This window comes from Eucyclogobius newberryi, unplaced genomic scaffold (assembly GCF_026437365.1).
Source record: "Eucyclogobius newberryi isolate DKJ021-1_F unplaced genomic scaffold, fEucNew1.0.hap1 SCAF_268, whole genome shotgun sequence".
Classification (NCBI taxonomy): Eukaryota; Metazoa; Chordata; class Actinopteri; order Gobiiformes; family Gobiidae; genus Eucyclogobius; species Eucyclogobius newberryi.
This window is the reverse complement of record NW_027315910.1, coordinates 11,775-83,863: the sequence shown is the minus strand read 5'-3', so window position 1 is coordinate 83,863 and position 72,089 is coordinate 11,775. Positions and strand designations below refer to the sequence as shown.

At 46.6% G+C, this 72,089-nt stretch overlaps 1 protein-coding gene across 1 annotated transcript; it reads left to right on the top strand.

Annotated features, from left to right (window-relative positions):
• The first annotated feature begins 28,297 nt into the window (after positions 1-28,297).
• LOC140372626 (RNA-binding protein Musashi homolog 1-like) lies at positions 28,298-66,901 on the top strand. Its single transcript, XM_072459742.1, has 7 exons — positions 28,298-28,434; positions 29,777-29,817; positions 30,331-30,412; positions 36,527-36,611; positions 52,279-52,320; positions 53,673-53,765; positions 66,821-66,901. The coding sequence occupies exons 1-7, from the start codon at positions 28,394-28,396 to the stop codon at positions 66,899-66,901; spliced, it is 465 nt and encodes a 154-aa protein (XP_072315843.1). The 5' UTR covers positions 28,298-28,393.
• Positions 66,902-72,089: the final 5,188 nt, after the last annotated feature.

The following is a 72,089-nucleotide window of genomic DNA, read 5'->3' as shown; positions in this document are numbered from 1 at the left end:
CCAGGTCTAAACCAGGTCTAAATCAGGACTAAACCAGGTCCAAACCAGGTCTAAACCAGGTCTAAACCAGGTCTAAAGCAGGACTAAACCAGGTCTAAACCAGGACTAAACCAGGACTAAACCAGGACTAAACCAGGTCTAAACCAGGTCTAAACCAGGACTAAACCAGGTCCAAACCAGGTCTAAACCAGGTCTAAACCAGGTCTAAAGCAGGACTAAACCAGGTCTAAACCAGGACTACACCAGGACTAAACCAGGTCTAAACCAGGTCTAAACCAGGACTAAACCAGGTCCAAACCAGGTCTAAACCAGGTCCAAACCAGATCTAAACCAGGACTAAACCAGGTCTAAACCAGGACTAAACCAGGTCCAAACCAGGTCTAAACCAGGATTAAACCAGGTCCAAACCAGGACTAAACCAGGTCTAAACCAGGACTAAACCAGGACTAAACCAGGACTAAACCAGGACTAAACCAGGTCCAAACCAGGACTAAACCAGGACTAAACCAGGTCTAAACCAGGTCTAAACCAGGACTAAACCAGGACTAAACCAGGTCTAAACCAGGTCTAAACCAGGACTAAACCAGGACTAAACCAGGACTAAACCAGGACTAAACCAGGTCTAAACCCGGACTAAACCAGGTCTAAACCAGGACTAAACCAGGTCTAAACCAGGACTACACCAGGACTAAACCAGGACTAAACCAGGACTAAACCAGGACTAAACCAGGTCTAAACCAGGTCTAAACCAGGACTAAACCAGGTCCAAACCAGGTCTAAACCAGGTCTAAACCAGGTCTAAAGCAGGACTAAACCAGGTCTAAACCAGGACTACACCAGGACTAAACCAGGTCTAAACCAGGTCTAAACCAGGACTAAACCAGGTCCAAACCAGGTCTAAACCAGGTCCAAACCAGATCTAAACCAGGACTAAACCAGGTCTAAACCAGGACTAAACCAGGTCCAAACCAGGTCTAAACCAGGATTAAACCAGGTCCAAACCAGGACTAAACCAGGTCTAAACCAGGACTAAACCAGGACTAAACCAGGACTAAACCAGGACTAAACCAGGACTAAACCAGGACTAAACCAGGACTAAACCAGTACTAAACCAGGTCTAAACCAGGTCCAAACCAGGTCTAAACCAGGACTAAACCAGGTCTAAACCAGGACTAAACCAGGACTTAACCAGGACTAAACCAGGACTAAACCAGGACTAAACCAGGACTAAACCAGGTCTAAACCAGGTCTGAACCAGGACTAAACCAGTACTAAACCAGGTCTAAACTAGGTCTGAACCAGGACTAAAGCAGGACTAAACCAGTACTAAACCAGGTCTAAACCAGGACTAAACCAGGACTAAACCAGGTCCAAACCAGGACTAAACCAGGATTAAACCAAGACTAAAGCAGGACTAAACCAGGACTAAACCAGGACTAAACCAGGACTAAACCAGGTCTAAACCAGGTCTAAACCAGTACTAAACCAGGTCTAAACCAGGACTAAACCAGGACTAAACCAGGACTAAACCAGGACTAAACCAGGACTAAACCAGGTCTAAACCAGGTCTAAACCAGGACTAAAACAGGACTAAACCAGGACTAAACCAGTACTAAACCAGGTCTAAACCAGGTCTAAACCAGTACTAAACCAGGTCTAAACCAGGACTAAACCAGGACTAAACCAGGACTAAAACAGGACTAAACCAGGACTAAACCAGGACTAAAGCAGGATTAAACCAGGTGTAAACCAGGACTAAACCAGGACTAAACCAGGACTAAACCAGGTCTAAACCAGGTCTAAACCAGGACTAAAGCAGGACTAAACCAGGTCCAAACCAGGACTAAACCAGGACTAAACCAGGACTAAACCAGGACTAAACCAGGACTAAACCTAGACTAAACCAGGACTAAACCAGGACCAAACCAGGACTAAACCAGGTCTAAACCAGGACTAAAGCAGGACTAAACCAGGTGTAAACCAGGACTAAACCAGGACTAAACCAGGACTAAACCAGGACTAAACCAGGTCTAAACCAGGACTAAACCAGGACTAAACCAGGTCTAAACCAGCACTAAACCAGGACTAAACCAGGTCTAAACCAGGTCTAAACCAGGACTAAACCAGGACTAAACCAGGACTAAACCAGGACTAAACCAGGTCTAAACCAGGTCTAAACCTGGCCTAAACCAGGACTAAACCAGGACTAAACCAGGTCTAAACCAGGACTAAACCAGGACTAAAGCAGGACTAAACCAGGTCTAAACCAGGTCTAAACCAGGACTAAACCAAGACTAAACCAGGTCTAAACCAGGACTAAACCAGGACTAAACCAAGACTAAACCAGGTGTAAACCAGGACTAAAGCAGGACTAAACCAGGTCTAAACCAGGACTAAAGCAGGACTAAACCAGGTCTAAACCAGGACTAAACCAGGACTAAACCAAGACTAAACCAGGTCTAAACCAGGACTAAAGCAGGACTAAATCAGGTGTAAACCAGGACTAAACCAGGACTAAACCAGGACTAAACCAGGTCCAAACCAGGACTAAACCAGGTCTAAACCAGGACTAAACCAGGACTAAACCAGGACTAAACCAGGACTAAACCAGGTCTAAACCAGGACTAAAGCAGGACTAAACCAGTTCTAAACCAGGACTAAACCAGGTCTAAACCAGGACTAAACCAGGTCTAAACCAGGACTAAACCAGGTCAAAACCAGGTCTAAACCAGGACTAAACCAGGTCTAAACCAGGTCTAAACCAGGACTAAACCAGGCCTAAACCAGGACTAAACCAGGACTAAACCAGGTCTAAACCAGGACTAAACCAGGACTAAAGCAGGTCTAAACCAGGACTAAACCAGGACTAAACCAGGACTAAACCAGGACTAAACCATGACTAAACCAGGTCTAAACCAGGTCTAAACCAGGACTAAAGCAGGACTAAACCAGGTGTAAACCAGGTGTAAACCAGGACTAAAGCAGGATTAAACCAGGTCTAAACCAGGACTAAACCAGGACTAAACCAAGACTAAACCAGGTGTAAACCAGGACTAAAGCAGGACTAAACCAGGTGTAAACCAGGACTAAACCAGGACTAAACCATGACTAAACCAGGTCTAAACCAGGACTAAACCAAGACTAAACCAGGACTAAACCAGGACTAAAGCAGGACTAAACCAGGACTAAACCAGTTCTAAACCAGGACTAAACCAGGTGTAAACCAGGACTAAACCAGGACTAAACCAGGACTAAACCAGGTGTAAACCAGGACTAAACCAGGACTAAACCAGGTCTAAACCAGGACTAAACCAGGACTAAACCAAGACTAAACCAGGTGTAAACCAGGACTAAAGCAGGACTAAACCAGGTCTAAACCAGGACTAAACCAGGACTAAACCAGGTCCAAACCAGGACTAAACCAGGACTAAACCAGGACCAAACCAGGACTACACCAGGTCCAAACCAGGACTAAACCAGGTCCAAACCAGGTCTAAACCAGGACTAAACCAGGACTAAACCAGGACTAAACCAGGTCCAAACCAGGACTAAACCAGGACTAAACCAGGTCCAAACCAGGTCTAAACCAGGACTAAACCAGGACTAAACCAGGACTAAACCAAGTCCAAACCAGGACTAAACCAGGACTAAACCAGGACCAAACCAGGACTACACCAGGTCCAAACCAGGTCTAAACCAGGACTAAACCAGGTCTAAACCAGGACTAAACCAGGACTAAACCAGGTCTAAACCAGGTCTAAACCAGGACCAAACCATGACTAAACCAGGACCAAACCAGGACTAAATCAGGACTAAACCAGGTGTAAACCAGGACTAAACCAGGACTAAACCAAGACTAAACCAGGTGTAAACCAGGACTAAAGCAGGACTAAACCAGGTCTAAACCAGGACTAAACCAGGACTAAACCAGGTCTAAACCAGGACTAAACCAGGACTAAACCAAGACTAAACCAGGTGTAAACCAGGACTAAAGCAGGACTAAACCAGGTCTAAACCAGGACTAAACCAGGACTAAACCAAGACTAAACCAGGTGTAAACCAGGACTAAAGCAGGACTAAACCAGGACTAAACCAGGACTACACCAGGTCTAAACCAGGACTAAACCAGAACTAAACCAGGTCCAAACCAGGACTAAACCAGGTCTAAACCAGGACTAAACCAGGACCAAACCAGGACTAAACCAGGACTTAACCAGGACTAAAGCAGGACTAAACCAGGTGTAAACCAGGACTAAACCAGGACTAAACCAGGACTAAACCAGGTCTAAACCAGGTCTAAACCAGGACTAAAGCAGGACTAAACCAGGACTAAAGCAGGACTAAACCAGGACTAAACCAAGACTAAACCAGGTGTAAACCAGGACTAAAGCAGGACTAAACCAGGTCTAAACCAGGACTAAACCAGGACTAAACCAGGTCTAAACCAGGACTAAACCAGGACTAAAGCAGGACTAAACCAGGTCTAAACCAGGACTAAACCAGGACTAAACCAAGACTAAACCAGGTGTAAACCAGGACTAAAGCAGGACTAAACCAGGTCTAAACCAGGACTAAACCAGGACTAAACCAAGATTAAACCAGGTGTAAACCAGGACTAAAGCAGGACTAAACCAGGACTAAACCAGGACTAAACCAGGTCCAAACCAGGACTAAACCAGGTCTAAACCAGGACTAAACCAGGACTAAACCAGGTGTAAACCAGGACTAAACCAGGACTAAACCAGGACTAAACCAGGTCTAAACCAGGACTAAAGCAGGACTAAACCAGGACTAAAGCAGGACTAAAGCAGGACTAAATCAGGTGTAAACCAGGACTAAACCAGGACTAAACCAGGACTAAACCAGGTCCAAACCAGGACTAAACCAGGTCTAAACCAGGACTAAACCAGGACTAAACCAGGACTAAACCAGGACTAAACCAGGTCTAAACCAGGACTAAAGCAGGACTAAACCAGTTCTAAACCAGGACTAAACCAGGTCTAAACCAGGACTAAACCAGGTCTAAACCAGGACTAAACCAGGTCAAAACCAGGTCTAAACCAGGACTAAACCAGGTCTAAACCAGGACTAAACCAGGTCTAAACCAGGTCTAAACCAGGACTAAACCAGGCCTAAACCAGGACTAAACCAGGACTAAACCAGGTCTAAACCAGGACTAAACCAGGACTAAAGCAGGTCTAAACCAGGACTAAACCAGGACTAAACCAGGACTAAACCAGGACTAAACCAGGACTAAACCAGGTCTAAACCAGGTCTAAACCAGGACTAAAGCAGGACTAAACCAGGTGTAAACCAGGTGTAAACCAGGACTAAAGCAGGATTAAACCAGGTCTAAACCAGGACTAAACCAGGACTAAACCAAGACTAAACCAGGTGTAAACCAGGACTAAAGCAGGACTAAACCAGGTGTAAACCAGGACTAAACCAGGACTAAACCATGACTAAACCAGGTCTAAACCAGGACTAAACCAAGACTAAACCAGGACTAAACCAGGACTAAAGCAGGACTAAACCAGGACTAAACCAGTTCTAAACCAGGACTAAACCAGGTGTAAACCAGGACTAAACCAGGACTAAACCAGGACTAAACCAGGTGTAAACCAGGACTAAACCAGGACTAAACCAGGTCTAAACCAGGACTAAACCAGGACTAAACCAAGACTAAACCAGGTGTAAACCAGGACTAAAGCAGGACTAAACCAGGTCTAAACCAGGACTAAACCAGGACTAAACCAGGTCCAAACCAGGACTAAACCAGGACTAAACCAGGACCAAACCAGGACTACACCAGGTCCAAACCAGGACTAAACCAGGTCCAAACCAGGTCTAAACCAGGACTAAACCAGGACTAAACCAGGACTAAACCAGGTCCAAACCAGGACTAAACCAGGACTAAACCAGGTCCAAACCAGGTCTAAACCAGGACTAAACCAGGACTAAACCAGGACTAAACCAAGTCCAAACCAGGACTAAACCAGGACTAAACCAGGACCAAACCAGGACTACACCAGGTCCAAACCAGGACTAAACCAGGTCCAAACCAGGTCTAAACCAGGACTAAACCAGGTCTAAACCAGGACTAAACCAGGACTAAACCAGGTCTAAACCAGGTCTAAACCAGGACCAAACCATGACTAAACCAGGACCAAACCAGGACTAAATCAGGACTAAACCAGGTGTAAACCAGGACTAAACCAGGACTAAACCAAGACTAAACCAGGTGTAAACCAGGACTAAAGCAGGACTAAACCAGGTCTAAACCAGGACTAAACCAGGACTAAACCAGGTCTAAACCAGGACTAAACCAGGACTAAACCAAGACTAAACCAGGTGTAAACCAGGACTAAAGCAGGACTAAACCAGGTCTAAACCAGGACTAAACCAGGACTAAACCAAGACTAAACCAGGTGTAAACCAGGACTAAAGCAGGACTAAACCAGGACTAAACCAGGACTACACCAGGTCTAAACCAGGACTAAACCAGGACTAAACCAGGTCCAAACCAGGACTAAACCAGGTCTAAACCAGGACTAAACCAGGACCAAACCAGGACTAAACCAGGACTTAACCAGGACTAAAGCAGGACTAAACCAGGTGTAAACCAGGACTAAACCAGGACTAAACCAGGACTAAACCAGGTCTAAACCAGGTCTAAACCAGGACTAAAGCAGGACTAAACCAGGACTAAAGCAGGACTAAAGCAGGACTAAATCAGGTGTAAACCAGGACTAAACCAGGACTAAACCAGGACTAAACCAGGTCCAAACCAGGACTAAACCAGGTCTAAACCAGGACTAAACCAGGACTAAACCAGGACTAAACCAGGACTAAACCAGGTCTAAACCAGGACTAAAGCAGGACTAAACCAGGACTAAACCAGGTCTAAACCAGGTCTAAACCAGGACTAAACCAGGTCTAAACCAGGACTAAACCAGGTCTAAACCAGGACTAAACCAGGTCTAAACCTGGCCTAAACCAGGACTAAAGCAGGACTAAACCAGGTGTAAACCAGGACTAAACCAGGACTAAAGCAGGACTAAACCAGGACTAAACCAGGACTAAACCAGGACTAAACCAGGACTAAACCAGGTCTAAACCAGGTCTAAACCAGGACTAAACCAGGTCCAAACCAGGTCCCAACAAGGACTAAACCAGGACTAAACCAGGTCTAAACCAGGACTAAACCAGGACTAAAGCAGGACTAAACCAGGACCAAACCAGGACTAAACCAGGACTAAACCATGACTAAACCAGGTCTAAACCAGGTCTAAACCAGGACTAAAGCAGGACTAAACCAGGACTAAACCAGGACTAAACCAGGACTAAACCAAGACTAAACCAGGTGTAAACCAGGACTAAAGCAGGACTAAACCAGGTGTAAACCAGGACTAAACCAGGACTAAAGCAGGACTAAACCAGGACTAAACCAGTTCTAAACCAGGACTAAACCAGGTGTAAACCAGGACTAAAGCAGGACTAAACCAGGTCTAAACCAGGACTAAACCAGGACTAAACCAGGTCCAAACCAGGTCTAAACCAGGACTAAACCAGGACTAAACCAGGACTAAACCAGGACCAAACCAGGACTACACCAGGTCCAAACCAGGACTAAACCAGGTCCAAACCAGGTCTAAACCAGGACTAAACCAGGACTAAACCAGGACTAAACCAGGTCCAAACCAGGACTAAACCAGGACTAAACCAGGACCAAACCAGGACTACACCAGGTCCAAACCAGGATTAAACCAGGTCCAAACCAGGTCTAAACCAGGACTAAACCAGGTCCAAACCAGGACTAAACCAGGACTAAACCAGGACCAAACCAGGACTAAACCAGGTCCAAACCAGGACTAACCCAGGTCCAAACTAGGACTAAACCAGGACTAAACCAGGTCCAAACCAGGACTAAACCAGGACTACACCAGGTCCAAACCAGGACTAAACCAGGTCCAAACCAGGACTAAACCAGGACTAAACCAGGACTAAACCAAGTCCAAACCAGGACTAAACCAGGACTAAACCAGGACCAAACCAGGACTAAACCAGGTCCAAACCAGGACTAAACCAGGTCCAAACCAGGACTAAACCAGGACTAAACCAGGACTAAACCAGGACCAAACCAGGACTAAACCAGGACTAAACCAGGACTAAACCAGGTCCAAACCAGGTCTAAACCAGGACTAAACCAGGACTAAACCAGGTCTAAACCAGGTTTAAACCAGGACTAAACAAGGACTAAACCAGGTCTAAACCAGGACTAAACCAGGTCTAAACCAGGTCTAAACCAGGACTAAAGCAGGACACAACCAGGACTAAACCAGGTCTAAACCAGGACTAAACCAGGACTACACCGGGTCCAAACCAGGACTAAACCAGGTCCAAACCAGGTCTAAACCAGGACTAAACCAGGACTAAACCAGGACTAAACCAAGTCCAAACCAGGACTAAACCAGGACTAAACCAGGACCAAACCCGGACTAAACCAGGTCCAAACCAGGACTAAACCAGGTCCAAACCAGGACTAAACCAGGACTAAACCAGGACTAAACCAGGACCAAACCAGGACTAAACCAGGACAGACCAGGACTAAACCAGGACTAAACCAGGACAGACCAGGTCTAAACCAGGTTTAAACCAGGACTAAACAAGGACTAAACCAGGTCTAAACCAGGACTAAACCAGGTCTAAACCAGGTTTAAACCAGGACTAAACAAGGACTAAACCAGGACAAAACCAGGACTAAACCAGGTCTAAACCAGGTCTAAACCAGGACTAAAGCAGGACACAACCAGGACTAAAGAAGGACTAAACCAGGACTAAACCAAGACTAAACCAGGTGTAAACCAGGACTAAAGCAGGACTAAACCAGGTGTAAACCAGGACTAAACCAGGACTAAAGCAGGACTAAACCAGGACTAAACCAGTTCTAAACCAGGACTAAACCAGGTGTAAACCAGGACTAAAGCAGGACTAAACCAGGTCTAAACCAGGACTAAACCAGGACTAAACCAGGTCCAAACCAGGTCTAAACCAGGACTAAACCAGGACTAAACCAGGACTAAACCAGGACCAAACCAGGACTACACCAGGTCCAAACCAGGACTAAACCAGGTCCAAACCAGGTCTAAACCAGGACTAAACCAGGACTAAACCAGGACTAAACCAGGTCCAAACCAGGTCTAAACCAGGACTAAACCAGGACTAAACCAGGACTAAACCAGGACCAAACCAGGACTACACCAGGTCCAAACCAGGACTAAACCAGGTCCAAACCAGGTCTAAACCAGGACTAAACCAGGACTAAACCAGGTCCAAACCAGGTCCAAACCAGGATTAAACCAGGTCCAAACCAGGTCTAAACCAGGACTAAACCAGGTCCAAACCAGGACTAAACCAGGACTAAACCAGGACCAAACCAGGACTAAACCAGGTCCAAACCAGGACTAACCCAGGTCCAAACTAGGACTAAACCAGGACTAAACCAGGTCCAAACCAGGACTAAACCAGGACTACACCAGGTCCAAACCAGGACTAAACCAGGTCCAAACCAGGACTAAACCAGGACTAAACCAGGACTAAACCAAGTCCAAACCAGGACTAAACCAGGACTAAACCAGGACCAAACCAGGACTAAACCAGGTCCAAACCAGGACTAAACCAGGTCCAAACCAGGACTAAACCAGGACTAAACCAGGACTAAACCAGGACCAAACCAGGACTAAACCAGGACTAAACCAGGACTAAACCAGGTCCAAACCAGGTCTAAACCAGGACTAAACCAGGACTAAACCAGGTCTAAACCAGGTTTAAACCAGGACTAAACAAGGACTAAACCAGGTCTAAACCAGGACTAAACCAGGTCTAAACCAGGTCTAAACCAGGACTAAAGCAGGACACAACCAGGACTAAACCAGGTCTAAACCAGGACTAAACCAGGACTACACCGGGTCCAAACCAGGACTAAACCAGGTCCAAACCAGGTCTAAACCAGGACTAAACCAGGACTAAACCAGGACTAAACCAAGTCCAAACCAGGACTAAACCAGGACTAAACCAGGACCAAACCCGGACTAAACCAGGTCCAAACCAGGACTAAACCAGGTCCAAACCAGGACTAAACCAGGACTAAACCAGGACTAAACCAGGACCAAACCAGGACTAAACCAGGACAGACCAGGACTAAACCAGGACTAAACCAGGACAGACCAGGTCTAAACCAGGTTTAAACCAGGACTAAACAAGGACTAAACCAGGTCTAAACCAGGACTAAACCAGGTCTAAACCAGGTTTAAACCAGGACTAAACAAGGACTAAACCAGGACAAAACCAGGACTAAACCAGGTCTAAACCAGGTCTAAACCAGGACTAAAGCAGGACACAACCAGGACTAAAGAAGGACTAAACCAGGTCTAAACCAGGACTAAACCAGGTCCAAACCAGGTCTAAACCAGGACTAAACCAGGTCTAAACCAGGTTTAAACCAGGACTAAACAAGGACTAAACCAGGTCTAAACCAGGACTAAACCAGGTCTAAACCAGGTTTAAACCAGGACTAAACAAGGACTAAACCAGGACTAAACCAGGACTAAACCAGGTCTAAACCAGGTCTAAACCAGGACTAAAGCAGGACACAACCAGGACTAAACAAGGACTAAACCAGGTCTAAACCAGGACTAAACCAGGTCTAAACCAGGACTAAACCAGGTCTAAACCAGGTCTAAACCAGGACTAAAGCAGGACACAACCAGGACTAAACAAGGACTAAACCAGGTCTAAACCAGGACTAAACCAGGTCCAAACCAGGACTAAACCAGGTCTAAACCAGGTCTAAACCAGGACTAAAGCAGGACTAAACCAGGACTAAACCAGGTCTAAACCAGGACTAAACCAGGACTAAACCAGGACTAAACCAGGAATAAACCAGGTCTAAACCAGGACTAAACCAGGACTAAACCAGGTCTAAACCAGGACTAAACCAGGACTAAACCAGGACTAAACCAGGACTAAACCAGGACTAAACCAGGTCTAAACCAGGACTAAACCAGGACTAAACCAGGTCTAAACCAGGTCTAACCCAGGACTAAAGCAGGACACAACCAGGACTAAACCAGGACTAAACCAGGTCTAAACCAAGAATAAACCAGGTCTAAACCAGGACTAAACCAGGTCTAAACCAGGACTAAACCAGGACTAAACCAGGTCTAAACCAGGTGTAAACCAGGTCCAAACCAGGTCTAAACCAGGTCTAACCCAGGACTAAAGCAGGACACAACCAGGACTAAACCAGGACTAAACCAGGTCTAAACCAAGAATAAACCAGGTCTAAACCAGGACTAAACCAGGTCTAAACCAGGACTAAACCAGGACTAAACCAGGTCTAAACCAGGTGTAAACCAGGTCTAAACCAGGTCTAAACCAGGACTAAACCAGGACTAAACCAGGTGTAAACCAGGTCTAAACCAGGACTAAACCAGGACTAAACCAGGTCTAAACCAGGACTAAACCAGGACTAAACCAGGTCTAAACCAGGACTAAACCAGGTCTAAACCAGGACTAAACCAGGACTAAACCAGGACTAAACCAGGACTAAACCAGGACTAAACAAGGACTAAACCAGGACTAAACCAGGACTAAACCAGGTCTAAACCAGGTCTAAACCAGGACTAAAGCAGGACACAACCAGGACTAAAGAAGGACTAAACCAGGTCTAAACCAGGACTAAACCAGGTCCAAACCAGGTCTAAACCAGGACTAAACCAGGACTAAACCAGGTCTAAACCAGGTTTAAACCAGGACTAAACAAGGACTAAACCAGGTCTAAACCAGGACTAAACCAGGTCTAAACCAGGTTTAAACCAGGACTAAACAAGGACTAAACCAGGACTAAACCAGGACTAAACCAGGTCTAAACCAGGTCTAAACCAGGACTAAAGCAGGACTAAACCAGGTCTAAACCAGGACTAAACCAGGTCTAAACCAGGACTAAACCAGGTCTAAACCAGGTCTAAACCAGGACTAAAGCAGGACACAACCAGGACTAAACAAGGACTAAACCAGGTCTAAACCAGGACTAAACCAGGTCCAAACCAGGACTAAACCAGGTCTAAACCAGGTCTAAACCAGGACTAAAGCAGGACACAACCAGGACTAAACCAAGACTAAACCAGGTCTAAACCAGGAATAAACCAGGTCTAAACCAGGTCTAAACCAGGACTAAAGCAGGTCTAAACCAGGACTAAAGCAGGACTAAACCAGGTCTTAACCAGGTCTAAACCAGGACTAAAGCAGGACTAAACCAGGTCTTAACCAGGTCTAAACCAGGTCTAAACCAGGTCTTAACCAGGTCTAAACCCGGACTAAACCAGGTCTAAACCAGGACTAAACCAGGTCTAAACCAGCACTAAACCAGGTCTTAACCAGGTCTAAACCAGGTCTAAACCAGGTCTAAACCAGGACTAAAGCAGGTCTAAACCAGCACTAAACCAGGACTAAACCAGATCTAAACCAGGTCCAAACCAGGTCTAAACCAGGTCTAAACCAGGACTAAACCAGGTCCAAACCAGGTCTAAACCAGGTCTAAACCAGGTCTAAAGCAGGACTAAACCAGGTCTAAACCAGGACTACACCAGGACTAAACCAGGACTAAACCAGGTCCAAACCAGGTCTAAACCAGTTCTAAACCAGGACTAAACCAGGTCCAAACCAGGTCTAAACCAGGACTAAACCAGGTCTAAACCAGGACTAAACCAGGTCCAAACCAGGTCTAAACCAGGATTAAACCAGGTCCAAACCAGGACTAAACCAGGTCTAAACCAGGACTAAACCAGGACTAAACCAGGACTAAACCAGGACTAAACCAGGTCCAAACCAGGACTAAACCAGGACTAAACCAGGTCTAAACCAGGTCTAAACCAGGACTAAACCAGGACTAAACCAGGTCTAAACCAGGTCTAAACCAGGACTAAAGCAGGACTAAACCAGTACTAAACCAGGTCTAAACCAGGACTAAACCAGGACTAAACCAGGACTAAACCAGGACTAAACCAGGTCTAAACCCGGACTAAACCAGGTCTAAACCAGGACTAAACCAGGTCTAAACCAGCACTAAACCAGGACTAAACCAGGACTAAAGCAGGTCTAAACCAGGACTAAACCAGGACTAAACCAGGACTAAACCAGGACTAAACCATGACTAAACCAGGTCTAAACCAGGTCTAAACCAGGACTAAAGCAGGACTAAACCAGGTGTAAACCAGGTGTAAACCAGGACTAAACCAGGACTAAACCAGGTCTAAACCAGGACTAAACCAGGACTAAACCAAGACTAAACCAGGTGTAAACCAGGACTAAACCAGGACTAAACCATGACTAAACCAGGTCTAAACCAGGACTAAACCAAGACTAAACCAGGACTAAAGCAGGACTAAACCAGTTCTAAACCAGGACTAAACCAGGACTAAACCAGGTCTAAACCAGGTCTAAACCAGGACTAAAGCAGGACTAAACCAGTTCTAAACCAGGTGTAAACCAGGACTAAAGCAGGACTAAACCAGTTCTAAACCAGTTCTAAACCAGGTCTAAACCAGGACTACACCAGGACTAAACCAGGACTAAACCAGGACTAAACCAGGACTAAACCAGGTCTAAAGCAGGACTAAACCAGGTCCAAACCAGATCTAAACCAGGACTAAACCAGGTCTAAACCAGGACTAAACCAGGACTAAACCAGGTCTAAACCAGGACTAAATCAGGACTAAATCAGGACTAAACCAGGACTAAACCAGGTCTAAACCAGGACTAAACCAGGACTAAACCAGGTCTAAACCAGGACTAAACCAGGTCTTAACCAGGTCTAAACCAGGTCTAAACCAGGACTAAAGCAGGACTAAACCAGGACTAAACCAGGTCTAAACCAGGACTAAAGCAGGACTAAACCAGGTCTTAACCAGGTCTAAACCAGGTCTAAACCAGGTCTTAACCAGGTCTAAACCCGGACTAAACCAGGTCTAAACCAGGACTAAACCAGGTCTAAACCAGCACTAAACCAGGTCTTAACCAGGTCTAAACCAGGTCTAAACCAGGTCTAAACCAGGACTAAAGCAGGTCTAAACCAGGACTAAACCAGGTCCAAACCAGGTCTAAACCAGGTCTAAACCAGGTCTAAAGCAGGACTAAACCAGGTCTAAACCAGGACTACACCAGGACTAAACCAGGTCTAAACCAGGTCTAAACCAGGACTAAACCAGGTCCAAACCAGGTCTAAACCAGGTCCAAACCAGATCTAAACCAGGACTAAACCAGGTCTAAACCAGGACTAAACCAGGTCCAAACCAGGTCTAAACCAGGATTAAACCAGGTCCAAACCAGGTCTAAACCAGGTCCAAACCAGATCTAAACCAGGACTAAACCAGGTCTAAACCAGGACTAAACCAGGTCTAAACCAGGACTAAACCAGGACTAAACCAGGACTAAACCAGGACTAAACCAGGTCCAAACCAGGACTAAACCAGGACTAAACCAGGTCTAAACCAGGTCTAAACCAGGACTAAACCAGGACTAAACCAGGTCTAAACCAGGTCTAAACCAGGACTAAAGCAGGACTAAACCAGTACTAAACCAGGTCTAAACCAGGACTAAACCAGGACTAAACCAGGACTAAACCAGGACTAAACCAGGACTAAACCAGGTCTAAACCCGGACTAAACCAGGTCTAAACCAGGACTAAACCAGGTCTAAACCAGCACTAAACCAGGTCTTAACCAGGTCTAAACCAGGTCTAAACCAGGTCTAAACCAGGACTAAAGCAGGTCTAAACCAGGACTACACCAGGACTAAACCAGGACTAAACCAGGACTAAACCAGGACTAAACCAGGTCTAAACCAGGTCTAAACCAGGACTAAACCAGGTCCAAACCAGGTCTAAACCAGGTCTAAACCAGGTCTAAAGCAGGACTAAACCAGGTCTAAACCAGGACTACACCAGGACTAAAACAGGTCTAAACCAGGTCTAAACCAGGACTAAACCAGGTCCAAACCAGGTCTAAACCAGGTCCAAACCAGATCTAAACCAGGACTAAACCAGGTCTAAACCAGGACTAAACCAGGTCCAAACCAGGTCTAAACCAGGATTAAACCAGGTCCAAACCAGGACTAAACCAGGTCTAAACCAGGACTAAACCAGGACTAAACCAGGACTAAACCAGGACTAAACCAGGACTAAACCAGGACTAAACCAGGACTAAACCAGTACTAAACCAGGTCTAAACCAGGTCCAAACCAGGTCTAAACCAGGACTAAAACAGGTCTAAACCAGGACTAAACCAGGACTTAACCAGGACTAAACCAGGACTAAACCAGGACTAAACCAGGACTAAACCAGGTCTAAACCAGGTCTGAACCAGGACTAAAGCAGGACTAAACCAGTACTAAACCAGGTCTAAACCAGGACTAAACCAGGACTAAACCAGGACTAAACCAGGACTAAACCAGGTCCAAACCAGGACTAAACCAGGACTAAACCAGGACTAAACCAGGTCTAAACCAGGTCTAAACCAGGACTAAAGCAGGATTAAACCAGTTCTAAACCAGGACTTAACCAGGACTAAACCAGGACTAAACCAGGACCAAACCAGGTCTAAACCAGGTCTAAACCAGGACTAAAGCAGGATTAAACCAGTTCTAAACCAGGACTTAACCAGGACTAAACCAGTTCTAAACCAGGACCAAACCAGGACTAAACCAGGTCTAAACCAGGACTAAACCAGGACTAAACCAGGTTCAAACCAGGACTAAACCAGGACTAAACCAGGACTAAAACAGGACTAAAACAGGACTAAACCAGGTCTAAACCAGGTCTAAACCAGTACTAAACCAGGTCTAAACCAGGACTAAACCAGGACTAAACCAGGACTAAAACAGGACTAAACCAGGACTAAACCAGGACTAAAGCAGGATTAAACCAGGTGTAAACCAGGACTAAACCAGGACTAAACCAGGACTAAACCAGGTCTAAACCAGGTCTAAACCAGGACTAAAGCAGGACTAAACCAGGTCCAAACCAGGACTAAACCAGGATTAAACCAAGACTAAAGCAGGACCAAACCAGGTCTAAACCAGGACTAAACCAGGACTAAACCAGGACTAAACCAGGACTAAACCAGGTCTAAACCAGGTCTAAACCAGGACTAAAGCAGGACTAAACCAGGACTAAACCAGGTCTAAACCAGGACTAAACCAGGACTAAACCAGGTCCAAACCAGGACTAAACCAGGACTAAACCATGACTAAACCAGGTCCAAACCAGGACTAAACCAGGTCCAAACCAGGACTAAACCAGGACCAAACCAGGACTAAACCAGGACTAAACCAGGTCTAAACCAGGACTAAAGCAGGACTAAACCAGTTCTAAACCAGGTCTAAACCAGGACTAAACCAGGACTAAACCAGGTCTAAACCAGGACTAAAGCAGGACCAAACCAGTTCTAAACCAGGTCTAAACCAGGACCAAACCAGGACTAAACCAGGACCAAACCAGGTCTAAACCAGGACTAAACCAGGACTAAAACATGTCCAAACCAGGTCCAAATCAGGTCCAAACCAGGACTAAACCAGGACTTAACCAGGTCTGAACCAGGTCCAAACCAGGACTAAACCAGGACTAAACCAGGACTTAACCAGGTCTGAACCAGGTCCAAACCAGGACTAAACCAGGTCTAAACCAGGACTAAACCAGGACTAAACCAGGACTAAACCAGGACTAAACCTAGACTAAACCAGTGCTAAACCAGGACCAAACCAGGACTAAACCAGGTCTAAACCAGGACTAAAGCAGGACTAAACCAGGTGTAAACCAGGACTAAACCAGGACTAAACCAGGACCAAACCAGGTCTAAACCAGGACTAAACCAGGACTTAACCAGGTCTGAACCAGGTCCAAACCAGGACTAAACCAGGTCTAAACCAGGACTAAACCAGGACTAAACCAGGACTAAACCAGGACTAAACCTAGACTAAACCAGTGCTAAACCAGGACCAAACCAGGACTAAACCAGGTCTAAACCAGGACTAAAGCAGGACTAAACCAGGTGTAAACCAGGACTAAACCAGGACTAAACCAGGACTAAACCAGGACTAAACCAGGTCTAAACCAGGACTAAACCAGGACTAAACCAGGTCTAAACCAGCACTAAACCAGGACTAAACCAGGTCTAAACCAGGTCTAAACCAGGACTAAACCAGGACTAAACCAGGACTAAACCAGGACTAAACCAGGTCTAAACCAGGTCTAAACCTGGCCTAAACCAGGACTAAACCAGGACTAAACCAGGTCTAAACCAGGTCTAAACCAGGACCAAACCATGACTAAACCAGGACCAAACCAGGACTAAATCAGGACTAAACCAGGTGTAAACCAGGACTAAACCAGGACTAAAGCAGGACTAAACCAGGTCTAAACCAGGTCTAAACCAGGACTAAACCAGGACTAAACCAGGTCTAAACCAGGTCTAAACCAGGACTAAAGCAGGACTAAACCAGGTCCAAACCAGGACTAAACCAGGATTAAACCAAGACTAAAGCAGGACCAAACCAGGTCTAAACCAGGACTAAACCAGGACTAAACCAGGACTAAACCAGGACTAAACCAGGTCTAAACCAGGTCTAAACCAGGACTAAAGCAGGACTAAACCAGGACTAAACCAGGTCTAAACCAGGACTAAACCAGGACTAAACCAGGTCCAAACCAGGACTAAACCAGGACTAAACCATGACTAAACCAGGTCCAAACCAGGACTAAACCAGGTCTAAACCAGGACTAAACCAGGACCAAACCAGGACTAAACCAGGACTAAACCAGGTCTAAACCAGGACTAAAGCAGGACTAAACCAGTTCTAAACCAGGTCTAAACCAGGACTAAACCAGGACTAAACCAGGTCTAAACCAGGACTAAAGCAGGACCAAACCAGTTCTAAACCAGGTCTAAACCAGGACCAAACCAGGACTAAACCAGGACCAAACCAGGTCTAAACCAGGACTAAACCAGGACTTAACCAGGTCTGAACCAGGTCCAAACCAGGACTAAACCAGGACTAAACCAGGACTTAACCAGGTCTGAACCAGGTCCAAACCAGGACTAAACCAGGTCTAAACCAGGACTAAACCAGGACTAAACCAGGACTAAACCAGGACTAAACCTAGACTAAACCAGTGCTAAACCAGGACCAAACCAGGACTAAACCAGGTCTAAACCAGGACTAAAGCAGGACTAAACCAGGTGTAAACCAGGACTAAACCAGGACTAAACCAGGACCAAACCAGGTCTAAACCAGGACTAAACCAGGACTTAACCAGGTCTGAACCAGGTCCAAACCAGGACTAAACCAGGTCTAAACCAGGACTAAACCAGGACTAAACCAGGACTAAACCAGGACTAAACCTAGACTAAACCAGTGCTAAACCAGGACCAAACCAGGACTAAACCAGGTCTAAACCAGGACTAAAGCAGGACTAAACCAGGTGTAAACCAGGACTAAACCAGGACTAAACCAGGACTAAACCAGGACTAAACCAGGTCTAAACCAGGACTAAACCAGGACTAAACCAGGTCTAAACCAGCACTAAACCAGGACTAAACCAGGTCTAAACCAGGTCTAAACCAGGACTAAACCAGGACTAAACCAGGACTAAACCAGGACTAAACCAGGTCTAAACCAGGTCTAAACCTGGCCTAAACCAGGACTAAACCAGGACTAAACCAGGTCTAAACCAGGTCTAAACCAGGACCAAACCATGACTAAACCAGGACCAAACCAGGACTAAATCAGGACTAAACCAGGTGTAAACCAGGACTAAACCAGGACTAAAGCAGGACTAAACCAGGTCTAAACCAGGTCTAAACCAGGACTAAACCAAGACTAAACCAGGTCTAAACCAGGACTAAACCAGGACTAAACCAAGACTAAACCAGGTGTAAACCAGGACTAAAGCAGGACTAAACCAGGTCTAAACCAGGACTAAACCAGGACTAAACCAGGTCTAAACCAGGACTAAACCAGGACTAAACCAACACTAAACCAGGTGTAAACCAGGACTAAAGCAGGACTAAACCAGGTCTAAACCAGGACTAAACCAGGACTAAACCAAGACTAAACCAGGTGTAAACCAGGACTAAAGCAGGACTAAACCAGGACTAAACCAGGACTAAACCAGGTCCAAACCAGGACTAAACCAGGTCTAAACCAGGACTAAACCAGGACCAAACCAGGACTAAACCAGGACTTAACCAGGACTAAAGCAGGACTAAACCAGGTGTAAACCAGGACTAAACCAGGACTAAACCAGGACTAAACCAGGTCTAAACCAGGTCTAAACCAGGACTAAAGCAGGACTAAACCAGGACTAAAGCAGGACTAAATCAGGTGTAAACCAGGACTAAACCAGGACTAAACCAGGACTAAACCAGGTCCAAACCAGGACTAAACCAGGTCTAAACCAGGACTAAACCAGGACTAAACCAGGACTAAACCAGGACTAAACCAGGTCTAAACCAGGACTAAAGCAGGACTAAACCAGTTCTAAACCAGGACTAAACCAGGTCTAAACCAGGACTAAACCAGGTCTAAACCAGGACTAAACCAGGTCAAAACCAGGTCTAAACCAGGACTAAACCAGGTCTAAACCAGGTCTAAACCAGGACTAAACCAGGCCTAAACCAGGACTAAACCAGGACTAAACCAGGACTAAAGCAGGTCTAAACCAGGACTAAACCAGGACTAAACCAGGACTAAACCAGGACTAAACCAGGACTAAACCAGGTCTAAACCAGGACTAAAGCAGGACTAAACCAGGTGTAAACCAGGTGTAAACCAGGACTAAAGCAGGATTAAACCAGGTCTAAACCAGGACTAAACCAAGACTAAACCAGGTGTAAACCAGGACTAAAGCAGGACTAAACCAGGTGTAAACCAGGACTAAACCAGGACTAAACCATGACTAAACCAGGTCTAAACCAGGACTAAACCAAGACTAAACCAGGACTAAACCAGGACTAAAGCAGGACTAAACCAGGACTAAACCAGTTCTAAACCAGGACTAAACCAGGTGTAAACCAGGACTAAACCAGGACTAAACCAGGACTAAACCAGGTGTAAACCAGGACTAAACCAGGACTAAACCAGGTCTAAACCAGGACTAAACCAGGACTAAACCAAGACTAAACCAGGTGTAAACCAGGACTAAAGCAGGACTAAACCAGGTCTAAACCAGGTCTAAACCAGGACTAAACCAGGACCAAACCAGGACTACACCAGGTCCAAACCAGGACTAAACCAGGTCCAAACCAGGTCTAAACCAGGACTAAACCAGGACTAAACCAGGACTAAACCAGGTCCAAACCAGGACTAAACCAGGACTAAACCAGGTCCAAACCAGGTCTAAACCAGGACTAAACCAGGACTAAACCAGGACTAAACCAAGTCCAAACCAGGACTAAACCAGGACTAAACCAGGACCAAACCAGGACTACACCAGGTCCAAACCAGGACTAAACCAGGTCCAAACCAGGTCTAAACCAGGACTAAACCAGGTCTAAACCAGGACTAAACCAGGACTAAACCAGGTCTAAACCAGGTCTAAACCAGGACCAAACCATGACTAAACCAGGACCAAACCAGGACTAAATCAGGACTAAACCAGGTGTAAACCAGGACTAAACCAGGACTAAACCAAGACTAAACCAGGTGTAAACCAGGACTAAAGCAGGACTAAACCAGGTCTAAACCAGGACTAAACCAGGACTAAACCAGGTCTAAACCAGGACTAAACCAGGACTAAACCAAGACTAAACCAGGTGTAAACCAGGACTAAAGCAGGACTAAACCAGGTCTAAACCAGGACTAAACCAGGACTAAACCAAGACTAAACCAGGTGTAAACCAGGACTAAAGCAGGACTAAACCAGGACTAAACCAGGACTACACCAGGTCTAAACCAGGACTAAACCAGGACTAAACCAGGTCCAAACCAGGACTAAACCAGGTCTAAACCAGGACTAAACCAGGACCAAACCAGGACTAAACCAGGACTTAACCAGGACTAAAGCAGGACTAAACCAGGTGTAAACCAGGACTAAACCAGGACTAAACCAGGACTAAACCAGGTCTAAACCAGGTCTAAACCAGGACTAAAGCAGGACTAAACCAGGACTAAAGCAGGACTAAAGCAGGACTAAATCAGGTGTAAACCAGGACTAAACCAGGACTAAACCAGGACTAAACCAGGTCCAAACCAGGACTAAACCAGGTCTAAACCAGGACTAAACCAGGACTAAACCAGGACTAAACCAGGACTAAACCAGGTCTAAACCAGGACTAAAGCAGGACTAAACCAGGACTAAACCAGGTCTAAACCAGGTCTAAACCAGGACTAAACCAGGTCTAAACCAGGACTAAACCAGGTCTAAACCAGGACTAAACCAGGTCTAAACCTGGCCTAAACCAGGACTAAAGCAGGACTAAACCAGGTGTAAACCAGGACTAAACCAGGACTAAAGCAGGACTAAACCAGGACTAAACCAGGACTAAACCAGGACTAAACCAGGACTAAACCAGGACTAAACCAGGTCTAAACCAGGTCTAAACCAGGACTAAACCAGGTCCAAACCAGGTCCCAACAAGGACTAAACCAGGACTAAACCAGGTCTAAACCAGGACTAAACCAGGACTAAAGCAGGACTAAACCAGGACCAAACCAGGACTAAACCAGGACTAAACCATGACTAAACCAGGTCTAAACCAGGTCTAAACCAGGTCTAAACCAGGACTAAACCAGGACTAAACCAGGACTAAACCAGGACTAAACCAGGTCTAAACCAGGTCTAAACCAGGACTAAACCAGGACTAAACCAGGTCCAAACCAGGTCCCAACAAGGACTAAACCAGGACTAAACCAGGTCTAAACCAGGACTAAACCAGGACTAAAGCAGGACTAAACCAGGACTAAAGCAGGACTAAACCAGGACTAAACCAGGACTAAACCAGGACTAAACCAGGACTAAACCAGGACTAAAGCAGGACTAAACCAGGACTAAACCAGGACTAAACCAGGACTAAACCAGGACTAAACCAGGTCTAAACCAGGTCTAAACCAGGACTAAACCAGGTCCAAACCAGGTCCCAACAAGGACTAAACCAGGACTAAACCAGGTCTAAACCAGGACTAAACCAGGACTAAAGCAGGACTAAACCAGGACTAAACCAGGACTAAACCAGGACTAAACCAAGACTAAACCAGGTGTAAACCAGGACTAAAGCAGGACTAAACCAGGTGTAAACCAGGACTAAACCAGGACTAAAGCAGGACTAAACCAGGACTAAACCAGTTCTAAACCAGGACTAAACCAGGTGTAAACCAGGACTAAACCAGGACTAAACCAGGTGTAAACCAGGACTAAACCAGGACTAAACCAGGTCTAAACCAGGACTAAACCAAGACTAAACCAGTTGTAAACCAGGACTAAAGCAGGACTAAACCAGGTGTAAACCAGGACTAAACCAGGACTAAACCAGGACTAACCCAGGTGTAAACCAGGACTAAACCAGGACTAAACCAGGTCTAAACCAGGACTAAACCAGGACTAAACCAAGACTAAACCAGGTGTAAACCAGGACTAAAGCAGGACTAAACCAGGTCTAAACCAGGACTAAACCAGGACTAAACCAGGTCCAAACCAGGACTAAACCAGGACTAAACCAGGACCAAACCAGGTCCAAACCAGGTCTAAACCAGGACTAAACCAGGACTAAACCAGGACTAAACCAAGTCCAAACCAGGACTAAACCAGGACTAAACCAGGACCAAACCAGGACTACACCAGGTCCAAACCAGGACTAAACCAGGTCCAAACCAGGTCTAAACCAGGACTAAACCAGGTCTAAACCAGGACTAAACCAGGACTAAACCAGGTCTAAACCAGGTCTAAACCAGGACCAAACCATGACTAAACCAGGACCAAACCAGGACTAAATCAGGACTAAACCAGGTGTAAACCAGGACTAAACCAGGACTAAACCAAGACTAAACCAGGTGTAAACCAGGACTAAAGCAGGACTAAACCAGGTCTAAACCAGGACTAAACCAGGACTAAACCAGGTCTAAACCAGGACTAAACCAGGACTAAACCAAGACTAAACCAGGTGTAAACCAGGACTAAAGCAGGACTAAACCAGGTCTAAACCAGGACTAAACCAGGACTAAACCAAGACTAAACCAGGTGTAAACCAGGACTAAAGCAGGACTAAACCAGGACTAAACCAGGACTACACCAGGTCTAAACCAGGACTAAACCAGGACTAAACCAGGTCCAAACCAGGACTAAACCAGGTCTAAACCAGGACTAAACCAGGACCAAACCAGGACTAAACCAGGACTTAACCAGGACTAAAGCAGGTCCAAACCAGGTCTAAACCAGGACTAAACCAGGACTAAACCAGGACTAAACCAGGTCCAAACCAGGACTAAACCAGGACTAAACCAGGTCCAAACCAGGTCTAAACCAGGACTAAACCAGGACTAAACCAGGACTAAACCAAGTCCAAACCAGGACTAAACCAGGACTAAACCAGGACCAAACCAGGACTACACCAGGTCCAAACCAGGACTAAACCAGGTCCAAACCAGGTCTAAACCAGGACTAAACCAGGTCTAAACCAGGACTAAACCAGGACTAAACCAGGTCCAAACCAGGACTAAACCAGGACTAAACCATGACTAAACCAGGTCCAAACCAGGACTAAACCAGGTCTAAACCAGGACTAAACCAGGACCAAACCAGGACTAAACCAGGACTAAACCAGGTCTAAACCAGGACTAAAGCAGGACTAAACCAGTTCTAAACCAGGTCTAAACCAGGACTAAACCAGGACTAAACCAGGTCTAAACCAGGACTAAAGCAGGACCAAACCAGTTCTAAACCAGGTCTAAACCAGGACCAAACCAGGACTAAACCAGGACCAAACCAGGTCTAAACCAGGACTAAACCAGGACTAAAACATGTCCAAACCAGGTCCAAATCAGGTCCAAACCAGGACTAAACATGGACTAAACCAGGACCAAACCAGGACTAAACCAGGACTTAACCAGGTCTGAACCAGGTCCAAACCAGGACTAAACCAGGTCTAAACCAGGACTAAACCAGGACTAAACCAGGACTAAACCAGGACTAAACCTAGACTAAACCAGTGCTAAACCAGGACCAAACCAGGACTAAACCAGGTCTAAACCAGGACTAAAGCAGGACTAAACCAGGTGTAAACCAGGACTAAACCAGGACTAAACCAGGACTAAACCAGGACTAAACCAGGTCTAAACCAGGACTAAACCAGGACTAAACCAGGTCTAAACCAGCACTAAACCAGGACTAAACCAGGTCTAAACCAGGTCTAAACCAGGACTAAACCAGGACTAAACCAGGACTAAACCAGGACTAAACCAGGTCTAAACCAGGTCTAAACCTGGCCTAAACCAGGACTAAACCAGGACTAAACCAGGTCTAAACCAGGTCTAAACCAGGACCAAACCATGACTAAACCAGGACCAAACCAGGACTAAATCAGGACTAAACCAGGTGTAAACCAGGACTAAACCAGGACTAAAGCAGGACTAAACCAGGTCTAAACCAGGTCTAAACCAGGACTAAACCAAGACTAAACCAGGTCTAAACCAGGACTAAACCAGGACTAAACCAAGACTAAACCAGGTGTAAACCAGGACTAAAGCAGGACTAAACCAGGTCTAAACCAGGACTAAACCAGGACTAAACCAGGTCTAAACCAGGACTAAACCAGGACTAAACCAACACTAAACCAGGTGTAAACCAGGTCTAAACCAGGACTAAACCAGGACCAAACCAGGACTAAACCAGGACTTAACCAGGACTAAAGCAGGACTAAACCAGGTGTAAACCAGGACTAAACCAGGACTAAACCAGGACTAAACCAGGTCTAAACCAGGTCTAAACCAGGACTAAAGCAGGACTAAACCAGGACTAAAGCAGGACTAAATCAGGTGTAAACCAGGACTAAACCAGGACTAAACCAGGACTAAACCAGGTCCAAACCAGGACTAAACCAGGTCTAAACCAGGACTAAACCAGGACTAAACCAGGACTAAACCAGGACTAAACCAGGTCTAAACCAGGACTAAAGCAGGACTAAACCAGTTCTAAACCAGGACTAAACCAGGTCTAAACCAGGACTAAACCAGGTCTAAACCAGGACTAAACCAGGTCAAAACCAGGTCTAAACCAGGACTAAACCAGGTCTAAACCAGGTCTAAACCAGGACTAAACCAGGCCTAAACCAGGACTAAAGCAGGACTAAACCAGGACTAAAGCAGGTCTAAACCAGGACTAAACCAGGACTAAACCAGGACTAAACCAGGACTAAACCAGGACTAAACCAGGTCTAAACCAGGACTAAAGCAGGACTAAACCAGGTGTAAACCAGGTGTAAACCAGGACTAAAGCAGGATTAAACCAGGTCTAAACCAGGACTAAACCAGGTGTAAACCAGGACTAAACCAGGACTAAACCATGACTAAACCAGGTCTAAACCAGGACTAAACCAAGACTAAACCAGGACTAAACCAGGACTAAAGCAGGACTAAACCAGGACTAAACCAGTTCTAAACCAGGACTAAACCAGGTGTAAACCAGGACTAAACCAGGACTAAACCAGGACTAAACCAGGTGTAAACCAGGACTAAACCAGGACTAAACCAGGTCTAAACCAGGACTAAACCAGGACTAAACCAAGACTAAACCAGGTGTAAACCAGGACTAAAGCAGGACTAAACCAGGTCTAAACCAGGTCTAAACCAGGACTAAACCAGGACCAAACCAGGACTACACCAGGTCCAAACCAGGACTAAACCAGGTCCAAACCAGGTCTAAACCAGGACTAAACCAGGACTAAACCAGGACTAAACCAGGTCCAAACCAGGACTAAACCAGGACTAAACCAGGTCCAAACCAGGTCTAAACCAGGACTAAACCAGGACTAAACCAGGACTAAACCAAGTCCAAACCAGGACTAAACCAGGACTAAACCAGGACCAAACCAGGACTAAACCAGGTCCAAACCAGGTCTAAACCAGGACTAAACCAGGTCTAAACCAGGACTAAACCAGGACTAAACCAGGTCTAAACCAGGTCTAAACCAGGACCAAACCATGACTAAACCAGGACCAAACCAGGACTAAATCAGGACTAAACCAGGTGTAAACCAGGACTAAACCAGGACTAAACCAAGACTAAACCAGGTGTAAACCAGGACTAAAGCAGGACTAAACCAGGTCTAAACCAGGACTAAACCAGGACTAAACCAGGTCTAAACCAGGACTAAACCAGGACTAAACCAAGACTAAACCAGGTGTAAACCAGGACTAAAGCAGGACTAAACCAGGTCTAAACCAGGACTAAACCAGGACTAAACCAAGACTAAACCAGGTGTAAACCAGGACTAAAGCAGGACTAAACCAGGACTAAACCAGGACTACACCAGGTCTAAACCAGGACTAAACCAGGACTAAACCAGGTCCAAACCAGGACTAAACCAGGTCTAAACCAGGACTAAACCAGGACCAAACCAGGACTAAACCAGGACTTAACCAGGACTAAAGCAGGACTAAACCAGGTGTAAACCAGGACTAAACCAGGACTAAACCAGGACTAAACCAGGTCTAAACAAGGACTAAAGCAGGTCTAAACCAGGACTAAACCAGGACTAAACCAGGTGTAAACCAGGTCTAAACCAGGACTAAACCAGGACTAAACCAGGTCTAAACCAGGACTAAACCAGGACTAAACCAGGTCTAAACCAGGACTAAACCAGGTCCAAACCAGGACTAAACCAGGACTAAACCAGGACTAAACCAGGACCAAACCAGGACTAAACCAGGACAGACCAGGTCTAAACCAGGTCTAAACCAGGTTTAAACCAGGACTAAACAAGGACTAAACCAGGACTAAACCAGGACTAAACAAGGACTAAACCAGGTCTAAACCAGGACTAAACCAGGTCTAAACCAGGTTTAAACCAGGACTAAACAAGGACTAAACCAGGACTAAACCAGGACTAAACCAGGTCTAAACCAGGTCTAAACCAGGACTAAAGCAGGACACAACCAGGACTAAAGAAGGACTAAACCAGGTCTAAACCAGGTCCAAACCAGGTCTAAACCAGGACTAAACCAGGACTAAACCAGGTCTAAACCAGGTTTAAACCAGGACTAAACAAGGACTAAACCAGGTCTAAACCAGGACTAAACCAGGTCTAAACCAGGTTTAAACCAGGACTAAACAAGGACTAAACCAGGACTAAACCAGGACTAAACCAGGTCTAAACCAGGTCTAAACCAGGACTAAAGCAGGACACAACCAGGACTAAACAAGGACTAAACCAGGTCTAAACCAGGACTAAACCAGGTCTAAACCAGGACTAAACCAGGTCTAAACCAGGTCTAAACCAGGACTAAAGCAGGACACAACCAGGACTAAACCAGGACTAAACCAGGTCTAAACCAGGAATAAACCAGGTCTAAACCAGGTCTAAACCAGGACTAAAGCAGGTCTAAACCAGGACTAAACCAGGACTAAACCAGGTCTAAACCAGGACTAAACCAGGACTAAACCAGGTCTAAACCAGGACTAAACCAGGACTAAACCAGGACTAAACCAGGTCTAAACCAGGACTAAACCAGGACTAAACCAGGTCTAAACCAGGTGTAAACCAGGTCCAAACCAGGTCTAACCCAGGACTAAAGCAGGACACAACCAGGACTAAACCAGGACTAAACCAGGTCTAAACCAAGAATAAACCAGGTCTAAACCAGGTCTAAACAAGGACTAAAGCAGGTCTAAACCAGGACTAAACCAGGACTAAACCAGGTGTAAACCAGGTCTAAACCAGGACTAAACCAGGACTAAACCAGGTCTAAACCAGGACTAAACCAGGACTAAACCAGGTCTAAACCAGGTGTAAACCAGGTCCAAACCAGGACTGGATCAGGACCAGGACCAGGACCAGGACCAGGACCAGGACCAGGACCAGACCAGGACCAGGACCAGGACCAGGACCAGACCAGGACCAGGACCAGGACCAGGACCAGGACCAGGACCAGGACCAGGACCAGGTTAAAGGCGCAGACGCGGCAGAAAAGCGCGCGTTCTTCACAAAAACATTCCGCTTTGTGGATCAGCGGTGCGCGGGCACGTGAGGGGGCGGGGCCTGTCTGTGCGTGCGCGTGTCCCCTCCCCCAGCCTCCTCGTGCGGAGCAGCGCGAGCTCAGTGCGGGACAGAGACCCGGAGCCACGCGCATCATGGACACGGAAGAGACGGAGAGCTGCGCGCAGGACCCGCGGTACCGGACCGGCGTCCCGTGACCCTCGGTGTCCCCGCTCCTCCCCCTGGACCCTCCCCCTGGACCCCCACAGCACCCAAAGCCCGGGACTTTACGGACCTCCGCGGCGCGCGGACAAAGCGAGCACGCGGCTCCGTTTGTTTACCGCACGCGTCTGTCTCCAGGCCACGCGCGAACTTCTGCATCTCCTGATGGAGCCCGCGTGAGCGGACCGGAACCCCGGAGCCCCCGGAGCCCCGGAGCCCGCTTCGGAGTCCGCAGAGGGACCGGAGGAGAGTCCCGGGCTTTAGGATGCTCTGTCCCGCGTGTGTCCCCCGTCCCCTCTCTCTCTGTGATTTACTTTAGTGTTTCTCCCCCCTCGTGTCCCCCCCCCCCCCGTACCCCGGTATACCCCTCCGTACCCCGGTATACCCCTCCGTACCCCGGTATACCCCCCGTACCCCGGTATACCCCCCTCCGTACCCCGGTATACCCCCCGTACCCCGGTATACCCCCCCGTACCCCGGTATACCCCCCTCCGTACCCCGGTATACCCCCCCGTACCCCGGTATACCCCCCTCCGTACCCCGGTATACCCCCCGTACCCCGGTATACCCCTCCGTACCCCGGTATACCCCCCTCCGTACCCCGGTATACCCCCCGTACCCCGGTATACCCCCCCGTACCCCGGTATACCCCCTCGTACCCCGGTATACCCCCCTCCGTACCCCGGTATACCCCCTCGTACCCCGGTATACCCCCCTCGTACCCCGGTATACCCCCCTCCGTACCCCGGTATACCCCCCTCCGTACCCCGGTATACCCCCTCGTACCCCGGTATACCCCTCCGTACCCCGGTATACCCCCCTCCGTACCCCGGTATACCCCCTCGTACCCCGGTATACCCCTCCGTACCCCGGTATACCCCCCTCCGTACCCCGGTATACCCCCTCGTACCCCGGTATACCCCTCCGTACCCCGGTATACCCCCCTCCGTACCCCGGTATACCCCCCTCCGTACCCCGGTATACCCCCTCGTACCCCGGTATACCCCTCCGTACCCCGGTATACCCCCTCGTACCCCGGTATACCCCCTCGTACCCCGGTATACCCCCTCGTACCCCGGTATACCCCTCCGTACCCCGGTATACCCCCTCGTACCCCGGTATACCCCCTCGTACCCCGGTATACCCCTCCGTACCCCGGTATACCCCCTCGTACCCCGGTATACCCCCTCGTACCCCGGTATACCCCCTCGTACCCCGGTATACCCCTCCGTACCCCGGTATACCCCCTCGTACCCCGGTATACCCCCCTCCGTACCCCGGTATACCCCCCTCACTCTCTCTCTCTCTCTCCTCAGTAAAATGTTCGTGGGGGGGCTGAGCTGGCAGACGACCCAAGGTGAGTGTCCGTGTTTTGTCCGCGTCCCGCCGCGCTTCACCGCGTCTCTGCTCCGTTACCGCGCGGTGCTGATGACGTAGGGCGTCACAGTGCGTCCTCTGTGTCCTCTGCGGTGCGGTGCGGCGCGGAGCGTAACGGGGCTGAGGATTAAAGTGCGCACTTGTCCCGTGTCCGCGCGCGCCTCTGCCGGCGTGCGCGCGCATGTTCGGGACGTTGGTTGTGGGTCGTGTTCCTGTGCTCAGGTCACGTGGGAGCAGCGTGCGCGCGAGCCCATTGTCTGACGCAGGCTCGTGCGTGTGCGCGTGTCTGACGCGTGTCTGACGCGTGTCTGACGCGTGTCTGACGCGTGTCTGACGCGTGTCTGACGCGTGTCTGACGCGTGTCTGACGCGTGTCTGAAGCGTGTCTGACGCGTGTCTGACGCGTGTCTGAAGCGTGTCTGAAGCGTGTCTGACGCGTGTCTGAAGCGTGTCTGACGCGTGTCTGACGCGTGTCTGACGCGTGTCTCCTGCAGAGCGCCTGCTCGAGTACTTTGGGAGGTTCGGGGACGTGAAAGACTGCACCGTGATGAGAGACCCTGTCACCAAGAGGTCCAGGTGAGGAGACTCCACCAGACACACAAACAAACAAACAATATTATGTTCATCCCTCAAGATGTCTGCTTTTGACTTGTCCTGAGTCACCGCGCTCTGTGTACATGTGTAGTACATGTGTCGTACATGTGTCGTACATGTGTAGTACATGTGTCGTACATGTGTAGTACATGTGTAGTACATGTGTAGTACATGTGTCGTACATGTGTAGTACATGTGTAGTACATGTGTAGTACATGTGTCGTACATGTGTAGTACATGTGTCGTACATGTGTAGTACATGTGTAGTACATGTGTCGTACATGTGTCGTACATGTGTCGTACATGTGTAGTACATGTGTCGTACATGTGTAGTACATGTGTAGTACATGTGTCGTACATGTGTCGTACATGTGTAGTACATGTGTCGTACATGTGTAGTACATGTGTAGTACATGTGTCGTACATGTGTAGTACATGTGTAGTACATGTGTCGTACATGTGTAGTACATGTGTCGTACATGTGTCGTACATGTGTCGTACATGTGTAGTACATGTGTAGTACATGTGTCGTACATGTGTAGTACATGTGTCGTACATGTGTCGTACATGTGTAGTACATGTGTAGTACATGTGTAGTACATGTGTAGTACATGTGTTGTACATGTCTAGTACATGTGTAGTACATGTGTAGTACAAGCGTCGTACATGTGTAGTACATGTGTAGTACATGTGTCGTACATGTGTAGTACATGTGTAGTACAAGTGTCGTACATGTGTAGTACATGTGTAGTACAAGTGTAGTACATGTGTAGTACATGTGTCGTACATGTGTCGTACATGTGTCGTACATGTGTAGTACATGTGTAGTACAAGCGTCGTACATGTGTAGTACATGTGTAGTACATGTGTAGTACATGTGTAGTACATGTGTAGTACAAGTGTAGTACAAGTGTAGTACATGTGTGTAGTACATGTGTCGTACATGTGTAGTACATGTGTCGTACATGTGTCGTACATGTGTCGTACATTTGTCGTACATGTGTCGTACATGTGTAGTACATGTGTAGTACATGTGTTGTACATGTCTAGTACATGTGTAGTACATGTGTAGTACAAGCGTCGTACATGTGTAGTACATGTGTAGTACATGTGTAGTACATGTGTAGTACATGTGTAGTACATGTGTCGTACATGTGTAGTACATGTGTAGTACATGTGTGTAGTACATGTGTCGTACATGTGTAGTACATGTGTAGTACAAGTGTAGTACATGTGTAGTACATGTGTCGTACATGTGTAGTACATGTGTACTACATGTGTACTACATGTGTAGTACAAGTGTAGTACATAACTCGTACATAACTTGTACATGTGTAGTATATCTCGTACATGTGTAGTACATAACTCGTACATGTGTAGTACATAACTCGTACATGTGTAGTACATAACTTGTACATGTGTAGTACATAACTCGTACATGTGTAGTACATAACTCCTACATAACTTGTACATGTGTAGTACATAACTCGTAGATAACTAATACATAACTCGTACATGTGTAGTACATAACTCGTACATAATTTGTACATGTGTAGTACATAACAAGTACATGTGTAGTACATAACTCCTACATAACTCGTACATGTGTAGTACATAACTCCTACATAACTCGTACATGTGTAGTACATAACTCGTACATAATTTGTACATGTGTAGTACATAACTCGTACATGTGTAGTACATAACTCCTACATAACTCGTACATGTGTAGTACATAACTCGTACATGTGTAGTACATAACTCCTACATAACTCGTACATGTGTAGTACATAACTCGTACATAACTCGTAGATAACTTGTACATGTGTAGTACATAACTCGTACATGTGTAGTACATAACTCCTACATAACTCGTACATGTGTAGTACATAACTCGTACATGTGTAGTACATAACTCGTACATGTGTAGTACATAACTCCTACATAACTTGTACATGTGTAGTACATAACTCGTACATGTGTAGTACATAACTCCTACATAACTTGTACATGTGTAGTACATAACTCGTACATAACTCGTACATGTGTAGTACATAACTCCTACATAACTTGTACATGTGTAGTACATAACTCGTACATGTGTAGTACATAACTCCTACATAACTTGTACATGTGTAGTACATAACTCGTACATGTGTAGTACATAACTCGTACATGTGTAGTACATAACTTGTACATGTGTAGTACATAACTCGTACATAACTCGTACATGTGTAGTACATAACTCCTACATAACTTGTACATGTGTAGTACATAACTCGTACATGTGTAGTACATAACTCCTACATAACTTGTACATGTGTAGTACATAACTCGTACATGTGTAGTACATAACTCGTAGATAACTTGTACATGTGTAGTACATAACTCGTACATGTGTAGTACATAACTCGTACATGTGTAGTACATAACTCGTAGATAACTTGTACATGTGTAGTACATAACTCGTACATGTGTAGTACATAACTCGTAGATAACTTGTACATGTGTAGTACATAACTTGTACATGTGTAGTACATAACTCGTACATGTGTAGTACATAACTCGTAGATAACTTGTACATGTGTAGTACATAACTCGTACATGTGTAGTACATAACTCGTACATGTGTAGTACATAACTCGTAGATAACTTGTACATGTGTAGTACATAACTCGTACATAACTCGTACATGTGTAGTACATAACTCCTACATAACTTGTACATGTGTAGTACATAACTCGTACATGTGTAGTACATGTGTAGTACATAACTCGTACATGTGTAGTACATAACTCCTACATAACTCGTACATGTGTAGTACATAACTCCTACATAACTTGTACATGTGTAGTACATAACTCGTACATGTGTAGTACATAACTCCTACATAACTCGTACATGTGTAGTACATAACTCGTACATGTATAGTACATAACTCGTACATAACTCCTACATAACTTGTACATGTGTAGTACATAACTCGTACATGTGTAGTACATAACTCCTACATAACTCGTACATGTATAGTACATAACTCGTACATAACTCCTACATAACTCGTACATGTGTAGTACATAACTCGTACATGTGTAGTACATAACTCGTACATGTGTAGTACATAACTCCTACATAACTTGTACATGTGTAGTACATAACTCGTACATGTGTAGTACATAACTCCTACATAACTCGTAGATAACTTGTACATGTATAGTACATAACTCCTACATAACTCGTACATGTATAGTACATAACTCGTACATAACTCCTACATAACTCGTACATGTGTAGTACATAACTCCTACATAACTCGTACATGTATAGTACATAACTCGTACATAACTCCTACATAACTCGTACATGTGTAGTACATAACTCGTACATGTGTAGTACATAACTCCTACATAACTTGTACATGTGTAGTACATAACTTGTACATGTGTAGTACATAACTCCTACATAACTTTTACATATGTAGTACATAACTCCTACATAACTAATACATAACTCGTACAGAATTTGTACATGTGTAGTACATAACTCGTACATAACTAATACATAACTCGTACATGTGTCGTACATGTGTAGTACATGTGTCGTACATGTGTAGTACATGTGTAGTACATGTGTAGTACATAACTCGTACATGTGTAGTACATAACTCCTACATAACTTTTACATATGTAGTACATAACTCCTACATAACTAATACATAACTCGTACAGAATTTGTACATGTGTAGTACATAACTCGTACATAACTAATACATAACTCGTACATGTGTCGTACATGTGTAGTACATGTGTCGTACATGTGTAGTACATGTGTAGTACATGTGTAGTACATAACTCGTACATGTGTAGTACATAACTCCTACATAACTCGTACATGTGTAGTACATAACTCGTACATGTGTAGTACATGTGTAGTACATGTGTAGTACATAACTCGTACATAACTCGTACATGTGTAGTACATAACTCCTACATAACTCGTACATGTGTAGTACATAACTCGTACATGTGTAGTACATGTGTAGTACATGTGTAGTACATAACTCGTACATGTGTAGTACATAACTCGTACATGTGTAGTACATGTGTCGTACATGTGTAGTACATAACTCCTACATGTGTAGTACATAACTCGTACATGTGTAGTGCTGTGTGTAGAGTTGTGTGTAGTGCTGTGTGTACAGTTGTGTGTAGTGTTGTGTGTAGTGTTGTGTGTAGTGCTGTGTGTAGTGCTGTGTGTAGTGTTGTTTGTAGAGTTGTGTGTAGTGCTGTTTGTAGAGTCGTGTGTAGTGCTGTGTGTAGTGTTGTGTGTAGAGTTGTGTGTAGTGTTGTGTGTAGTATTGTGTGTAGAGTTTTGTGTAGTGTTATGTGTTGTCTGTAGTGTTGTGTGTAGTGCTGTGTGTAGTGCTGTGTGTAGAGTTGTGTGTAGTGCTGTGTGTTGAGTTGTTTGTAGTGCTGTGTGTAGTGTTGTTTGTAGAGTTTTGTGTAGTGTTGTGTGTAGTGCTGTGTGTAGTGTTGTGTTTAGAGTTGTGTGTAGTGTTGTGTTTAGAGTTGTGTGTAGAGTTGTGTGTAGTGTTGTGTTTAGAGTTGTGTGTAGAGTTGTGTGTAGTGTTGTGTGTAGAGTTGTGTGTAGAGTTGTGTGTAGTGTTGTGTGTAGTGTTGTGTGTAGAGTTGTGTGTAGAGTTGTGTGTAGTGTTGTGTGTAGTGTTGTGTGTAGAGTTGTGTGTAGAGTTGTGTGTAGTGTTGTGTGTAGAGTTGTGTGTAGAGTTGTGTGTAGAGTTGTGTGTAGTGTTGTGTGTTGTGTGTAGTATTGTGTGTAGAGTTGTGTGTAGTGTTGTGTGTAGTGTTGTGTGTAGTGTTGTGTGTAGAGTTGTCTGTAGTGTTGTGTGTAGAGTTGTGTGTAGTGTTGTGTGTAGAGTTGTGTGTAGTGTTGTGTCTAGAGTTGTGTGTAGTGCTGTGTGTAGTGTTGTGTGTAGTGTTGTGTGTAGAGTTGTGTGTAGTGTTGTGTGTAGAGTTGTGTGTAGTGTTGTGTGTAGAGTTGTGTGTAGTGTTGTGTGTAGTGTTGTGTGTAGAGTTGTGTGTAGTGTTGTGTGTAGTGTTGTGTGTAGTGTTGTGTGTAGTGTTGTGTGTAGTGTTGTGTGTAGAGTTGTGTGTAGTGTTGTGTGTAGTGTTGTGTGTAGTGTTGTGTGTAGAGTTGTGTGTAGTGTTTTGTGTAGTGTTGTGTGTAGTGTTGTGTGTAGTGTTGTGTGTAGTGTTGTGTGTAGAGTTGTGTGTAGTGTTGTGTGTAGAGTTGTGTGTAGTGTTGTGTGTAGTGTTGTGTGTAGAGTTGTGTGTAGTGTTGTGTGTAGTGTTGTGTCTAGAGTTGTGTGTAGTGTTGTGTGTAGTGTTGTGTGTAGAGTTGTGTGTAGTGTTGTGTGTAGAGTTGTGTGTAGTGTTGTGTGTAGTGTTGTGTCTAGAGTTGTGTGTAGTGTTGTGTGTATTGTTGTGTGTAGAGTTGTGTGTAGTGTTGTGTGTAGAGTTGTGTGTAGTGTTGTGTGTAGTGTTGTGTGTAGAGTTGTGTGTAGTGTTGTGTGTAGTGTTGTGTGTAGTGTTGTGTGTAGTGTTGTGTGTAGTGTTGTGTGTAGTGTTGTGTCTAGAGTTGTGTGTAGTGTTGTGTGTAGAGTTGTGTGTAGTGTTGTGTCTAGAGTTGTGTGTAGTGTTGTGTGTAGTGTTGTGTGTAGAGTTGTGTGTAGTGTTGTGTGTAGTGTTGTGTGTAGTGTTGTGTGTAGTGTTGTGTCTAGAGTTGTGTGTAGTGTTGTGTGTAGAGTTGTGTGTAGTGTTGTGTGTAGTGTTGTGTGTAGAGTTGTGTGTAGTGTTGTGTGTAGTGTTGTGTGTAGTGTTGTGTGTAGTGTTGTGTGTAGTGTTGTGTGTAGTGTTGTGTGTAGTGTTGTGTCTAGAGTTGTGTGTAGAGTTGTGTGTAGTGTTGTGTCTAGAGTTGTGTGTAGTGTTGTGTCTAGAGTTGTGTGTAGTGTTGTGTGTAGTGTTGTGTGTAGAGTTGTGTGTAGTTGTGTGTCTGACTCTTGCTCCTTGTACTTCTCAGAGGTTTTGGGTTTGTGACGTACGAGGATCAGGCTGGAGTGGACAAAGTCCTGGCCCAGGGCAAACACGAGCTGGACTCTAAAACGGTCAGACTCTTACACTTACCCGTTATTACACTTACACTATTATTACACTTACACTGTTATTACACTTACACTATTATTACACTTACACTGTTATTACACTTACCCTGTTATTACACTTACACTATTATTACACTTACACTGTTATTACACTTACCCTGTTATTACACTTACACTGTTATTACACTTACCCTGTTATTACACTTACACTATTATTACACTTACACTGTTATTACACTTACCCTGTTATTACACTTACACTGTTATTACACTTACCCTGTTATTACACTCACGCTGTTATTACACGTAACCGTTATTACACTTACACTATTATTACACTTACACTGTTATTACACTTACCCTGTTATTACACTTACCCTGTTATTACACTTACCCGTTATTACACTTACACTGTTATTACACTTACACTATTATTACACTTACACTGTTATTACACTTACCCTGTTATTACACTTACACTATTATTACACTTACACTGTTATTACACTTACCCTGTTATTACACTTACACTGTTATTACACTTACCCGTTATTACACTTACACTGTTATTACACTTACACTATTATTACACTTACACTGTTATTACACTTACCCTGTTATTACACTTACCCTGTTATTACACTTACACTATTATTACACTTACACTGTTATTACACTTACCCTGTTATTACACTTACCCTGTTATTACACTTACACTATTATTACACTTACACTGTTATTACACTTACCCTGTTATTACACTTACCCTGTTATTACACTTACACTATTATTACACTTACACTGTTATTACACTTACCCGTTATTACACTTACACTATTAATACACTTACACTGTTATTACACTTACCCTGTTATTACACTCACGCTGTTATTACACGTAACCGTTATTACACTTACACTATTATTACACTTACACTGTTATTACACTTACCCTGTTATTACACTTACACTATTATTACACTTACACTATTATTACACTTACACTGTTATTACACTTACCCTGTTATTACACTTACCCTGTTATTACACTTACCCTGTTATTACACTTACACTGTTATTACACTTACCCTGTTATTACACTTACCCTGTTATTACACTTACGCTCCACCCGCTCCACTTGCCCCACTCGCTCCTCCTGCTACACCCGCTTCTGGTTCTATAGCCTGATGAGGTTCTGGTGGTTCTGGTTCTATAGCCTGATGAGGTTCTGGTGGTTCTGGTTCTATAGCCTGATGAGGTTCTGGTGGTTCTGGTTCTATAGCCTGATGAGGTTCTGGTGGTTCTGGTTCTATAGCCTGATGAGGTTCTGGTGGTTCTGGTTCTATAGCCTGATGAGGTTCTGGTGGTTCTGGTTCTGGAGGTTGTTGGTGCAAGTCTCTGTGTCCGCACTTTGACTTAGAGCTCAATAGGACATTTCCATAGAGGCTGAGTAATTCAAATCATTGTCCAGGTTTAGTCCTGGTTCAGTCCTGGTTTAGTCCTGGTTTAGTCCTGGTTTAGTCCTGGTTTAGTCCTGGTTTAGACCTGGTTTAGACCTGGTTTAGACCTGGTTCAGTCCTGGTTTAGTCCTGGTTTAGTCCTGGTTTAGTCCTGGTTTAGACCTGGTTTAGTCCTGGTTTAGTCCTGGTTTAGTTCTGGTTTAGTCCTGGTTTAGTTTTGGTTTAGACCTGGTTTAGTCCTGGTTTAGTCCTGGTTTAGTCCTGGTTTAGTCCTGGTTTAGACCTGGTTTAGTCCTGGTTTAGTCCTGGTTTAGACCTGGTTTAGTCCTGGTTTGGATCTGGTTTAGTCCTGGTTTAGTCCTGGTTTAGTCCTGGTTTAGTCCTGGTTTAGTCCTGGTTTAGACCTGGTTTAGACCTGGTTTAGACCTGGTTCAGTCCTGGTTTAGTCCTGGTTTAGTCCTGGTTTAGTCCTGGTTTAGACCTGGTTTAGTCCTGGTTTAGTCCTGGTTTAGTTCTGGTTTAGTCCTGGTTTAGTTTTGGTTTAGACCTGGTTTAGTCCTGGTTTAGTCCTGGTTTAGACCTGGTTTAGTCCTGGTTTAGTCCTGGTTTAGACCTGGTTTAGTCCTGGTTTAGTCCTGGTTTAGTCCTGGTTTGGATCTGGTTTAGTCCTGGTTTAGTCCTGGTTTAGACCTGGTTTAGTCCTGGTTTAGTCCTGGTTTAGACCTGGTTTAGTCCTGGTTTAGACCTGGTTTAGTCCTGGTTTAGTCCTGGTTTAGTCCTGGTTTAGACCTGGTTTAGTCCTGGTTTAGTCCTGGTTTAGTTCTGGTTTAGTCCTGGTTTAGTCCTGGTTTAGTCCTGGTTCAGTCCTGGTTTAGTCCTGGTTTAGACCTGGTTTAGTCCTGGTTTAGTCCTGGTTCAGTCCTGGTTTAGTCCTGGTTTAGTCCTGGTTTAGTTCTGGTTTAGTCCTGGTTTAGTCCTGGTTTAGACCTGGTTTAGACCTGGTTTAGTCCTGGTTCAGTCCTGGTTTAGTCCTGGTTTAGTCCTGGTTTAGTTCTGGTTTAGTCCTGGTTTAGTTCTGGTTTAGTTCTGGTTTAGACCTGGTTTAGACCTGGTTCAGTCCTGGTTTAGTCCTGGTTTAGTCCTGGTTTAGTCCTGGTTTAGACCTGGTTTAGTCCTGGTTTAGTCCTGGTTTAGTTCTGGTTTAGTCCTGGTTTAGTTCTGGTTTAGACCTGGTTTAGTTCTGGTTTAGACCTGGTTTAGACCTGGTTTAGTCCTGGTTTAGTCCTGGGTTAGTCCTGGTTCAGTCCTGGTTTAGTCCTGGTTTAGTCCTGGTTTAGTCCTGGGTTAGTCCTGGTTCAGTCCTGGTTTAGACCTGGTTTAGTCCTGGTTTAGTCCTGGTTTAGTCCTGGTTTAGACCTGGTTTAGACCTGGTTTAGTCTTGGTTCAGTCCTGGTTTAGTTCTGGTTTAGTCCTGGTTCAGTCCTGGTTTAGTCCTGGTTTAGTTCTGGTTTAGACCTGGTTTAGTCCTGGGTTAGTCCTGGTTTAGTCCTGGTTTAGTCCTGGTTTAGTTCTGGTTTAGTCCTGGTTTAGTTCTGGTTTAGACCTGGGTTAGTTCTGGTTTAGACCTGGTTTAGACATGGTTTAGACCTGGTTTAGACCTGGTTTAGTCCTGGTTTAGTCCTGGTTTAGTCCTGGTTTAGTTCTGGTTTAGTCCTGGTTTAGTTCTGGTTTAGACCTGGTTTAGACCTGGTTTAGACCTGGTTTAGACCTGGTTTAGACCTGGTTTAGACCTGGTTTAGACCTGGTTTAGTTCTGGTTTAGACCTGGTTTAGACCTGGTTTAGTCCTGGTTTAGTCCTGGTTTAGTCCTGGTTTAGTCCTGGTTTAGACCTGGGTTAGACCTGGTTTAGTCCTGGTTTAGTCCTGGTTTAGTCCTGGTTTAGACCTGGGTTAGACCTGGTTTAGACCTGGTTTAGTCCTGGTTTAGTCCTGGTTTAGTCCTGGTTTAGTCCTGGTTTAGACCTGGTTTAGTCCTGGTTTAGTCCTGGTTTAGTTCTGGTTTAGTCCTGGTTTAGTTCTGGTTTAGACCTGGTTTAGACCTGGTTTAGTCCTGGTTTAGTCCTGGGTTAGTCCTGGTTCAGTCCTGGTTTAGTCCTGGTTTAGTCCTGGTTTAGTCCTGGGTTAGTCCTGGTTCAGTCCTGGTTTAGACCTGGTTTAGTCCTGGTTTAGTCCTGGTTTAGTCCTGGTTTAGACCTGGTTTAGACCTGGTTTAGTCTTGGTTCAGTCCTGGTTTAGTTCTGGTTTAGTCCTGGTTCAGTCCTGGTTTAGTCCTGGTTTAGTTCTGGTTTAGACCTGGTTTAGTCCTGGGTTAGTCCTGGTTTAGTCCTGGTTTAGTCCTGGTTTAGTTCTGGTTTAGTCCTGGTTTAGTTCTGGTTTAGACCTGGGTTAGTTCTGGTTTAGACCTGGTTTAGACATGGTTTAGACCTGGTTTAGACCTGGTTTAGTCCTGGTTTAGTCCTGGTTTAGTCCTGGTTTAGTTCTGGTTTAGTCCTGGTTTAGTTCTGGTTTAGACCTGGTTTAGTTCTGGTTTAGACCTGGTTTAGACCTGGTTTAGACCTGGTTTAGACCTGGTTTAGACCTGGTTTAGTTCTGGTTTAGACCTGGTTTAGACCTGGTTTAGACCTGGTTTAGTCCTGGTTTAGTCCTGGTTTAGTCCTGGTTTAGACCTGGGTTAGACCTGGTTTAGACCTGGTTTAGACCTGGTTTAGACCTGGTTTAGTCCTGGTTTAGTCCTGGTTTAGTTCTGGTTTAGTCCTGGTTTAGTTCTGGTTTAGTCCTGGTTTAGTCCTGGTTTAGACCTGGGTTAGACCTGGTTTAGACCTGGTTTAGACCTGGTTTAGACCTGGTTTAGTCCTGGTTTAGTCCTGGTTTAGTTCTGGTTTAGTCCTGGTTTAGTCCTGGTTTAGTCCTGGTTTAGACCTGGGTTAGACCTGGTTTAGACATGGTTTAGACCTGGTTTAGACCTGGTTTAGTCCTGGTTTAGTCCTGGTTTAGTTCTGGTTTAGTCCTGGTTTAGTTCTGGTTTAGTCCTGGTTTAGTCCTGGTTTAGTCCTGGTTTAGACCTGGTTTAGACCTGGTTTAGACCTGGTTTAGACCTGGTTTAGTCCTGGTTTAGTCCTGGTTTAGTTCTGGTTTAGTCCTGGTTTAGTTCTGGTTTAGTCCTGGTTTAGACCTGGGTTAGACCTGGTTTAGACATGGTTTAGACCTGGTTTAGACCTGGTTTAGTCCTGGTTTAGTCCTGGTTTAGTCCTGGTTTAGTTCTGGTTTAGTCCTGGTTTAGTTCTGGTTTAGTCCTGGTTTAGACCGTGTTTAGTCCTGGTTTAGTCCTGGTTTAGTCCTGGTTTAGACCTGGTTTAGACCTGGGTTAGACCTGGTTTAGTCCTGGTTTAGACCTGGTTTAGTCCTGGTTTAGTCCTGGTTTAGTCCTGGGTTAGACCTGGTTTAGTCCTGGTTTAGTCCTGGTTTAGTCCTGGTTTAGACCTGGTTTAGACCTGGTTTAGTCCTGGTTTAGTCCTGGTTTAGTCCTGGTTTAGTCCTGGTTTAGACCTGGGTTAGACCTGGTTTAGTCCTGGTTTAGTCCTGGTTTAGACCTGGTTTAGACCTGGGTTAGACCTGGTTTAGTCCTGGTTTAGACCTGGTTTAGTCCTGGTTTAGTCCTGGTTTAGTCCTGGTTTAGACCTGGTTTAGACCTGGGTTAGACCTGGTTTAGTCCTGGTTTAGACCTGGTTTAGACCTGGTTTAGACCTGGTTTAGTCCTGGTTTAGTCCTGGTTTAGTTCTGGTTTAGTCCTGGTTTAGTTCTGGTTTAGTCCTGGTTTAGACCTGGTTTAGTCCTGGTTTAGTCCTGGTTTAGTTCTGGTTTAGTCCTGGTTTAGACCGTGTTTAGTCCTGGTTTAGTCCTGGTTTAGTCCTGGTTTAGACCTGGTTTAGACCTGGGTTAGACCTGGTTTAGTCCTGGTTTAGACCTGGTTTAGTCCTGGTTTAGTCCTGGTTTAGTCCTGGTTTAGTCCTGGTTTAGACCTGGGTTAGACCTGGTTTAGTCCTGGTTTAGTCCTGGTTTAGACCTGGTTTAGACCTGGGTTAGACCTGGTTTAGTCCTGGTTTAGACCTGGTTTAGTCCTGGTTTAGTCCTGGTTTAGTCCTGGTTTAGACCTGGGTTAGACCTGGTTTAGTCCTGGTTTAGACCTGGTTTAGTCCTGGTTTAGTCCTGGTTTAGTCCTGGTTTAGACCTGGTTTAGTCCTGGTTTAGTCCTGGTTTAGTCCTGGGTTAGACCTGGTTTAGTCCTGGTTTAGTCCTGGTTTAGACCTGGGTTAGACCGTGTTTAGTCCTGGTTTAGACCTGGTTTAGTCCTGGTTTAGTCCTGGTTTAGTCCTGGTTTAGACCTGGGTTAGACCTGGTTTAGACCTGGTTTAGTCCTGGTTTAGTCCTGGTTTAGTCCTGGTTTAGACCTGGGTTAGACCTGGTTTAGACCTGGTTTAGTCCTGGTTTAGTCCTGGTTTAGTCCTGGTTTAGACCTGGTTTAGACCTGGTTTAGTCCTGGTTTAGTTCTGGTTTAGTCCTGGTTTAGTTCTGGTTTAGTCCTGGTTTAGACCTGGTTTAGTCCTGGTTTAGTCCTGGTTTAGTTCTGGTTTAGTCCTGGTTTAGTTCTGGTTTAGTCCTGGTTTAGACCGTGTTTAGTCCTGGTTTAGTCCTGGTTTAGTCCTGGTTTAGACCTGGTTTAGACCTGGGTTAGACCTGGTTTAGTCCTGGTTTAGACCTGGTTTAGTCCTGGTTTAGTCCTGGTTTAGTCCTGGTTTAGTTCTGGTTTAGACCTGGTTTAGTCCTGGGTTAGTCCTGGTTTAGTCCTGGTTTAGTCCTGGTTTAGTTCTGGTTTAGTCCTGGTTTAGTTCTGGTTTAGACCTGGGTTAGTTCTGGTTTAGACCTGGTTTAGACATGGTTTAGACCTGGTTTAGACCTGGTTTAGTCCTGGTTTAGTTCTGGTTTAGTCCTGGTTTAGTTCTGGTTTAGACCTGGTTTAGTTCTGGTTTAGACCTGGTTTAGACCTGGTTTAGACCTGGTTTAGACCTGGTTTAGACCTGGTTTAGTTCTGGTTTAGACCTGGTTTAGACCTGGTTTAGACCTGGTTTAGTCCTGGTTTAGTCCTGGTTTAGACCTGGTTTAGACCTGGTTTAGTCCTGGTTTAGTCCTGGTTTAGTCCTGGTTTAGACCTGGTTTAGACCTGGGTTAGACCTGGTTTAGTCCTGGTTTAGACCTGGTTTAGTCCTGGTTTAGTCCTGGTTTAGTCCTGGGTTAGACCTGGTTTAGTCCTGGTTTAGTCCTGGTTTAGTCCTGGTTTAGACCTGGTTTAGACCTGGGTTAGACCTGGTTTAGTCCTGGTTTAGACCTGGTTTAGTCCTGGTTTAGTCCTGGTTTAGTCCTGGGTTAGACCTGGTTTAGTCCTGGTTTAGTCCTGGTTTAGTCCTGGTTTAGACCTGGTTTAGTCCTGGTTTAGACCTGGTTTAGTCCTGGTTTAGTCCTGGTTTAGTCCTGGGTTAGACCGTGTTTAGTCCTGGTTTAGTCCTGGTTTAGTCCTGGTTTAGACCTGGTTTAGACCTGGGTTAGACCTGGTTTAGTCCTGGTTTAGACCTGGTTTAGTCCTGGTTTAGTCCTGGTTTAGTCCTGGGTTAGACCTGGTTTAGTCCTGGTTTAGTCCTGGTTTAGTCCTGGTTTAGACCTGGTTTAGACCTGGTTTAGTCCTGGTTTAGTCCTGGTTTAGTCCTGGTTTAGTCCTGGTTTAGACCTGGGTTAGACCTGGTTTAGTCCTGGTTTAGTCCTGGTTTAGACCTGGTTTAGACCTGGGTTAGACCTGGTTTAGTCCTGGTTTAGACCTGGTTTAGTCCTGGTTTAGTCCTGGTTTAGTCCTGGTTTAGACCTGGTTTAGACCTGGGTTAGACCTGGTTTAGTCCTGGTTTAGACCTGGTTTAGACCTGGTTTAGACCTGGTTTAGTCCTGGTTTAGTCCTGGTTTAGTTCTGGTTTAGTCCTGGTTTAGTTCTGGTTTAGTCCTGGTTTAGACCTGGTTTAGTCCTGGTTTAGTCCTGGTTTAGTTCTGGTTTAGTCCTGGTTTAGTTCTGGTTTAGTCCTGGTTTAGACCGTGTTTAGTCCTGGTTTAGTCCTGGTTTAGTCCTGGTTTAGACCTGGTTTAGACCTGGGTTAGACCTGGTTTAGTCCTGGTTTAGACCTGGTTTAGTCCTGGTTTAGTCCTGGTTTAGTCCTGGTTTAGTCCTGGTTTAGACCTGGGTTAGACCTGGTTTAGTCCTGGTTTAGTCCTGGTTTAGACCTGGTTTAGACCTGGGTTAGACCTGGTTTAGTCCTGGTTTAGACCTGGTTTAGTCCTGGTTTAGTCCTGGTTTAGTCCTGGTTTAGACCTGGGTTAGACCTGGTTTAGTCCTGGTTTAGACCTGGTTTAGTCCTGGTTTAGTCCTGGTTTAGTCCTGGTTTAGACCTGGTTTAGTCCTGGTTTAGTCCTGGTTTAGTCCTGGGTTAGACCTGGTTTAGTCCTGGTTTAGTCCTGGTTTAGACCTGGGTTAGACCGTGTTTAGTCCTGGTTTAGACCTGGTTTAGTCCTGGTTTAGTCCTGGTTTAGTCCTGGTTTAGACCTGGGTTAGACCTGGTTTAGACCTGGTTTAGTCCTGGTTTAGTCCTGGTTTAGTCCTGGTTTAGACCTGGGTTAGACCTGGTTTAGACCTGGTTTAGTCCTGGTTTAGTCCTGGTTTAGTCCTGGTTTAGACCTGGTTTAGACCTGGTTTAGTCCTGGTTTAGTTCTGGTTTAGTCCTGGTTTAGTTCTGGTTTAGTCCTGGTTTAGACCTGGTTTAGTCCTGGTTTAGTCCTGGTTTAGTTCTGGTTTAGTCCTGGTTTAGTTCTGGTTTAGTCCTGGTTTAGACCGTGTTTAGTCCTGGTTTAGTCCTGGTTTAGTCCTGGTTTAGACCTGGTTTAGACCTGGGTTAGACCTGGTTTAGTCCTGGTTTAGACCTGGTTTAGTCCTGGTTTAGTCCTGGTTTAGTCCTGGTTTAGTTCTGGTTTAGACCTGGTTTAGTCCTGGGTTAGTCCTGGTTTAGTCCTGGTTTAGTCCTGGTTTAGTTCTGGTTTAGTCCTGGTTTAGTTCTGGTTTAGACCTGGGTTAGTTCTGGTTTAGACCTGGTTTAGACATGGTTTAGACCTGGTTTAGACCTGGTTTAGTCCTGGTTTAGTTCTGGTTTAGTCCTGGTTTAGTTCTGGTTTAGACCTGGTTTAGTTCTGGTTTAGACCTGGTTTAGACCTGGGTTAGACCTGGTTTAGACCTGGTTTAGACCTGGTTTAGACCTGGTTTAGTCCTGGTTTAGTCCTGGTTTAGTTCTGGTTTAGTCCTGGTTTAGTCCTGGTTTAGTCCTGGTTTAGACCTGGGTTAGACCTGGTTTAGACATGGTTTAGACCTGGTTTAGACCTGGTTTAGTCCTGGTTTAGTCCTGGTTTAGTTCTGGTTTAGTCCTGGTTTAGTTCTGGTTTAGTCCTGGTTTAGTCCTGGTTTAGTCCTGGTTTAGACCTGGTTTAGACCTGGTTTAGACCTGGTTTAGTCCTGGTTTAGTCCTGGTTTAGTTCTGGTTTAGTCCTGGTTTAGTTCTGGTTTAGTCCTGGTTTAGACCTGGGTTAGACCTGGTTTAGACATGGTTTAGACCTGGTTTAGACCTGGTTTAGTCCTGGTTTAGTCCTGGTTTAGTCCTGGTTTAGTTCTGGTTTAGTCCTGGTTTAGTTCTGGTTTAGTCCTGGTTTAGACCGTGTTTAGTCCTGGTTTAGTCCTGGTTTAGTCCTGGTTTAGACCTGGTTTAGACCTGGGTTAGACCTGGTTTAGTCCTGGTTTAGACCTGGTTTAGTCCTGGTTTAGTCCTGGTTTAGTCCTGGGTTAGACCTGGTTTAGTCCTGGTTTAGTCCTGGTTTAGTCCTGGTTTAGACCTGGTTTAGACCTGGTTTAGTCCTGGTTTAGTCCTGGTTTAGTCCTGGTTTAGACCTGGGTTAGACCTGGTTTAGTCCTGGTTTAGTCCTGGTTTAGTCCTGGTTTAGACCTGGTTTAGACCTGGGTTAGACCTGGTTTAGTCCTGGTTTAGACCTGGTTTAGTCCTGGTTTAGTCCTGGTTTAGTCCTGGTTTAGACCTGGTTTAGACCTGGGTTAGACCTGGTTTAGTCCTGGTTTAGACCTGGTTTAGACCTGGTTTAGACCTGGTTTAGTCCTGGTTTAGTCCTGGTTTAGTTCTGGTTTAGTCCTGGTTTAGTTCTGGTTTAGTCCTGGTTTAGACCTGGTTTAGTCCTGGTTTAGTCCTGGTTTAGTTCTGGTTTAGTCCTGGTTTAGTTCTGGTTTAGTCCTGGTTTAGACCGTGTTTAGTCCTGGTTTAGTCCTGGTTTAGTCCTGGTTTAGACCTGGTTTAGACCTGGGTTAGACCTGGTTTAGTCCTGGTTTAGACCTGGTTTAGTCCTGGTTTAGTCCTGGTTTAGTCCTGGTTTAGTCCTGGTTTAGACCTGGGTTAGACCTGGTTTAGTCCTGGTTTAGTCCTGGTTTAGACCTGGTTTAGACCTGGGTTAGACCTGGTTTAGTCCTGGTTTAGACCTGGTTTAGTCCTGGTTTAGTCCTGGTTTAGTCCTGGTTTAGACCTGGGTTAGACCTGGTTTAGTCCTGGTTTAGACCTGGTTTAGTCCTGGTTTAGTCCTGGTTTAGTCCTGGTTTAGACCTGGTTTAGTCCTGGTTTAGTCCTGGTTTAGTCCTGGGTTAGACCTGGTTTAGTCCTGGTTTAGTCCTGGTTTAGACCTGGGTTAGACCGTGTTTAGTCCTGGTTTAGACCTGGTTTAGTCCTGGTTTAGTCCTGGTTTAGTCCTGGTTTAGACCTGGGTTAGACCTGGTTTAGACCTGGTTTAGTCCTGGTTTAGTCCTGGTTTAGTCCTGGTTTAGACCTGGGTTAGACCTGGTTTAGACCTGGTTTAGTCCTGGTTTAGTCCTGGTTTAGTCCTGGTTTAGACCTGGTTTAGACCTGGTTTAGTCCTGGTTTAGTTCTGGTTTAGTCCTGGTTTAGTTCTGGTTTAGTCCTGGTTTAGACCTGGTTTAGTCCTGGTTTAGTCCTGGTTTAGTTCTGGTTTAGTCCTGGTTTAGTTCTGGTTTAGTCCTGGTTTAGACCGTGTTTAGTCCTGGTTTAGTCCTGGTTTAGTCCTGGTTTAGACCTGGTTTAGACCTGGTTTAGACCTGGTTTAGTCCTGGTTTAGTCCTGGTTTAGTCCTGGTTTAGTCCTGGTTTAGACCTGGGTTAGACCTGGTTTAGTCCTGGTTTAGTCCTGGTTTAGACCTGGGTTAGACCTGGTTTAGTCCTGGTTTAGTCCTGGTTTAGACCTGGTTTAGTCCTGGTTTAGTCCTGGTTTAGTCCTGGGTTAGACCTGGTTTAGTCCTGGTTTAGTCCTGGTTTAGACCTGGGTTAGACCTGGTTTAGTCCTGGTTTAGACCTGGTTTAGTCCTGGTTTAGTCCTGGTTTAGTCCTGGTTTAGACCTGGGTTAGACCTGGTTTAGACCTGGTTTAGTCCTGGTTTAGTCCTGGTTTAGACCTGGGTTAGACCTGGTTTAGACCTGGTTTAGTCCTGGTTTAGTCCTGGTTTAGTCCTGGTTTAGACCTGGGTTAGACCTGGTTTAGTCCTGGTTTAGACCTGGTTTAGTCCTGGTTTAGTCCTGGTTTAGTCCTGGTTTAGTCCTGGGTTAGACCTGGTTTAGTCCTGGTTTAGACCTGGTTTAGTCCTGGTTTAGTCCTGGTTTAGTCCTGGTTTAGTCCTGGTTTAGACCTGGTTTAGTCCTGGTTTAGTCCTGGTTTAGTCCTGGTTTAGACCTGGGTTAGACCTGGTTTAGACCTGGTTTAGTCCTGGTTTAGTCCTGGTTTAGTCCTGGTTTAGTCCTGGTTTAGTCCTGGTTTAGTCCTGGTTTAGTTCTGGTTTAGTCCTGGTTTAGACCTGGTTTAGTCCTGGTTTAGTCCTGGTTTAGTTCTGGTTTAGTCCTGGTTTAGTTCTGGTTTAGTCCTGGTTTAGACCGTGTTTAGTCCTGGTTTAGTCCTGGTTTAGTCCTGGTTTAGACCTGGTTTAGACCTGGTTTAGACCTGGTTTAGTCCTGGTTTAGTCCTGGTTTAGTCCTGGTTTAGTCCTGGTTTAGACCTGGGTTAGACCTGGTTTAGTCCTGGTTTAGTCCTGGTTTAGACCTGGGTTAGACCTGGTTTAGTCCTGGTTTAGTCCTGGTTTAGACCTGGTTTAGTCCTGGTTTAGTCCTGGTTTAGTCCTGGGTTAGACCTGGTTTAGTCCTGGTTTAGTCCTGGTTTAGACCTGGGTTAGACCTGGTTTAGTCCTGGTTTAGACCTGGTTTAGTCCTGGTTTAGTCCTGGTTTAGTCCTGGTTTAGACCTGGGTTAGACCTGGTTTAGACCTGGTTTAGTCCTGGTTTAGTCCTGGTTTAGACCTGGGTTAGACCTGGTTTAGACCTGGTTTAGTCCTGGTTTAGTCCTGGTTTAGTCCTGGTTTAGACCTGGGTTAGACCTGGTTTAGTCCTGGTTTAGACCTGGTTTAGTCCTGGTTTAGTCCTGGTTTAGTCCTGGTTTAGTCCTGGGTTAGACCTGGTTTAGTCCTGGTTTAGACCTGGTTTAGTCCTGGTTTAGTCCTGGTTTAGTCCTGGTTTAGTCCTGGTTTAGACCTGGTTTAGTCCTGGTTTAGTCCTGGTTTAGTCCTGGTTTAGACCTGGGTTAGACCTGGTTTAGACCTGGTTTAGTCCTGGTTTAGTCCTGGTTTAGTCCTGGTTTAGTCCTGGTTTAGTCCTGGTTTAGACCTGGTTTAGACCTGGTTTAGTCCTGGTTTAGTCCTGGTTTAGACCTGGTTTAGACCTGGTTTAGTCCTGGTTTAGTCCTGGTTTAGACCTGGGTTAGACCTGGTTTAGACCTGGTTTAGTCCTGGTTTAGTCCTGGTTTAGACCTGGGTTAGACCTGGTTTAGTCCTGGTTTAGTCCTGGTTTAGTCCTGGTTTAGACCTGGGTTAGACCTGGTTTAGACCTGGTTTAGTCCTGGTTTAGACCTGGTTTAGTCCTGGTTTAGACCTGGTTTAGTCCTGGTTTAGACCTGGGTTAGTCCTGGTTTAGTCCTGGTTTAGTCCTGGTTTAGTCCTGGTTTAGTCCTGGGTTAGACCTGGTTTAGTCCTGGTTTAGTCCTGGTTTAGTCCTGGTTTAGTCCTGGTTTAGTCCTGGTTTAGTCCTGGGTTAGACCTGGTTTAGTCCTGGTTTAGTCCTGGTTTAGTCCTGGGTTAGACCTGGTTTAGTCCTGGTTTAGTCCTGGTTTAGTCCTGGTTTAGTCCTGGTTTAGTCCTGGGTTAGACCTGGTTTAGTCCTCTCTTGACCCTGTGGCAGGGTTGTTACCTGTGGTTTGGTGTTGTCCTGTTGCCTTGACGACAGCAGTCACATGGGAGACACACCCGCCGCTCGGCCTGATGGGATTTGTCTCCATGACGACACACGCTGCTTTGCATTTTCCTCTGAGAGACTTTAAATCAAGTCCTACACCAGGTCAAAGGTCGAGGCAAAGAACAACATGAGCTGAATCTATTTCAATCTTTATTGTCCTAAATGACCCTCTGACCCTCTGACCCTCTGACCTTCTGACCCTCTGACCCTCTGACCCTCTGACCCTCTGACCCTCTGCTCCTCTGACCCTCTGCTCCTCTGACCCTCTGACCCTCTGCTCCTCTGCTCCTCTGACCCTCTGCTCCTCTGACCCTCTGACCCTCTGACCCTCTGCTCCTCTGACCCTCTGCTCCTCTGACCCTCTGCTCCTCTGACCCTCTGACCTTCTGACCCTCTGCTCCTCTGACCCTCTGACCCTCTGACCCTCTGACCCTCTGCTCCTCTGACCCTCTGACCCTCTGCTCCTCTGCTCCTCTGACCCTCTGCTCCTCTGACCCTCTGACCCTCTGACCCTCTGCTCCTCTGACCCTCTGCTCCTCTGACCCTCTGCTCCTCTGACCCTCTGACCTTCTGACCCTCTGCTCCTCTGACCCTCTGACCCTCTGACCCTCTGACCCTCTGCTCCTCTGACCCTCTGACCTTCTGACCCTCTGCTCCTCTGACCCTCTGCTCCTCTGACCCTCTGACCCTCTGCTCCTCTGACCCTCTGACCCTCTGACCCTCTGACCCTCTGCTCCTCTGACCCTCTGCTCCTCTGACCCTCTGACCCTCTGACCCTCTGACCCTCTGACCCTCTGCTCCTCTGACCCTCTGACCCTCTGACCCTCTGCTCCTCTGCTCCTCTGCTCCTCTGCTCCTCTGACCCTCTGCTCCTCTGACCCTCTGACCCTCTGCTCCTCTGACCCTCTGACCCTCTGGTCCTCTGACCCTCTGCTCCTCTGCTCCTCTGACCCTCTGCTCCTCTGACCCTCTGCTCCTCTGCTCCTCTGACCCTCTGACCCTCTGCTCCTCTGACCCTCTGCTCCTCTGACCCTCTGACCCTCTGCTCCTCTGCTCCTCTGACCCTCTGACCCTCTGCTCCTCTGACCCTCTGACCCTCTGACCCTCTGCTCCTCTGCTCCTCTGCTCCTCTGACCCTCTGACCCTCTGCTCCTCTGCTCCTCTGACCCTCTGACCCTCTGCTCCTCTGCTCCTCTGCTCCTCTGACCCTCTGCTCCTCTGACCCTCTGCTCCTCTGACCCTCTGACCCTCTGCTCCTCTGACCCTCTGCTCCTCTGACCCTCTGCTCCTCTGACCCTCTGACCCTCTGCTCCTCTGACCCTCTGACCCTCTGCTCCTCTGCTCCTCTGCTCCTCTGACCCTCTGACCCTCTGCTCCTCTGCTCCTCTGACCCTCTGACCCTCTGGTCCTCTGACCCTCTGCTCCTCTGACCCTCTGACCCTCTGACCCTCTGCTCCTCTGCTCCTCTGACCCTCTGACCCTCTGACCCTCTGCTCCTCTGACCCTCTGCTCCTCTGACCCTCTGACCCTCTGCTCCTCTGACCCTCTGCTCCTCTGACCCTCTGCTCCTCTGACCCTCTGCTCCTCTGACCCTCTGACCCTCTGCTCCTCTGACCCTCTGACCCTCTGACCTTCTGACCCTCTGCTCCTCTGCTCCTCTGACCCTCTGACCCTCTGCTCCTCTGCTCCTCTGACCCTCTGCTCCTCTGACCCTCTGACCCTCTGGTCCTCTGACCCTCTGCTCCTCTGACCCTCTGCTCCTCTGACCCTCTGACCCTCTGACCCTCTGACCCTCTGCTCCTCTGACCCTCTGACCTTCTGACCCTCTGCTCCTCTGACCCTCTGACCCTCTGCTCCTCTGACCCTCTGCTCCTCTGACCCTCTGCTCCTCTGACCCTCTGTTCCTCTGACCCTCTGACCCTCTGCTCCTCTGACCCTCTGCTCCTCTGACCCTCTGACCCTCTGCTCCTCTGACCCTCTGCTCCTCTGACCCTCTGACCCTCTGCTCCTCTGACCCTCTGCTCCTCTGACCCTCTGCTCCTCTGACCCTCTGACCCTCTGCTCCTCTGCTCCTCTGCTCCTCTGACCCTCTGACCCTCTGCTCCTCTGCTCCTCTGACCCTCTGCTCCTCTGACCCTCTGACCCTCTGACCCTCTGCTCCTCTGCTCCTCTGACCCTCTGACCCTCTGCTCCTCTGCTCCTCTGACCCTCTGACCCTCTGCTCCTCTGACCCTCTGCTCCTCTGACCCTCTGACCCTCTGCTCCTCTGACCCTCTGCTCCTCTGACCCTCTGACCCTCTGCTCCTCTGACCCTCTGCTCCTCTGACCCTCTGCTCCTCTGACCCTCTGCTCCTCTGACCCTCTGACCCTCTGCTCCTCTGCTCCTCTGCTCCTCTGACCCTCTGACCCTCTGCTCCTCTGCTCCTCTGACCCTCTGCTCCTCTGCTCCTCTGACCCTCTGCTCCTCTGACCCTCTGACCCTCTGCTCCTCTGCTCCTCTGCTCCTCTGACCCTCTGACCCTCTGCTCCTCTGCTCCTCTGACCCTCTGCTCCTCTGCTCCTCTGCTCCTCTGCTCCTCTGTACCTGAGGAGATGCTGAGGGTGCAGAACAGCAGCCATGTCTGTCACTTTGCCTCAGGGCGGCCGTGGCACATCTTCTCATTCTGTTGTTTCCACAGATCGACCCCAAAGTGGCGTTTCCTCGTCGAGCACAACCAAAGGTGAGAGTCATCCTCTGCTCCTCCTCTCCTCTGACCCTCTGCTCCTCTGCTCCTCTGCTCCTCTGCTCCTCTGACCCTCTGACCCTCTGCTCCTCTGCTCCTCTGCTCCTCTGACCCTCCTCTCCTCTGCTCCTCTTCCCCTCTCCTCCTCTCCTCCTCTCCTCTGCCCTGCTCCTCTGCCCCTCTCCTCTGCTCCTCTGCCCCTCTCCTCCTCTCCTCTGCCCCTCTCCTCTGCTCCTCTGCCCCTCTCCTCCTCTCCTCTGCTCCTCTGCCCTGCTCCTCTGACTCTCTCCTCCTCTCCTCTGGCCAGCTCCTCTGCCCCTCTCCTCTGCTCCTCTGCCCCTCTCCTCTGCTCCTCTGCTCCTGTGTTCCGCTCCTCTGCCCCTCTCCTCTGCTCCTCTGCCCCTCTCCTCTGCTCCTCTGACCCTCTGACTCTCTCCTCTGCTCCTCTTTCCCTCTCCTCCTCTCCTCTGCTCCTCTGCCCCTCTCCTCTGCTCCTCTGCCCCTCTCCTCTGCTCCTCTGACCCTCTGACTCTCTCCTCTGCTCCTCTTTCCCTCTCCTCCTCTCCTCTGCTCCTCTGCCCTGCTCCTCTGCCCTGCTCCTCGGACTCTCTCCTCCTCTCCTCTGCCCCTCTCCTCTGCTCCTCTGACCCTCTGACTCTCTCCTCTGCTCCTCTCCTCTGCCTCTCTCCTCCTCTCCTTCTCTCCTCTGCTCCTCTGACCCTCTGACTCTCTCCTCTGCTCCTCTTTCCCTCTCCTCCTCTCCTCTGCTCCTCTGCCCTGCTCCTCTGCCCTGCTCCTCGGACTCTCTCCTCCTCTCCTCTGCTCCTCTCCTCCTCTCCTCTGCCCCTCTCCTCTGCTCCTCTGACCCTCTGACTCTCTCCTCCTCTCCTCTGCCCCTCTCCTCCTCTCCTCTGCTCCTCTGCCCCTCTCCTCTGCTCCTCTGGCCAGCTCCTCTGCCCCTCTCCTCCGCTCCTCTCCTCCTCTGTTCCTCTCCTCCTCTCCTCTGCTCCTCTGCCCCTCTCCTCTGCTCCTCTGCCCCTCTCCTCCTCTCCTCTGCCCCTCTCCTCCTCTCCTCTGCTCCTCTGCCCCTCTCCTCTGCTCCTCTGGCCAGCTCCTCTGACTCTCTCCTCTGCTCCTCTGCCCCTATCCTCTGCTCCTCTGCCCCTCTCATCTGCTCCTCTGCTCCTCTGGCCAGCTCTTCTGCTCCTCTGACTCTCTCCTCCTCTCCTCTGCTCCTCTGCCCCTATCCTCTGCTCCTCTGCCCCTCTCCTCTGCTCCTCTGCCCCTCTCCTCTGCTTCTTTGCTCCTCTCCTCTGCTCCTCCTCTAACCCTTCTTCTTGTCTCTGCAGCTCGTGACCAGGACTAAAAAGGTCTTCGTTGGAGGTCTTTCTGTGAGCACCTCCATCGAGGACGTCAGACATTACTTTGGACAGTTTGGGAAGGTGAGTTTAGCCTCCTCTTCCTCTCCTCCTCTGCGTCTCTGGACAAGCAGCTGCTCCTCCTCTCCTCCTCTGCGTCTCTGGACAAGCAGCTGCTCCTCCTCTCCTCCTCTGCGTCTCTGGACAAGCAGCTGCTCCTCCTCTCCTCCTCTGCGTCTCTGGACAAGCAGCTGCTCCTCCTCTCCTCCTCTGCGTCTCTGGACAAACAGCTGCTCCTCCTCTCCTCCTCTGCGTCTCTGGACAAGCAGCTGCCCCTCCTCTCCTCCTCTGCGTCTCTGGACAAGCAGCTGCCCCTCCTCCTCCTCTGCGTCTCTGGACAAGCAGCTGCCCCTCCTCTCCTCCTCTGCGTCTCTGGACAAGCAGCTGCTCCTCCTCCCCTCCTCTGCGTCTCTGGACAAGCAGCTGCTCCTCCTCTCCTCCTCTGCGTCTCTGGACAAGCAGCTGCTCCTCCTCTCCTCCTCTGCGTCTCTGGACAAGCAGCTGCTCCTCCTCTCCTCCTCTGCGTCTCTGGACAAGCAGCTGCTCCTCCTCTCCTCCTCTGCGTCTCTGGACAAGCAGCTGCTCCTCCTCTCCTCCTCTGCGTCTCTGGACAAGCAGCTGCTCCTCCTCTCCTCCTCTGCGTCTCTGGACAAACAGCTGCTCCTCCTCTCCTCCTCTGCGTCTCTGGACAAGCAGCTGCCCCTCCTCTCCTCCTCTGCGTCTCTGGACAAGCAGCTGCCCCTCCTCCTCCTCTGCGTCTCTGGACAAGCAGCTGCCCCTCCTCTCCTCCTCTGCGTCTCTGGACAAGCAGCTGCTCCTCCTCTCCTCCTCTGCGTCTCTGGACAAGCAGCTGCTCCTCCTCTCCTCCTCTGCGTCTCTGGACAAGCAGCTGCTCCTCCTCTCCTCCTCTGCGTCTCTGGACAAGCAGCTGCTCCTCCTCTCCTCCTCTGCGTCTCTGGACAAGCAGCTGCTCCTCCTCCCCTCCTCTGCGTCTCTGGACAAGCAGCTGCTCCTCCTCTCCTCCTCTGCGTCTCTGGACAAGCAGCTGCTCCTCCTCTCCTCCTCTGCGTCTCTGGACAAGCAGCTGCTCCTCCTCTCCTCCTCTGCGTCTCTGGACAAGCAGCTGCTCCTCCTCTCCTCCTCTGCGTCTCTGGACAAGCAGCTGCTCCTCCTCTCCTCCTCTGCGTCTCTGGACAAGCAGCTGCTCCTCCTCTCCTCCTCTGCGTCTCTGGACAAGCAGCTGCTCCTCCTCTCCTCCTCTGCGTCTCTGGACAAGCAGCTGCTCCTCCTCTCCTCCTCTGCGTCTCTGGACAAACAGCTGCTCCTCCTCTCCTCCTCTGCGTCTCTGGACAAGCAGCTGCCCCTCCTCTCCTCCTCTGCGTCTCTGGACAAGCAGCTGCCCCTCCTCCTCCTCTGCGTCTCTGGACAAGCAGCTGCCCCTCCTCTCCTCCTCTGCGTCTCTGGACAAGCAGCTGCTCCTCCTCTCCTCCTCTGCGTCTCTGGACAAGCAGCTGCTCCTCCTCTCCTCCTCTGCGTCTCTGGACAAGCAGCTGCTCCTCCTCTCCTCCTCTGCGTCTCTGGACAAGCAGCTGCTCCTCCTCTCCTCCTCTGCGTCTCTGGACAAACAGCTGCTCCTCCTCTCCTCCTCTGCGTCTCTGGACAAGCAGCTGCCCCTCCTCTCCTCCTCTGCGTCTCTGGACAAGCAGCTGCCCCTCCTCCTCCTCTGCGTCTCTGGACAAGCAGCTGCCCCTCCTCTCCTCCTCTGCGTCTCTGGACAAGCAGCTGCTCCTCCTCTCCTCCTCTGCGTCTCTGGACAAGCAGCTGCTCCTCCTCTCCTCCTCTGCGTCTCTGGACAAGCAGCTGCTCCTCCTCTCCTCCTCTGCGTCTCTGGACAAGCAGCTGCTCCTCCTCTCCTCCTCTGCGTCTCTGGACAAGCAGCTGCTCCTCCTCCCCTCCTCTGCGTCTCTGGACAAGCAGCTGCTCCTCCTCTCCTCCTCTGCGTCTCTGGACAAGCAGCTGCTCCTCCTCTCCTCCTCTGCGTCTCTGGACAAGCAGCTGCTCCTCCTCTCCTCCTCTGCGTCTCTGGACAAGCAGCTGCTCCTCCTCTCCTCCTCTGCGTCTCTGGACAAGCAGCTGCTCCTCCTCTCCTCCTCTGCGTCTCTGGACAAGCAGCTGCTCCTCCTCTCCTCCTCTGCGTCTCTGGACAAGCAGCTGCTCCTCCTCTCCTCCTCTGCGTCTCTGGACAAGCAGCTGCTCCTCCTCTCCTCCTCTGCGTCTCTGGACAAACAGCTGCTCCTCCTCTCCTCCTCTGCGTCTCTGGACAAGCAGCTGCCCCTCCTCTCCTCCTCTGCGTCTCTGGACAAGCAGCTGCCCCTCCTCCTCCTCTGCGTCTCTGGACAAGCAGCTGCCCCTCCTCTCCTCCTCTGCGTCTCTGGACAAGCAGCTGCTCCTCCTCCCCTCCTCTGCGTCTCTGGACAAGCAGCTGCTCCTCCTCTCCTCCTCTGCGTCTCTGGACAAGCAGCTGCTCCTCCTCTCCTCCTCTGCGTCTCTGGACAAGCAGCTGCTCCTCCTCTCCTCCTCTGCGTCTCTGGACAAGCAGCTGCTCCTCCTCTCCTCCTCTGCGTCTCTGGACAAGCAGCTGCTCCTCCTCTCCTCCTCTGCGTCTCTGGACAAGCAGCTGCTCCTCCTCTCCTCCTCTGCGTCTCTGGACAAACAGCTGCTCCTCCTCTCCTCCTCTGCGTCTCTGGACAAGCAGCTGCCCCTCCTCTCCTCCTCTGCGTCTCTGGACAAGCAGCTGCCCCTCCTCCTCCTCTGCGTCTCTGGACAAGCAGCTGCCCCTCCTCTCCTCCTCTGCGTCTCTGGACAAGCAGCTGCTCCTCCTCTCCTCCTCTGCGTCTCTGGACAAGCAGCTGCTCCTCCTCTCCTCCTCTGCGTCTCTGGACAAGCAGCTGCTCCTCCTCTCCTCCTCTGCGTCTCTGGACAAGCAGCTGCTCCTCCTCTCCTCCTCTGCGTCTCTGGACAAGCAGCTGCTCCTCCTCTCCTCCTCTGCGTCTCTGGACAAGCAGCTGCTCCTCCTCTCCTCCTCTGCGTCTCTGGACAAGCAGCTGCTCCTCCTCTCCTCCTCTGCGTCTCTGGACAAGCAGCTGCTCCTCCTCCCCTCCTCTGCGTCTCTGGACAAGCAGCTGCTCCTCCTCTCCTCCTCTGCGTCTCTGGACAAGCAGCTGCTCCTCCTCTCCTCCTCTGCGTCTCTGGACAAGCAGCTGCTCCTCCTCTCCTCCTCTGCGTCTCTGGACAAGCAGCTGCTCCTCCTCTCCTCCTCTGCGTCTCTGGACAAGCAGCTGCTCCTCCTCCCCTCCTCTGCGTCTCTGGACAAGCAGCTGCTCCTCCTCTCCTCCTCTGCGTCTCTGGACAAGCAGCTGCTCCTCCTCTCCTCCTCTGCGTCTCTGGACAAGCAGCTGCTCCTCCTCTCCTCCTCTGCGTCTCTGGACAAGCAGCTGCTCCTCCTCTCCTCCTCTGCGTCTCTGGACAAGCAGCTGCTCCTCCTCTCCTCCTCTGCGTCTCTGGACAAGCAGCTGCTCCTCCTCTCCTCCTCTGCGTCTCTGGACAAGCAGCTGCTCCTCCTCTCCTCCTCTGCGTCTCTGGACAAGCAGCTGCTCCTCCTCTCCTCCTCTGCGTCTCTGGACAAGCAGCTGCTCCTCCTCTCCTCCTCTGCGTCTCTGGACAAGCAGCTGCTCCTCCTCTCCTCCTCTGCGTCTCTGGACAAGCAGCTGCTCCTCCTCTCCTCCTCTGCGTCTCTGGACAAGCAGCTGCTCCTCCTCTCCTCCTCTGCGTCTCTGGACAAGCAGCTGCTCCTCCTCTCCTCCTCTGCGTCTCTGGACAAGCAGCTGCCCCTCCTCCCCTCCTCTGCGTCTCTGGACAAGCAGCTGCCCCTCCTCCCCTCCTCTGCGTCTCTGGACAAGCAGCTGCCCCTCCTCCCCTCCTCTGCGTCTCTGGACAAGCAGCTGCTCCTCCTCGTTGTCGTTAGCTTCATGTTTCAGCGTTAACCCCTCGAGTTTAGCAGGACCGCCCTGAACCGGAGCAGTGCTAATGAGCCGTGACCCCCATGCTAACGCTAACGCTAACAGGAGGCTACAGAGAGTGACCACAGCACTCTGGTCCTGGCCTTCAGCAGGACACGACATTCCACAGAACAGAACAGTCACAACAAGTTTGTGTCATCCATTTCTTTGTCATGGCCTTCGTCGCCACCACCAGATGTCCCAAAGATCTCCATCTACACTGTCCATGGCAGGAGTTCAGAGGCCCAAGGTCATAGTTCCAAAGGTCAGAGGTCATCCAGGACTCATGACAGTGGTTTGCTCTGATGGTGCTGCATTTTGACCTGGTGTTAATGACCTTATTATGCTCCACCCACTTTTACTCTTTTTCACTCGTGATCGCCACTTCTGTTGTCGTCGCACTCCTGTTGTCATCGCACTTCTGTTGTCATCGCACTTCTGTTGTCGTCGCACTCCTGTTGTCATCGCACTCCTGTTGTCATCGCACTCCTGTTGTCATCGCACTCCTGTTGTCATCGCACTTCTGTTGTCATCGCACTCCTGTTGTCGTCGCACTCCTGTTGTCGTCGCACTCCTGTTGTCATCGCACTTCTGTTGTCGTCGCACTCCTGTTGTCGTCGCACTCCTGTTGTCATCGCACTCCTGTTGTCATCGCCACTTCTGTTGTCGTCGCACTCCTGTTGTCATCGCACTCCTGTTGTCATCGCACTTCTGTTGTCATCGCACTCCTGTTGTCGTCGCACTCCTGTTGTCGTCGCACTCCTGTTGTCATCGCACTTCTGTTGTCGTCGCACTCCTGTTGTCGTCGCACTCCTGTTGTCATCGCACTCCTGTTGTCATCGCACTCCTGTTGTCATCGCACTCCTGTTGTCATCGCACTCCTGTTGTCGTCGCACTCCTGTTGTCATCGCACTTCTGTTGTCGTCGCACTCCTGTTGTCGTCGCACTCCTGTTGTCATCGCACTCCTGTTGTCATCGCACTCCTGTTGTCATCGCACTCCTGTTGTCATCGCACTTCTGTTGTCATCGCACTCCTGTTGTCATCGCACTCCTGTTGTCATCGCACTTCTGTTGTCGTCGCACTCCTGTTGTCATCGCACTTCTGTTGTCGTCGCACTCCTGTTGTCATCGCACTCCTGTTGTCGTCGCACTCCTGTTGTCATCGCACTCCTGTTGTCATCGCACTTCTGTTGTCGTCGCACTTCTGTTGTCGTCGCACTCCTGTTGTCATCGCACTTCTGTTGTCGTCGCACTCCTGTTGTCGTCGCACTCCTGTTGTCATCGCACTCCTGTTGTCATCGCACTCCTGTTGTCATCGCACTCCTGTTGTCATCGCACTCCTGTTGTCGTCGCACTCCTGTTGTCATCGCACTTCTGTTGTCGTCGCACTCCTGTTGTCGTCGCACTCCTGTTGTCATCGCACTCCTGTTGTCATCGCACTCCTGTTGTCATCGCACTCCTGTTGTCATCGCACTTCTGTTGTCATCGCACTCCTGTTGTCATCGCACTCCTGTTGTCATCGCACTTCTGTTGTCGTCGCACTCCTGTTGTCATCGCACTTCTGTTGTCGTCGCACTCCTGTTGTCATCGCACTTCTGTTGTCGTCGCACTCCTGTTGTCATCGCACTTCTGTTGTCATCGCACTCCTGTTGTCATCGCACTTCTGTTGTCATCGCACTCCTGTTGTCGTCGCACTCCTGTTGTCGTCGCACTCCTGTTGTCATCGCACTCCTGTTGTCATCGCACTCCTGTTGTCATCGCACTTCTGTTGTCATCGCACTCCTGTTGTCATCGCACTTCTGTTGTCATCGCACTCCTGTTGTCATCGCACTTCTGTTGTCATCGCACTCCTGTTGTCATCGCACTCCTGTTGTCATCGCACTCCTGTTGTCGTCGCACTCCTGTTGTCATCGCACTTCTGTTGTCATCGCACTCCTGTTGTCATCGCACTTCTGTTGTCATCGCACTCCTGTTGTCATCGCACTTCTGTTGTCGTCGCACTCCTGTTGTCATCGCACTTCTGTTGTCATCGCACTCCTGTTGTCATCGCACTCCTGTTGTCATCGCACTTCTGTTGTCATCGCACTTCTGTTGTCATCGCACTCCTGTTGTCATCGCACTTCTGTTGTCATCGCACTCCTGTTGTCATCGCACTTCTGTTGTCGTCGCACTCCTGTTGTCATCGCACTTCTGTTGTCATCGCACTCCTGTTGTCATCGCACTCCTGTTGTCATCGCACTCCTGTTGTCATCGCACTCCTGTTGTCGTCGCACTCCTGTTGTCATCGCACTCCTGTTGTCGTCGCACTCCTGTTGTCATCGCACTCCTGTTGTCATCGCACTCCTGTTGTCATCGCACTCCCGTTGTCATCGCACTTCTGTTGTCGTCGCACTCCTGTTGTCATCGCACTTCTGTTGTCGTCGCACTCCTGTTGTCATCGCACTCCTGTTGTCATCGCACTCCTGTTGTCATCGCACTTCTGTTGTCGTCGCACTCCTGTTGTCATCGCACTTCTGTTGTCATCGCACTCCTGTTGTCATCGCACTTCTGTTGTCATCGCACTTCTGTTGTCATCGCACTCCTGTTGTCATCGCACTTCTCCGTTGGTTTGAATGGAGAACGAGGGAAAAAACATGGTCTAAGGAGCTCTGTGAGAGGTCATGACCTTTATAGCCTCTGACTGAGATCTTTATCAAGGTCATGACCTTTATAACATCTGACTGATGTTTATCAAGGTCATGACCTTTATAGCCTCTGACTGAGATGTTAATCAAGGTCATGACCTTTATAACCTCTGACTGATGTTTATCAAGGTCATGACCTTTATAGCCTCTGACTGAGATGTTAATCAAGGTCATGACCTTTATAACCTCTGACTGATGTTTATCAAGGTCATGACCTTTATAGCCTCTGACTGAGATGTTAATCAAGGTCATGACCTTTATAACCTCTGACAGATGTTTATCAAGGTCATTACCTTTATAACCTCTGACTGAGATGTTTATCAAGGTCATGACCTTTATAACCTCTGACAGATGTTTATCAAGGTCATGACCTTTATAACCTCTGACTGATGTTTATTAAGGTCATGACCTTTATAACCTCTGACTGTTGTTTATCAAGGTCATGACCTTTATAACCTCTGACTGATGTTTATCAAGGTCATGACCTTTATAACCTCTGACTGAGATGTTTATCAAGGTCATGACCTTTATAACCTCTGACAGATGTTTATCAAGGTCATGACCTTTATAACCTCTGACTGAGATGTTTATCAAGGTCATGACCTTTATAACCTCTGACAGATGTTTATCAAGGTCATGACCTTTATAACCTCTGACTGAGATGTTTTTCAAGGTCATGACCTGTATAACCTCTGACTGAGATGTTTATCAAGGTCATGACCTTTATAACCTCTGACAGATGTTTATCAAGGTCATGACCTTTATAACCTCTGACAGATGTTTATCAAGGTCATGACCTTTATAACCTCTGACAGATGTTTATCAAGGTCATGACCTTTATAACCTCTGACTGAGATGTTTATCAAGGTCATGACCTTTATAACCTCTGACAGATGTTTATCAAGGTCATGACCTTTATAACCTCTGACTGAGATGTTTTTCAAGGTCATGACCTGTATAACCTCTGACTGAGATGTTTATCAAGGTCATGACCTTTATAACCTCTGACAGATGTTTATCAAGGTCATGACCTTTATAACCTCTGACTGATGTTTATCAAGGTCATGACTTTTATAACCTCTGACTGTTGTTTATCAAGGTCATGATCTTTATAACCTCTGACTGAGATGTTTATCAAGGTCATGACTTTTATAACCTCTGACTGTTGTTTATCAAGGTCATGACCTTTATAACCTCTGACTGAGATGTTTATCAAGGTCATGACCTTTATAACCTCTGACTGAGATGTTTATCAAGGTCATGACCTTTATAACCTCTGACTGAGATGTTTATCAAGGTCATGACCTTTATAACCTCTGACTGAGATGTTTTTCAAGGTCATGACCTGTATAACCTCTGACTGAGATGTTTATCAAGGTCATGACCTTTATAACCTCTGACAGATGTTTATCAAGGTCATGACCTTTATAACCTCTGACTGATGTTTATTAAGGTCATGACTTTTATAACCTCTGACTGTTGTTTATCAAGGTCATGACCTTTATAACCTCTGACTGAGATGTTTATCAAGGTCATGACCTTTATAACCTCTGACTGAGATGTTTATCAAGGTCATGACCTTTATAACCTCTGACTGAGATTTTTATCAAGGTCATGACCTTTATAACCTCTGACTGAGATGTTTTTCAAGGTCATGACCTGTATAACCTCTGACTGAGATGTTTATCAAGGTCATGACCTTTATAACCTCTGACAGATGTTTATCAAGGTCATGACCTTTATAACCTCTGACTGATGTTTATTAAGGTCATGACTTTTATAACCTCTGACTGTTGTTTATCAAGGTCATGACCTTTATAACCTCTGACTGAGATGTTTATCAAGGTCATGACCTTTATAACCTCTGACTGAGATGTTTATCAAGGTCATGACCTTTATAACCTCTGACTGAGATGTTTATCAAGGTCATGACCTGTATAACCTCTGACTGAGATGTTTATCAAGGTCATGACCTTTATAACCTCTGACTGAGATGTTTATCAAGGTCATGACCTTTATAACCTCTGACTGAGATGTTTTTCAAGGTCATGACCTGTATAACCTCTGACTGAGATGTTTATCAAGGTCATGACCTTTATAACCTCTGACTGAGATGTTTATCAAGGTCATGACCTTTATAACCTCTGACTGAGATGTTTATCAAGGTCATGACCTTTATAACCTCTGACTGAGATGTTTATCAAGGTCATGACCTTTATAACCTCTGACTGAGATGTTTTTCAAGGTCATGACCTGTATAACCTCTGACTGAGATGTTTATCAAGGTCATGACCTTTATAACCTCTGACTGAGATGTTTATCAAGGTCATGACCTTTATAACCTCTGACTGTTGTTTATCAAGGTCATGACCTTTATAACCTCTGACTGAGATGTTTATCAAGGTCATGACCTTTATAAACATCTGTCAGAGGTTATAAAGGTCATGACCTTGATAAACATGGAGTACTTTTGGATGTACTTTTGGATGTACTTTTGGATGTACTTTTGGATGTACTTTTGAATGTACTTTTGAATGTACTTTTGAATGTACTTTTGGATGTACTTTTGAATGTACTTTTGGATGTACTTTTGGATGTACTTTTGGATGTACTTTTGAATGTACTTTTGGATGTACTTTTGGATGTACTTTTGGATGTACTTTTGAATGTACTTTTGGATGTACTTTTGGATGTACTTTTGGATGTACTTTTGGATGTACTTTTGAATGTACTTTTGGATGTACTTTTGGATGTACTTTTGAATGTACTTTTGGATGTACTTTTGGATGTACTTTTGAATGTACTTTTGGATGTACTTTTGAATGTACTTTTGGATGTACTTTTGGATGTACTTTTGGATGTACTTTTGAATGTACTTTTGAATGTACTTTTGAATGTACTTTTGGATGTACTTTTGGATGTACTTTTGGATGTACTTTTGAATGTACTTTTGGATGTACTTTTGGATGTACTTTTGGATGTACTTTTGGATGTACTTTTGGATGTACTTTTGGATGTACTTTTGAATGTACTTTTGGATGTACTTTTGGATGTACTTTTGGATGTACTTTTGAATGTACTTTTGGATGTACTTTTGGATGTACTTTTGAATGTACTTTTGGATGTACTTTTGAATGTACTTTTGGATGTACTTTTGGATGTACTTTTGGATGTACTTTTGAATGTACTTTTGAATGTACTTTTGGATGTACTTTTGGATGTACTTTTGGATGTACTTTTGGATGTACTTTTGGATGTACTTTTGGATGTACTTTTGGATGTACTTTTGGATGTACTTTTGGATGTACTTTTGAATGTACTTTTGAATGTACTTTTGGATGTACTTTTGAATGTACTTTTGGATGTACTTTTGGATGTACTTTTGAATGTACTTTTGGATGTACTTTTGGATGTACTTTTGAATGTACTTTTGGATGTACTTTTGAATGTACTTTTGGATGTACTTTTGGATGTACTTTTGGATGTACTTTTGGATGTACTTTTGAATGTACTTTTGGATGTACTTTTGGATGTACTTTTGGATGTACTTTTGGATGTACTTTTGAATGTACTTTTGGATGTACTTTTGGATGTACTTTTGAATGTACTTTTGGATGTACTTTTGAATGTACTTTTGGATGTACTTTTGGATGTACTTTTGGATGTACTTTTGAATGTACTTTTGGATGTACTTTTGAATGTACTTTTGGATGTACTTTTGGATGTACTTTTGGATGTACTTTTGAATGTACTTTTGAATGTACTTTTGAATGTACTTTTGAATGTACTTTTGGATGTACTTTTGGATGTACTTTTGGATGTACTTTTGGATGTACTTTTGGATGTACTTTTGGATGTACTTTTGGATGTACTTTTGGATGTACTTTTGAATGTACTTTTAGATGTACTTTTGGATGTACTTTTGGATGTACTTTTGAATGTACTTTTGGATGTACTTTTGGATGTACTTTTGAATGTACTTTTGGATGTACTTTTGAATGTACTTTTGGATGTACTTTTGGATGTACTTTTGGATGTACTTTTGAATGTACTTTTGAATGTACTTTTGAATGTACTTTTGGATGTACTTTTGGATGTACTTTTGGATGTACTTTTGGATGTACTTTTGGATGTACTTTTGGATGTACTTTTGGATGTACTTTTGGATGTACTTTTGGATGTACTTTTGAATGTACTTTTGGATGTACTTTTGAATGTACTTTTGGATGTACTTTTGGATGTACTTTTGAATGTACTTTTGGATGTACTTTTGAATGTACTTTTGGATGTACTTTTGGATGTACTTTTGAATGTACTTTTGGATGTACTTTTGGATGTACTTTTGAATGTACTTTTGGATGTACTTTTGAATGTACTTTTGGATGTACTTTTGGATGTACTTTTGGATGTACTTTTGGATGTACTTTTGAATGTACTTTTGGATGTACTTTTGGATGTACTTTTGGATGTACTTTTGAATGTACTTTTGGATGTACTTTTGGATGTACTTTTGGATGTACTTTTGAATGTACTTTTGGATGTACTTTTGGATGTACTTTTGGATGTACTTTTGGATGTACTTTTGGATGTACTTTTGAATGTACTTTTGGATGTACTTTTGGATGTACTTTTGGATGTACTTTTGGATGTACTTTTGAATGTACTTTTGGATGTACTTTTGGATGTACTTTTGAATGTACTTTTGGATGTACTTTTGAATGTACTTTTGGATGTACTTTTGGATGTACTTTTGGATGTACTTTTGAATGTACTTTTGGATGTACTTTTGAATGTACTTTTGGATGTACTTTTGGATGTACTTTTGGATGTACTTTTGGATGTACTTTTGAATGTACTTTTGGATGTACTTTTGAATGTACTTTTGGATGTACTTTTGGATGTACTTTTGAATGTACTTTTGGATGTACTTTTGGATGTACTTTTGAATGTACTTTTGGATGTACTTTTGAATGTACTTTTGGATGTACTTTTGGATGTACTTTTGGATGTACTTTTGGATGTACTTTTGAATGTACTTTTGGATGTACTTTTGGATGTACTTTTGGATGTACTTTTGGATGTACTTTTGGATGTACTTTTGGATGTACTTTTGGATGTACTTTTGAATGTACTTTTGGATGTACTTTTGAATGTACTTTTGGATGTACTTTTGGATGTACTTTTGAATGTACTTTTGGATGTACTTTTGGATGTACTTTTGGATGTACTTTTGGATGTACTTTTGGATGTACTTTTGGATGTACTTTTGGATGTACTTTTGGATGTACTTTTGAATGTACTTTTGGATGTACTTTTGGATGTACTTTTGGATGTACTTTTGGATGTACTTTTGAATGTACTTTTGGATGTACTTTTGGATGTACTTTTGGATGTACTTTTGAATGTACTTTTGAATGTACTTTTGGATGTACTTTTGGATGTACTTTTGGATGTACTTTTGGATGTACTTTTGGATGTACTTTTGAATGTACTTTTGGATGTACTTTTGGATGTACTTTTGGATGTACTTTTGGATGTACTTTTGGATGTACTTTTGGATGTACTTTTGAATGTACTTTTGGATGTACTTTTGAATGTACTTTTGGATGTACTTTTGGATGTACTTTTGAATGTACTTTTGGATGTACTTTTGGATGTACTTTTGAATGTACTTTTGGATGTACTTTTGAATGTACTTTTGGATGTACTTTTGGATGTACTTTTGGATGTACTTTTGGATGTACTTTTGAATGTACTTTTGGATGTACTTTTGGATGTACTTTTGGATGTACTTTTGGATGTACTTTTGAATGTACTTTTGGATGTACTTTTGGATGTACTTTTGAATGTACTTTTGGATGTACTTTTGGATGTACTTTTGGATGTACTTTTGGATGTACTTTTGGATGTACTTTTGGATGTACTTTTGAATGTACTTTTGGATGTACTTTTGGATGTACTTTTGGATGTACTTTTGGATGTACTTTTGAATGTACTTTTGGATGTACTTTTGGATGTACTTTTGGATGTACTTTTGGATGTACTTTTGAATGTACTTTTGGATGTACTTTTGGATGTACTTTTGGATGTACTTTTGAATGTACTTTTGGATGTACTTTTGGCATCACAAAGAAGTGAGTGAGGGAAGCATGGTCCGGCCCACACAGGGCTCCGGCCCACACAGGGCTCCGGCCCACACAGGGCTCCGGCCCACACAGGGCTCCGGCCCACAGGGTGTCACTGCTCAGGACATCTGTTTCCGTGACAACAGGCGGCACATGAAACCTTGATCTGTGAATAACAGTCAAACCTCATAATCCTCATGTTTGTGTTTCAGGTCCAAGACGCAATGTTAATGTTCGACAAGACAACCAACCGACACCGAGGTGAGACTAAACCAGGACTAAAGCAGGACTAAACCAGGTCTAAAGCAGGACTAAACCAGGTCTAAAGCAGGACTAAAGCAGGACTAAACCAGGTCTAAAGCAGGACTAAACCAGGACTAAAGCAGGACTAAAGCAGGACTAAACCAGGTCTAAAGCAGGACTAAACCAGGACTAAACCAGGTCTAAAGCAGGACTAAACCAGGACTAAACCAGGACTAAACCAGGACTAAACCAGGACTAAAGCAGGACTAAACCAGGACTAAACCAGGACTAAACCAGGACTAAACCAGGACTAAACCAGGACTAAACCAGGACTAAAGCAGGACTAAACCAGGACTAAACCAGGACTAAACCAGGACTAAAGCAGGACTAAACCAGGACTAAACCAGGACTAAACCAGGACTAAAGCAGGACTAAACCAGGTCTAAAGCAGGACTAAAGCAGGACTAAAGCAGGACTAAAGCAGGACTAAACCAGGACTAAAGCAGGACTAAACCAGGACTAAAGCAGGACTAAACCAGGACTAAACCAGGACTAAACCAGGACTAAAGCAGGACTAAACCAGGACTAAACCAGGACTAAACCAGGACTAAACCAGGACTAAAGCAGGACTAAAGCAGGACTAAACCAGGACTAAACCAGGACTAAACCAGGACTAAAGCAGGACTAAAGCAGGACTAAACCAGGACTAAACCAGGACTAAACCAGGTCTAAACCAGGACTAAACCAGGTCTAAACCAGGTCTAAACCAGGACTAAAGCAGGACTAAACCAGGACTAAACCAGGACTAAACCAGGACTAAACCAGGACTAAAGCAGGACTAAACCAGGACTAAAGCAGGACTAAAGCAGGACTAAACCAGGACTAAACCAGGTCTAAACCAGGACTAAACCAGGACTAAACCAGGACTAAAGCAGGACTAAACCAGGACTAAACCAGGACTAAACCAGGACTAAACCAGGACTAAACCAGGACTAAAGCAGGACTAAACCAGGACTAAAGCAGGACTAAACCAGGACTAAACCAGGACTAAACCAGGACTAAAGCAGGACTAAAGCAGGACTAAAGCAGGACTAAAGCAGGACTAAAGCAGGACTAAAGCAGGACTAAACCAGGACTAAAGCAGGACTAAAGCAGGACTAAAGCAGGACTAAAGCAGGACTAAAGCAGGACTAAAGCAGGACTAAACCAGGACTAAAGCAGGACTAAAGCAGGACTAAACCAGGACTAAAGCAGGACTAAAGCAGGACTAAACCAGGACTAAACCAGGACTAAACCAGGACTAAACCAGGACTAAACCAGGACTAAACCAGGACTAAAGCAGGACTAAAGCAGGACTAAACCAGGACTAAACCAGGACTAAAGCAGGACTAAAGCAGGACTAAACCAGGACTAAACCAGGTCTAAACCAGGACTAAACCAGGTCTAAACCAGGTCTAAACCAGGACTAAAGCAGGACTAAACCAGGACTAAACCAGGACTAAACCAGGACTAAACCAGGACTAAAGCAGGACTAAACCAGGACTAAAGCAGGACTAAAGCAGGACTAAACCAGGACTAAACCAGGTCTAAACCAGGACTAAACCAGGACTAAACCAGGTCTAAACCAGGACTAAAGCAGGACTAAACCAGGACTAAACCAGGACTAAACCAGGACTAAAGCAGGACTAAACCAGGACTAAAGCAGGACTAAAGCAGGACTAAACCAGGACTAAAGCAGGACTAAACCAGGACTAAACCAGGACTAAACCAGGACTAAAGCAGGACTAAACCAGGACTAAACCAGGACTAAACCAGGACTAAACCAGGACTAAAGCAGGACTAAACCAGGACTAAACCAGGACTAAAGCAGGACTAAACCAGGACTAAACCAGGACTAAACCAGGACTAAAGCAGGACTAAAGCAGGACTAAACCAGGACTAAACCAGGACTAAACCAGGTCTAAACCAGGACTAAACCAGGTCTAAACCAGGTCTAAACCAGGACTAAAGCAGGACTAAACCAGGACTAAACCAGGACTAAACCAGGACTAAACCAGGACTAAAGCAGGACTAAACCAGGACTAAAGCAGGACTAAAGCAGGACTAAACCAGGACTAAACCAGGTCTAAACCAGGACTAAACCAGGACTAAACCAGGTCTAAACCAGGACTAAAGCAGGACTAAACCAGGACTAAACCAGGACTAAACCAGGACTAAACCAGGACTAAAGCAGGACTAAACCAGGACTAAAGCAGGACTAAAGCAGGACTAAACCAGGACTAAAGCAGGACTAAACCAGGACTAAACCAGGACTAAACCAGGACTAAACCAGGACTAAACCAGGACTAAAGCAGGACTAAACCAGGACTAAACCAGGACTAAAGCAGGACTAAACCAGGACTAAACCAGGACTAAACCAGGACTAAACCAGGACTAAAGCAGGACTAAAGCAGGACTAAACCAGGACTAAACCAGGACTAAAGCAGGACTAAAGCAGGACTAAACCAGGACTAAACCAGGTCTAAACCAGGACTAAACCAGGTCTAAACCAGGTCTAAACCAGGACTAAAGCAGGACTAAAGCAGGACTAAACCAGGACTAAACCAGGACTAAACCAGGACTAAAGCAGGACTAAACCAGGACTAAAGCAGGACTAAAGCAGGACTAAACCAGGACTAAACCAGGTCTAAACCAGGACTAAACCAGGACTAAACCAGGTCTAAACCAGGACTAAAGCAGGACTAAACCAGGACTAAACCAGGACTAAACCAGGACTAAAGCAGGACTAAACCAGGACTAAAGCAGGACTAAAGCAGGACTAAACCAGGACTAAAGCAGGACTAAACCAGGACTAAACCAGGACTAAACCAGGACTAAAGCAGGACTAAACCAGGACTAAACCAGGACTAAACCAGGACTAAACCAGGACTAAAGCAGGACTAAACCAGGACTAAACCAGGACTAAAGCAGGACTAAACCAGGACTAAACCAGGACTAAACCAGGACTAAAGCAGGACTAAAGCAGGACTAAACCAGGACTAAACCAGGACTAAACCAGGTCTAAACCAGGACTAAACCAGGTCTAAACCAGGTCTAAACCAGGACTAAAGCAGGACTAAACCAGGACTAAACCAGGACTAAACCAGGACTAAACCAGGACTAAAGCAGGACTAAACCAGGACTAAAGCAGGACTAAAGCAGGACTAAACCAGGACTAAACCAGGTCTAAACCAGGACTAAACCAGGACTAAACCAGGTCTAAACCAGGACTAAAGCAGGACTAAACCAGGACTAAACCAGGACTAAACCAGGACTAAAGCAGGACTAAACCAGGACTAAAGCAGGACTAAAGCAGGACTAAACCAGGACTAAAGCAGGACTAAACCAGGACTAAACCAGGACTAAACCAGGACTAAACCAGGACTAAACCAGGACTAAAGCAGGACTAAACCAGGACTAAACCAGGACTAAAGCAGGACTAAACCAGGACTAAACCAGGACTAAACCAGGACTAAAGCAGGACTAAACCAGGACTAAAGCAGGACTAAAGCAGGACTAAACCAGGACTAAACCAGGACTAAACCAGGTCTAAACCAGGACTAAACCAGGTCTAAACCAGGTCTAAACCAGGACTAAAGCAGGACTAAACCAGGACTAAACCAGGACTAAAGCAGGACTAAACCAGGACTAAAGCAGGACTAAAGCAGGACTAAAGCAGGACTAAACCAGGTCTAAACCAGGACTAAACCAGGACTAAACCAGGTCTAAACCAGGACTAAAGCAGGACTAAACCAGGACTAAACCAGGACTAAACCAGGACTAAACCAGGACTAAAGCAGGACTAAACCAGGACTAAAGCAGGACTAAAGCAGGACTAAACCAGGACTAAAGCAGGACTAAACCAGGACTAAACCAGGACTAAACCAGGACTAAAGCAGGACTAAACCAGGACTAAACCAGGACTAAACCAGGACTAAACCAGGACTAAAGCAGGACTAAACCAGGACTAAACCAGGACTAAAGCAGGACTAAACCAGGACTAAACCAGGACTAAAGCAGGACTAAAGCAGGACTAAAGCAGGACTAAAGCAGGACTAAACCAGGACTAAACCAGGACTAAACCAGGACTAAAGCAGGACTAAACCAGGACTAAACCAGGACTAAAGCAGGACTAAAGCAGGACTAAACCAGGACTAAACCAGGACTAAAGCAGGACTAAACCAGGACTAAAGCAGGACTAAACCAGGTCTAAACCAGGACTAAACCAGGTCTAAACCAGGACTAAACCAGGACTAAACCAGGACTAAACCAGGTCTAAACCAGGACTAAAGCAGGACTAAAGCAGGACTAAAGCAGGACTAAAGCAGGACTAAAGCAGGACTAAACCAGGACTAAAGCAGGACTAAACCAGGACTAAAGCAGGACTAAAGCAGGACTAAACCAGGACTAAACCAGGACTAAACCAGGACTAAACCAGGACTAAAGCAGGACTAAACCAGGACTAAACCAGGACTAAACCAGGACTAAACCAGGACTAAAGCAGGACTAAAGCAGGACTAAAGCAGGACTAAACCAGGACTACACCAGGACTAAACCAGGACTAAAGCAGGACTAAAGCAGGACTAAACCAGGACTAAACCAGGACTAAACCAGGTCTAAACCAGGACTAAACCAGGTCTAAACCAGGTCTAAACCAGGACTAAAGCAGGACTAAACCAGGACTAAACCAGGACTAAACCAGGACTAAAGCAGGACTAAAGCAGGACTAAACCAGGACTAAAGCAGGACTAAACCAGGACTAAACCAGGACTAAAGCAGGACTAAACCAGGACTAAACCAGGACTAAACCAGGACTAAACCAGGACTAAAGCAGGACTAAACCAGGACTAAACCAGGACTAAACCAGGACTAAAGCAGGACTAAAGCAGGACTAAAGCAGGACTAAACCAGGACTAAACCAGGACTAAACCAGGACTAAAGCAGGACTAAACCAGGACTAAACCAGGACTAAACCAGGACTAAACCAGGACTAAAGCAGGACTAAAGCAGGACTAAACCAGGACTAAACCAGGACTAAAGCAGGACTAAACCAGGACTAAAGCAGGACTAAACCAGGTCTAAACCAGGACTAAACCAGGTCTAAACCAGGACTAAACCAGGACTAAACCAGGACTAAACCAGGTCTAAACCAGGACTAAAGCAGGACTAAACCAGGACTAAACCAGGACTAAAGCAGGA

Bases quoted from the DNA above. Each gene is read 5' to 3' on its own strand.
- LOC140372626 (XM_072459742.1), top strand. From the start codon at position 28,394: ATGGACACGGAAGAGACGGAGAGCTGCGCGCAGGACCCGCG. The intron at 28,435-29,776 runs GTACCGGACCGG...CTCTCTCCTCAG, and splicing joins AGCTGCGCGCAGGACCCGCG to TAAAATGTTCGTGGGGGGGC. The intron at 30,413-36,526 runs GTGAGGAGACTC...TGTACTTCTCAG, and splicing joins CCTGTCACCAAGAGGTCCAG to AGGTTTTGGGTTTGTGACGT.